At 25.6% G+C, this 60,226-nt stretch overlaps 3 protein-coding genes across 3 annotated transcripts; 2 read left to right on the top strand and 1 right to left on the bottom strand.

Annotated features, from left to right (window-relative positions):
* Positions 1-3,231: 3,231 nt before the first annotated feature.
* Positions 3,232-14,473, top strand: LOC145830151 (proliferation-associated protein 2G4-like). The gene is made up of 9 exons (XM_082938043.1): positions 3,232-3,366; positions 3,754-3,882; positions 5,462-5,570; positions 7,823-7,985; positions 10,258-10,400; positions 13,096-13,256; positions 13,573-13,719; positions 13,983-14,110; positions 14,329-14,473. The coding sequence occupies exons 1-9, from the start codon at positions 3,270-3,272 to the stop codon at positions 14,425-14,427; spliced, it is 1,176 nt and encodes a 391-aa protein (XP_082794169.1). The 5' UTR covers positions 3,232-3,269; the 3' UTR covers positions 14,428-14,473.
* Positions 14,474-24,453: 9,980 nt separating this feature from the next.
* On the top strand, positions 24,454-37,586 carry LOC145829763 (IQ domain-containing protein K-like). Its single transcript, XM_082937633.1, has 9 exons — positions 24,454-24,584; positions 26,460-26,585; positions 27,193-27,297; positions 29,264-29,361; positions 33,479-33,531; positions 35,596-35,688; positions 36,021-36,105; positions 36,271-36,385; positions 37,206-37,586. Exons 1-9 carry the CDS (start codon positions 24,527-24,529, stop codon positions 37,271-37,273), a joined length of 801 nt encoding a protein of 266 aa, XP_082793759.1. The 5' UTR covers positions 24,454-24,526; the 3' UTR covers positions 37,274-37,586.
* A 9,238-nt stretch (positions 37,587-46,824) lies between these two features.
* Positions 46,825-54,707, bottom strand: LOC145829539 (protein MIX23-like). The gene is made up of 4 exons (XM_082937370.1): positions 54,636-54,707; positions 49,820-49,945; positions 49,330-49,479; positions 46,825-47,157 (listed from the first exon to the last, which is right to left on the bottom strand). The coding sequence occupies exons 1-4, from the start codon at positions 54,681-54,683 to the stop codon at positions 47,053-47,055; spliced, it is 429 nt and encodes a 142-aa protein (XP_082793496.1). The 5' UTR covers positions 54,684-54,707; the 3' UTR covers positions 46,825-47,052.
* Positions 54,708-60,226: the final 5,519 nt, after the last annotated feature.

Here is a 60,226-nt window from a genome sequence, read left to right as displayed (position 1 = left end):
AAAACCAACAGCACTGACAATTTTGATGTTCCAATGGACTCCTTCAACGGGACTAACTGTTTTTTTGTTTATTTTTATAATTTTTTTTTTAATTTTAGTCCTACATAATTTTTTGAATATTTTAAGAAACACTTCCTGAAAGTTTGAAGTTATTATCTTAAAAACGTAGGAAAACATAGATTTTTAGTGAAATAGTCTTTTTTTGGCCTTTTTACTTTGCGCCTCCCATATAGAACCTATTGTAATCACTGAATTTGGCTGTTTATATCTCAAAATTTATTTTGATTTTTAAAGGTTTATAAAAAGCAACTTCCTTAGCTTAGTTAAAACTTAACAAAATAAGATCCAAATGTGAAAGAAATTATAACCCCCCCCCCTATGCCTTTAACAAAGGCTCAAACTACCCCAGAATGATTAAGGAAAGATATTCCAAGAACAATTGAAAAAAGAGTTTCAAAGCTTACAAAAAACAAGGACTCATTTGATAACACAAAACACATCAACCAAAACCATTAAGCAAAAGCAACTTCAATAATAAGCTTGAATATAATCCAACAAATGATAACATCAAAACTAAAAACAGAAATATAAAATGTTTATTCTATAACCCACCTTTTTGTAAACTAGTTAAAACAAAGTTAGGAAGTCTAATCTTAAAATTGCTAGACAATCATTTCCCCAAATTAACTGAATTATTACAAAAATACTATTAAGATTTCATATATTTGCTCCCCAAACATAAAAGCAATTATCAGTGGACACAATAAAAAATGCTTGAAAAATCACCAACAGACTCAAAACTATGTAACTGCAAAAACAGAAGACAATGTCCAGTTAAGAACAAATGTGAATGTAAAAATATAATTTACAAAGCCGTCGTCTTATCTAATAGAAAATAAGAGAAAATGTCATATATTAAATCCACACAAATCCTTTAAAAAACAGATTATACAAGCATAGAACATCTTTTCCTAATTGATACAAGAAGAATCCTACCAACTGCACAAAACTTGCCAACTATTTATAGATATTAAATAAAGAAGATGAAAGAAATACACAATAAAATAGAAAATAGTTTGACAAATAAAAAGCAAATTTAAACTAAATTTTATGTGCTTATTATGCAACCTGGAAAGACTATAGCAAATGCAAACAATAGAAAATTCCTAAATAAGAAAAATAAACTAGTTACACAGTTTTGTCCACATTACTGTAGGGAATAATTTTAGTTCATTTTTAATATGTTGTCTTTTTAGTATTATCACATTTACTTGGTTTATTTTTATTTCATTTTAAATTATTATTTTGTAATGTTATTTTTGTATGTTATATATGTATGTAATGTTATATATATGTTTTTGCCTTGACTTACAACCTTTTCATAAAAGTTATTTAAAAAAATAAATCCCTTATCAAATCTTAATATTTACATTTTTTCAAAGCTTAGTATAAAAAGATAATTGTATATTTTTGTACAGATTACTTTATTATTATAGATAAATTATTTCACTCCTTAGATGATAACTTTACTTAACAAAAAACTAATATTTTGTTGATCCTATTTCAATATTTTGTTGTTTATTTATAACCAATTTTGAGTTTTTGCCTTCCATAAGAAACCTATTGTAGTCTCTAACTTTGACTGGCTGTAACTAAAAAAGTATTATGAGTTTTAAAAATCTGTGAAATTAAAAAAGTAACTTGTAGCTTAGTTTTAACTCAATAAAATAAGACTAAATTGTAAAAAAAGGTGATTTACCCCTATGCCCTTAATTATCTCTCTGAAAATTAGGACTTGAAATGGTTATTTACCTTCCTATGGCTATTCCAATTAAAATAAATACATTGAAGGCATACAACTTTTTGAATATTTTTTATTAATTTAAGCTTGTTTATACACTTCTTTTGGGATAATGGTTAGATTACAGTTTTAAATACAGAACCTTAAATTTAGAAAATTTTAAAAGTTTTTAACATAAATCTTGGTAATATTATGACCTTTAAGAACCACTTCTTAATTATGTGTTGATTTTAAGTAATTATTATTTTGCAACAATAAAATGTGTTCGGCTAAGAACTTTAAATTTTTTCTAAGTACAGCACATATACTTATGATCATAAGTATCTATACCTTGGACGATTTTTCAAAATCTAAGCTTAAGTTAAGCCATTCAACAATTATAATCACAAAAAAGGTTTGTTTAATTTATGACCAAAAAAAATCAACTTTTTTCTTAACTTTTGTAATTTTTTTTTTAAGAAATAAAAAAATCAGTTTTCTACAAGTTAATTAAAATTTATTTGAGATTAATTACTTTTTTTTTCAAAAACAATTGCTCAAAAACTGAAGGCGGAGATAGGTTTTTACTGAAATAGTCTATTTTTGCTCTTTTAGTTTGTGCCACCCATAAATAACCTATTGGATGCTCTAACTTTGATTGCTTATATCTCGAAACTTACTTTGAGTTTTAACAAGTGATAAAAAGTAATAAGATGTCTAATTATATAAATAATAAAACAAAATTTGAAAAAAAGTGTTTTACTCCCTATGCCTTTAACCCTTTCTCTGAACTGAATTAACATCGTTTAAACTAGGGTTTCTCTATGGGCAATATTTTCCCTTTTAGGGTGATTTCAGTAAATCAGTAGGAAAAAGGGGGACTAGTAATTAAAGGTATCTGATATTCTGGGGCTTGTAATTAAGAGGAAAAAAAGGAGGTTTGAAACTTGCACTAGATTGTCTGAGGTTTGTTATAAAGAGTAAAAAAAGGTCATTGGTACAATTTACGGGAGATTTAAATCTTTCACTGGGTTTATAATGAATAGAAGAAATTATTTTTATTTTTCCGAAAAAGGAGTGATTATAAAAAGGAATTTGGTAAACCCTCAATTAAACCTTATTATGAATAAATTTTAAAATACCTCTCAAGATATTCAGGGTTATTTAAGATAATTAAAATTTTTGAAAAACTCAGGCTAGTTGATTTTTATAGAAATAAATAGTGTACTCAAAAGTTTTTAAAACATCATACACCAGAATTTTGTTAGAACTTAAATGAAGTTGATTTTATTCTCTTGAAGTGAATTTACTCAACTTGTTAATTTAATTTTTGTAAGATTTTAGTATTTATTTCAATTCCCATGTAGCACCTAGCTCACACCTTAAAGTATCACAGATTACATCTTGGTTATGTAAAGAATCTAATTATCCAATTTATATTTTCAGCAGAATTTTAGTTTTTAAAGTTTTTAGGCCAATTAAATTAACAATGTCTGACTATTCAACTTCAGATAATGAGGAGGAATTAACAATAGCTGATGACTATGTTGTAACCAAATACAAAATGGCTGGACAAATGAATGATAGTTAGTTATTTATAAAATATCTTTTAGTAAAATTTGAATTAAATTTGATTACTCTTTAAATGTATGTTGATATTTATATATTATATTTTTTTTTTAGTTGTTGAGCCTGAGACTTCAAACCTTTAGTAAATTAAAAGTAAATTTAGCTCTAAAGTTAAAACTTTTGGTTATTAGATTTTGAAAATATAATTAGTTCCAACACTCCCAAAATAATTGATTTTTTAAAATTTGCAAATGTAATTACTTACAATGAATAAACAAACAATTTTTGATGAGTTTTCACAAAATGTTTATTTCATTGTACAAGAATGTTTTGTTTAACTTTTCTATTTATTAAGAAGTTAAATAAAAAATTAAAAAAATTATTAAGTTTAATAAACTTTGTAGAGGTATTGAAAACACTTATTCCAATGTGCTCGGCCGGAGCTAATGTTCGTGACATTTGCAAGTTTGGTGATGAGCAAATTACTAAAGAGGCTGAGCGAGTTTTCAAAAGGGAAAAAGAAATGCTCAAAGGTGATTAGTTTGGTTTACAATTGTTTAGTACAAGCTTTAAGCAAATAAACTCACTTTATTAGTTTTTATGTGTAGTCGTAACTTTCGAATATAAACTAACTGAAAGTTTGATATTTCATTTTTATGCAGTTGGAATCTATGTTTGCATTAACACTTAATTATGTCAAACAAAACCCATATTATATTGTAAAACAAGTTACATCAGATCTACTTTCATGCTTACCTTTTTTTAAGTATATCTTGTTAATTATAAAATTTAGCTTACATTTTTCTAAAATTGTTTTATAGTTAATATATTTTATTTTGAAGTATTATTGTTCAATTTATATTTAAAAGAAATTCTGACTATCAATATGCAATTAACTTTTAAATAAAAAAAGTTATGCTGTGTGACTTTCTATTTTAATATTAAAAATAATTTAAAAATTAATCAACTTCAAAATATTAGATATCAAGCATTTTAGCAAAACTAAAATTTACACTATTTAAAACTTGATTATAATTTAATATTTCTGCTTTGCCCTAATTAGCTGCTGCTGATGTTTACTTACTCCTAATATTATATTTTCCATCAACACTATTCGCTAAAAATAACTATTCTACTAATTTCGTACAAATTTATTGGTTTAAAACTTCCAAAGCTCTTTATCATGAAATTTTGTTTTACTTATTAGAATAGAAACTGTATTATTAACTAAGTTTATTCTGAATTTAGTCATATTATGTTAAATATTTGTCCATTTTTTAATGTTCTGCTTTTTTGTTTATTAAGTTTTCATTTATTTCAATACAAAAATAATCCTTGTTTTAAATTTTTTTAAATCATTTCGTTTATAAAATATACCAACCGTTTTTATTTTTTACTAATTTTTCTCTGTTTTTATCTTTTTGTGTATTCTGCTTAAGTTCCTGATTTTGTTCCTGAATCCAATGTTGCTTAACTTACTAATTATAAGGTAAATTTTTATTTACTGAATGAATACTAAGTTTTGTAAAAAGTTATACAATACAAGTGTTTGAAGGAAAATTTTAATGACCAGCACAAAAGTATACATAAATCAAAAACTTATAAGCTTTTATATTGATGACCTCAAATTTATAGAATTTTTTTGTATAATTATACAAAATCTTAACATAGCATTAAAATAATAAGTCAAAATTAAGCATTTTATTACTTAAACTAAAATACATAAAAAAAATAGTAAAAAAAAGTCTTACTATTATTATTATTTTATGGTAGACTGAGATAGTTTAAAAGGATTGCTAGAAAACTGATAGAGATAATAAATATTTAGTGAAATAGCCTTTTTTACTGTTTTGGTTTCTTGTTTCATAACGTAAATTTTTTTAATTCTCAATTGGCTTTAAAGCTAAACATTTTTATCTATAACTTATTAAATTAGTTCATATTTATAATATTCTAATAGAATTTGAGTATTTTGAAAACAAGTTATGTTTGTTTTGTTTATTTTAAAATCTATCAATTTGAAAGTTAAAACTATTAAGTTTATTTACAATAAAAAATTAAAATATTTCGTTCAATAACAAAATTAGTATAAACATTCCTTTTACTTTGCAGGTATAGCATTTCCAACATGTATATCGGTAAACAATTGTGTTTGTCATTATTCTCCCCTTGACAGCGAAAAAGATGTAGTAGAACTAGTTGATGGAGATGTTGTCAAAATGTTAGTTTCAAGTTTATGCACATAAAAAATTTGAAAAGTTTTAAATTTCTTACAATTATTTTTTACTAATTTTACAACAAATCTACATTTGTTCTTACACGTTTGGTTTTTGTACTCAAAAAGTAGGGATTTCTCAGTTCAAGTGTAATAAGTTTAAAATTATGTGTTTTAAATAATTTATTTGTAATTTTATTTGTAAAATAAATGAAAACAACTGTTTTGTACGCAAATACTTTATTTGACGGCGTTTTGCTAATCATAAAATTTGAGTAAGTATTTGCGAACAAAAACAGCCGTTTTGATTTTTGACAGGGTTTGCTTGTTTCTATCTCTAAAATTTAATATATTATACTTGTAAAATATATATATTTTTTGTAAAGTGCCTAAATGAGTGATAGTTTAATTTAAACTTAACAATGATTAACCTATTCAATTAAAGTATTGACATTTTCATTTTGATTAAACAATAAAATATAATGAATTAATGTTCTCGATTTTATAAACTTATTTAAAAATTTCTGAATAAAAAAGTTGTAGTTACATGGGTAAAAGTTGAGAAGATTGTTATTTTTGAAATAAGCTAAAGTATAAAAAAATCTATGTTTTTTACAAGTTGATCTTAATTTATAGAGTTTTTTCTAAGCTTCAAGATGCATTTTATCGTTTTAAAAGATTCAAATTATTTTTTGAGATATGACCAGTCAAAATAGGGCCGCATTATAGGTTCCCTATGGGAAAGGAAAACTAAAACAGCGAAAAAAGACTATTTTGTTTAAAATTTATCTCCTCCTACATTTTTCAAGCAATTTTCTTCAAACTTACACAGTCTAATCTTTATACAAAAACAAAAGAACGTTACTCTGTAATTAAAATTTTTTTTTGTAAAAAATATATTTTTTGATTTTTTTTTTGTGATAAAATTTTTGTCATTTTAAATTATTAAACTTCAAAAGTAATGTTTTTTCCTTTTAATATAAGGAACATTTCCTGAAAATTTTAAGAAGATTGCTTGAAAAATTAAAGAGGAGATAGATTTTAGTGAGTTTTAAAATTTCTGAGAAAATTGACCCCAAAAAATTTGCGGTCCATACGTTTATATTGGAAATTTTTTACAAAAAATTAAAATTCTCAAAAGTTAAATGATATTTTTGAACTCTATAAAAACTGGCTTGTAGTTTGTATTTAAAGCTTTCACATAAAAGCCAAAGTTTATTTCTGTAAAAAAAAAGTTTTTTACCCCCCTCTATCCCTATGGCCTTAATATTCAAACATAGAAGTACCATATTAAAGATGCCATTTCGTTATATAAGGATAATCAGGTTATTTTGAAACTTATGAAAATCTCAGGATTACACAGAATATTATGATTTTTTAAAACTCAAAATGACTCGGGCCAGTTAAATTTATTATGAAAAACTCAGGATAATTTTAAGATTTCTTAAAGTCTCAGGCCAGTTTTTCTAGATTTTTAATGAGACCTGGATACAATGTTTTGTTATCTTATAACCAGCTTTGTTGAAAAACCTAATTTATATAAGTTGTTTGTAAAGTTTAAAAAAATGTTTTAAGAATTTAAAAAACTCAGGATGACTCAGGACAGTTTTAGGTCACTATCGAATTTTTTTTTACTCAAAGAGTGGCAACCTTGTATAATATACCATACTACTTTTTATTAAAGATAAGTTACAACTATTAAGTTAAAGTTTAATTTCTGTTATCTACAAACTGAAATTGAATTTAGAACTACTATTTCTATCAATAAATTTTATTCACTGTGGTATGTGTTTATTTATAACTCAAAATTATACCATAAGTGCTAAAAATGTTTTTTATACTTTATCTTATCGACAAATAAAATGTTAAAACTATTGGTTTTAAAGTCCTCTTAAAGGTTTTCAGTAGCTTTAAAGCAAATTGTATCAAAAATGTTATTGAAAACAATAAGTTTAGGAAAATTAAAACTAATTTTAATAAATGATTAATTTGTAGAAATCTTATGTATACTCAAAATTTAACTTTTTTTCAATAACGTTTACCTTAAAAAACATGTGATGTGTAAAAGAATGAAATTATTTTAGAACCTTCAGTAACAGTTGTAGTATTAAGTGATTGTTTTGTATTTTAAAACGAATTCAAGCCAGTACAGTTGAAATATTTCATAACTATTTTACTTATTTTAGTCAGATTTAATTTACAAGAAAAAAACACATTTAGTCGCGTATGAAATTTAAGTTTAATAAAACTTTAAACAGTGATTTGGGAACGCACATTGACGGATTCATAGCAGCGGCAGCCCACACCTTTGTTGTTGGAGCCACCAAAGATAACCCCGTCGTTGGAAAGAAGGCGGATGCTATTAAAGCAGCTCATAACATGGCAGAAGCTGCAATTAGACTTGTAAAACCTGAAAATAAGGTGCTTGAATTTTTTCTCTAAATATACTATTTAACTAAAAACACAGTAATCTTCCTTTATTGTACCAACATATGTTTCTGTGTGTTAACGAATCAACACAATTCAACTGGGTTCTGTAAAAAAATAATTACTGTAATGAAAGAATAGAAGCATAGAATAAAGTGGATGTATACATGTTTTTTATTAAAATAAAATAATTACTACAGATAGTAGTTAAATAATAGGTAAAATACTTAATATTAAATCCGACTGTTATAAAACTATATAATATTTGTAATTATTAAGTCTAAAACACTTAAAGTAAACTAAAATACACAACAAAACAACAAATCATAATTTAAACAAAGCACTCATGTTAATGGAATGAATAACTGATTCAAATTTACTGTTGTTAATGAATGAACGAAATACATTCAATACATCTAATAATTACGTCACAATATAAATGAGGTTATTTCAACTGTTTAATTTGTATTGCAAAGTTTGTTAATTTAGTTTTTATGTTTGTAATCTGTTTTGGACAAAAATAAAACATTTACCATTAGTTAGTGAATCAATAAAATTTAATTAAACTTAACAACGGCGAAGACAATAAAAGTCACAGAAACTCGATGTAACATATATATTATATATTAAATGCTTGTAAAGATTAAATCAAAGATAAAATTAGGAAGCAGATTTAGTTCAAATGTAAAAATCTAAAATGAAAAAATTAAAATTTTAGAAACCAAAGCACAAAAAAAAAAACTTGTTATTGAGCTTACAAAGTACTGACTGATAATTAAGTTGCAGCGACATACATAAAATCACAATGACTTAAATTACATATATATTGTGTTTAATAATTATAAAAAAATAAAAATATATAGTTGATTGATGAAGTAGCAGTCGGGTGTTTAAATTAAATACCCATACAGATATTTTAAATATTTAATAAGTAAACTGTGTTATATATGAAAGTTTAAATGTAAAATAACAAAGTGGTCATGTGCTAAGTATAAACCTGCAGTAAAAAACCTTCTAGCTCTCTTGGGCGTAGTAGGTAAAAAAGCACAGTTTATCTGTGATTTGAATACAGGCTTCGAATTAAACTTGGAACTTAACACATAAAGGTGTGAATAATTATAGTAGGAGGGTAAAGTGAATGTATGAAATGTCGGAGAATAGAAAGTGACTTGTGTGAAATAGGTATATAAATAATAAATGAATAAAGTTATATATTATTTAGGATATATAATTATATTAATATATGTTAAGTAAATGTGTATGTGAATGGTGAATGAAAAATATGGAAGGTGTAAATATAAGGTATAAAGGTGAATATCACCTTCCATATTTTTTTAGACTTAATAATTACAAATATTTTATAGTTTTATAACAGTCGGATTTAATATTAAGTATTTTACCTATTATTTAACTACTATCTGTAGTAATTATTTTATTTTAATAAAAAACATGTATACATCCACTTTATTCTATGCTTCTATTCTTTCATTACAGTAATTATTTTTTTACAGAACCCAGTTGAATTGTGTTGATTCGTTAACACACAGAAACATATATTGGTCCAATAAAGGAAGATTATTGTACAATTTGTTTTTATTTATATTCCAGTGAAGTTATTTCACTAGGATCTTTTGTTAGCAAACGATTAAACCTATATTTTGAACAGTTATACTATTTAACGCTTTTTTTGACGAAACTTTGTGATTTATAATCATTATTTACTACTGTAATTAACGACATGAAGATCATTTTGCTATATCATCAAGTATTATTTAAAAAACTTCAAAAACTAAAATAGTATAATGTAATCAATATACTGTACTTGTGTTTCCAAAAGTGTACTAAAACACTTTGCAAGAAGTTTTTATCATTATAACAAGTTGAACTGAATAAATACATTTATGTTTTATTAAAATTTTATTTATAATTATTTGTCTCAACTAAAAAATGTTGCTCAATTTACTGAATTGTAAAAAGCTTTTGAAGAGGTCGCAATTTTATATCACCGAAACCTGGTTGTAAATAAAATATTCATTTTCAACATCTTTATTTAAAATTTTGTTCAGAAGAAATATTTTAATTGTTAGCCTAGTGAGCTTTTTTTCATTGCTAATCTACTTCGCTAGCTTTCAAAATAAGGGAAACCACTTTATTCTACGATCAGAATTATTTCCTTTACTAATTTAATTATTTTAAAGTTTTCTTTTAACTTAATTTTTGTTGAAAATTATTTTTACTTTGAAATAGTTAAACATTAATTTTACAGACTGCTCAAGTGACTGAAGCTTGGAACAAAATAGCTAAAGATTTCAATTGCACACCAGTAGTTGGTATGTTATCTCATCAACTTAAGCATAATGAAATAAATGGCGAAAAAACAATTATTTCAAACCCAAGTGAAAAACTCAAGTAAGTTTATATACTTTTCTAAAACCTTGTTTTTATGAAGTTTTTTTTTCTTAATGGCTTTATTATTTTTTTAAGGAATTGTAAATGTTATAACTAATACATTAAAGTGTAAACCGGCGAACTGCGGCATTGGGCCGCACTCAAAGTTTTCTATCAATTGATTTTTAAATATTCGAAAAGTTTATTTTTACATGTCATTGTTTTATTTTTAAAATGGTTCATACATGTCAGGCTAATAAGTTTATTTAAGAAATATTGCATTTTAAACGCTTGAAAATTTTTGAACTTCTCTAAACTTTGAGCAGATTTAGAAGCAGTTTGTTTTTAAGTAGGTTATTAAAATGTGACAAGATAAAAATTTTTTTTTTTGTAATAATAAGTAAGTAAGAAGTAACGTTTTACTTTAACTAGTAGCTTTCAAACTAGCTTTTGCTTTGTGATTTGTAATGTGAAATTATGTCTAATCTAAACTCGAAAAGTTGTTGAAATTAAAATTAATTATATAGTTCGAGATTGAGTAAGCTAATATATAAAGTAAAACGTTAAATATGTCTGTAGCCGTTACATGTCAAGGCCATGATTATTTTAAGTTCATCGACTCAATTTCTTATGATGTTTTCTAGGATCAAAACCTAATAAAATCATTTGTAATTGTTAATACAAAAAACTAAAAGTTTCTGTAATTTATCACAACTAAACTAATAGGCTATGCCATTTCATCTAGTTATAAGCTCAACTAGGCGCCGACCAACAAGATTAAAGAAAATTTCAGTCTAACAGGGTTTGCCACTTTACCTGGAAAAACCTTGAATTTGACAATTCAGGCAAAAAAAAAAACCTGGAATTTTAACAATTTTTACATGTTCAGTAGTAAAATTTTGATTTTACTCAAAAAATTTATCATATAAATTAAAAAAATGTCATCATCAAAAAGTTTTTTACTTAAAAACATATTTAAAGTAGCTTTACAGTATTTTTTTTTTTTTTTGTATTATTTACCGTTTCTTACCTTAAACTTAATTTCAAACTAAAAATAGACCCAAAAATGTGTACTTTGAAAAACCTGGAAAAGTTTTAAAAAAAGAGTGGCAACTCTGGTCTAAACTCTAAACATGTCAGTCTTAATTTTAAAAAAATGCGCAGTCCCTTTTTAAAACTATTCTATCCCCTATTTTTTATAAAACAGTAAAAAATATGGTTTTTAAAGTCACTCCAAATCATTTTTTATAAAGCATACCTACTCCTGTACTAAAATGTGTTTATTTATGTTTGTGGCTACTGGTTTGTTTATTACTTACTAATCTAAGTTTAAGACAAAAGAAGATCATTTTACATACTATGTTTGTAATGTTTTTAGAAGGTAACAATTAATTTTACAGAAAGCTACACTTTGAAGAAGCCAATATGAATAACATAAAAACATAAGTTTTACTGATTTTAACCTTCACAAATTCACATTTTAACATTTTAACCTTCATTTTTTTCACGTTTGCACGATGATCACAAGTTAATAAATTTACTTTATTCTTTATCGTTAAGTTTATCAACTTGTCATCTACGTGCAAACGTGAAACAGTTGTAAAGTAATAAACTCAATAAAGCTTATGTTTTAATTTAATTTGTATTCGTTTAATAACCTTAATTCACTTGACTATTTTATAGTATTTCTACAAAAACAGAATCGTCAAACAACTTTGCTAGTTGAAAATGTTTGAAAAACTCACTTAAACTTAGGCTAGTTTAAACTTTTTAAAAGTTGTTTTAGAAATTCAGGCCAGTTACATAACTTTTGAAATTTTTTGGTAAATCTTGTGTTAAAACTTAAATGAAATTAGATTATATTTTATTGACTTTTGTTGTTCTACAATAAATTTTTATAATTTTTTAGTGTTAGTACAAATTTTTACAAGACATCTCTGCCTTTTAATTAGCTCTACTTAATTGTTAGACTTTCAATTTTTGTTAAGTTGCTAAAATTATGATTTATGATGAATTAATTACAGTTTAAATTTACATTGTTAAGTTAAGGTATGTTATTAATAAATTTTGTTTTAATTTAAATGAGAAACAATTACTTACCAGTCTTGTACTTAAGATTTAAAAACATGTTAAATGGTAGTCTAAGGTAAAAATACATTGCACTAAAAGCAAAAAATGTTTTTAAAGGCGAAAGGTTGATTAAATAACTCCGGGTTGCCACACTGAGGCTACTCAGGATGACTTGTGCTAGTTTTATAACTTTTTTGCAAAATTCAGTTTTTTTTACTTTTTTTCAGTTGTGTTACTATTATGCTATAGTTTTGGTACTTTATGTATTTAAGCTTGATTATTAGTTTATTTTTAACTTTTAGTCAATTTTTTTCGGTTTTCTCTTGAGCTCAGGTTAGTTTCCGGTCACTTAGGCTAGCTTTTTTTTTTCTTTATAAGAATGACAATCCCGTTGACTTGGGATAATTCATAATTGCTCATGCAAGTCTTTTTTTGTTTCAAACAATGACAACCTTGTAAAAAGCATGTGTTAGACCACAACATTTTCTTTTCACACTGTTTATTATTTAATGTTTGTGCTAAAACCGTGTTTTATAGTGTTAAATTTAAATTTGCTTAAAAAAATAATAATTGATGAATGTGACCAGAAGTAGCCAAGAGTTTTTGACTAATAACATTGTTTATCGTTATTCACAATTACTTGAAGGCAAGACCACGAAGAAAACAAGTTCGACGTTCACGAAGTTTACGCGCTCGACAACTTCGCCAGCACCGGAGATGGTAACGCGAGGGAAACAGGCACTAGAACAACCGTTTACAAGAGAAACCCTGACATTGTCTACCAGCTGAAAATGAAAGCGTCACGGGGTATTTATTTGATTGATCATTATCAAAATAAATTTAAGAAGAGTTTTTTTTATCTAAATTGTTATTAAAAAATATTAAAGTTTTAAAGTTTTACCAAAAATTTAGTCGAACAAATATTTAAACCAAAAACGAAATATTAAACATATAAGGTTTTTTAACCAAATTGATATGTAACAACAACATCAATCTAATAAATATTTCTTTTAAAACATTCAAATTTGTATACAAATTACCGTTTTCTAATTTTTAAACCATACTAAATTATTACGGCTTCGTTTAAAAAGGTCAGTAAAATAACAAACGAAATTCCCAACAGCGCTGTTCAGCGAAATCGAGAAGAAGCACGACACGATGTGCTTCAACTTGCGGGGTTTGGACGACGAGAAGAAGAGCAAGATGGGGGTGGTTGAATGCGTGAAGCACGGGGTTTGCACGCCCTTCCCCGTCATATACGAGAAAGACAGTTAGTTTGCAAGCTTTGTTCTTTGAACACTGCTATAAGTTGTTACTGATAAGTTTTAATTGAATAAAACTTGTTGTAATTATGTTTTATATTTGTGAGAAATGTATTGCTTGATGCTACTTTTTGTCCAATTGAATCAAAGTGTTTGTTTCTACTTCTTATTTGTTATAAATCCTTAATGCAATAAATTACTTGAAATCAGTTTACCCTACACCACATTAACTACAAAAAATTATAGATTTAATCAATTATTTTTTTTCAAGATGAAATCGTAGCACAATTCAAGTACACAACTTTACTGATGCCGAACGGACCACTGAGAATTACATCAAGCTTTTATGACGCTTCAGTCATAAACAGTGAACTTGATGTCACTGATGCTGATATGAAGGTTTGTTGTGTCTTATTTCTTGCATTAAACTTGAGTAGCTTGTTTAAATGGAAATTTTACATAATAATTTGTTGAATTGCATAAGTTGGTGCAGTTAACAGTTATTTGATTATCTCACAAATAAATATACCATACCTTTGAAAAAATAATAATTAACTGTTTTAAAACCTTTTTTATTAAGTTATGTCATAAGTTTATGTGAATTTAACTAATTTTAGGCGCTTCTTCAAACTTCAATGAGCCGTCGTGCAGCGAAGAAAAAGAAGAAGAGAGCTGCTAACAAAGTTTCTGCGCAACAAGTTGCTGTACAACAGTAAAATTTTTATTTTATTTCGAATTTGCATCAATAAACTAGAACTTTTCTGTTGAAGTTTGTGCTTTGTTTTTTTACATATTAGGAATGTGTAAAATTGTTTTATTATCTTTTAGTTTTATTTTTCAAAAGTTTTAAATACTACGAAAATCATAGTAATCTGACAAAAACAGTTAATAACATTAAATATTTTTGAAATTTCATTTTATACAAATTATAGTAAACGACTATTTGATATCTGCATTAAATGTAATAAGTTTACAATTTAGTTTGATTTAGAATTATAAATAAGTGTATTTCAAAACCTACAATTGTCTTTTGTCGGTTTGGTATTGGTCTTTACAATTACTAGACAATCAGTTTCTGTCTTCTTTAGATACTTCCATTATATAAGGTTTTATCAATTACAAAAAGGTGTATTTTGAACGATTGATTTAGATCAAGGTTTCAAAATTTTTTTTCGCCCATTTAGGCAGAACTTTTGATCTTCCCTTATTATTGCCCATTTACCTTGTTGTCGCCTGATAGCCTAAATTTACCCTCAAGTAGTGATGTACCGGACTCACTATCCGGGTCCGGCCGGATATTGCCATTTTTGTCTGATATCTGGATCCGGCCGGACTCTAATTTGAAAAAAAGTCCGGTTCCGGCCGGATTCTTATTTGAAAAAAAAAGTTCGGATCCTAACAGAGATCTCGCCGGACCCGGATCTAGTTAGTAGAAAAGAGCATACTGAAAAGTATTTTTTCAAAAACCCTGTGTAAATTAATAAGAGTCATTTTCGTCAGTTAAAATTAAACACCTACCGTGATTGGCTCATTTCGACACGTGACTAATTTACATTTGTTTACATTTAAACTATGAAATAAACATTTCAGAAATGCAACTCTTTACATTTGTTGTAAAATTGAAAACTTTAGAATGAATACTTGCATTATTTATTGTTTAAAGTTAAGCTCAGAGAATATTTAGAGTTAATACGGTTGAATATACGAGCCAATGAGAATCATATAACGAAATGTTTCAAACTAAATACTGATGCAACAAAACATCAGAACATGATAGGCAGCTTATCTGTAAGCAGTTAGTTAGTTTGGTGTGCAGCTTGAAGCAACAAAATATCTTGAATTTTTTTGTGGAATTTTGTGATAAGTGAATATTTCAACTGGTGTTTAATTGTTTTAATATTTAAGCCAGGTTAATAGTTTATTAAAAATTTTACAGTTTCTTGTTTACTAAAAGTTTTATTTAATTTTTAGTTTATTGTTTTAAGTCTTTTGATATAGATTTAAATAGCTTCCAGTTTTTAAAGTGTTACCAAAGTAATTAATAAGTTTGTATATGCTAGTATTTCTTGTTGTGTTTTATATAAAAGATTCATCACTCAAAACTGTCGTGTCTGATTATAGAAAGTAGTCTCAGTTAGAAATTAGTATTTGTTAGATATTAATTAAATAAGGTAGGATTTAATTATGATGGGTAGTACTAATAAGTTAAGTGTACCACAACTTAACAACCAAATTGTCAACCTTTGCTAGCTGTTCTTTTGATTATTAGATTAAAGTAATTTTTTCAGTTTTTAAAAACCTCATTCTGACTCAGGCTTGTTTATACTCACTCTAGCTAGTTTTATTGACTTAAACAGTGGCAACCCTGCTAGTTTGAAAAATTTTGGGAATGTTAGAAAATCTTTGACTGCCTCAGGCTAGTTTAGTTTTTTATAAAAGCTCAGGCTAGTTTTCTTTTAAATTTTGAATGAGTTTGAGCCGATCCAGTTTTCAATATTTGGTAATTTTCAAGTGTATTTGGTTCAAGAACTTGATTTCGATTTTTAATTGTAAATAAAACCTAAATTTGTAAACCTTGTGGCTAGCTGTTCTACTTATTATTAGATTTAAGTTCTTTTATTTTTCAGTTTTTAAAAACCTCATTCTGACTCAGGCTAGTTTATACTAGTGGTGTACCGGACTCACTATCCGGGTCCGGCCGGATATTGCCATTTTTGTCTGATATCCGGATCCGGCCGGATTCTAATTTGAAAAAAAAGTCCGGGTCCGGTACATCACTACCCTCAAGGGACATCCACTCTGTGGTGAAACTCTGTCTAAAGCATTCACTGGAGCAGAATTGACCCGTTTTGTTAACATCCTCGCCTCAATTTCAAAGTTTAAATAGCAAACAATAATTCTATAACTGCCTACAATTTCAAAATCGAGCGCCTATTTTCCCCATATACTAAAATTACTTCAAAATAGGTAGTACAGCCAGCTTTGGGATACTTTTAATTAATTGGAAACTAGTGATCTACCGGATCCTAGTTGCATTTTGGCCGGATCCAGTTAGTCTGGCAAAACTTTGCTTTCCACGATCATCTTCTTTCAGTTTTATATACTTAGATTATTGGGGAACGGGTTTAAGTTGCACGAATGAATACGATTGCACGAGTTAAATTTTTACACTTAAGTAAAAAAAAACTAATAAATAATTTAATAATAATAAAGTTACTGACCAAGGGTTAGGGGTAAAAAAAATTAATAAAAATAAAAAAAAAAAGCTACAGACCGAAGGTAAGGGTTCAGGGTAACAGTGATAAAAAAAATAACTTACCGACCGAGGGTTATGGGTAACAGTGATAAAAAAAACCGTGCAATTTTATCCCCTCGTGCAAAAGTATCTTTGTGCAATTTTGTACGCTCGTGCAGTTTAGACAGCTAGCCAGAATATTGTAATTTGAATATTTAATATATATAAAATAGTTCAAGTAAAACGAACTATTTAAACTTAAGTTAATCAATCAATTGTTTTAAAAATGCAGGTACATACAGTAGTTTAACAAAAAGTTATTAAGTTTTCATCTTAACTATGACCATTATTTAACCTACTTTTAATGAAAATTAAAAAAAAAGTTTTGGAGTAGAAAATATCTTATTAGTTCCATTATAACAAATTTAGGAAAATATGATTTGGTTCTTCTTTTAAATAAGTAATTAGATATTAAGTAATTAGGGTTTACAAACGGTCAGGAGAGTTTTGTAGATTTAAGAACTTGTAAAATTTCTGAAAATATATAATCTAGATTTTAATTTAAGTAAAACTTAGTTCAATCCAATTTCTTGTAATTCAATTTTTTATAACTACATTTTTTGATAAAAACTTGAATTCTAATAATTTTTTAAAGTTAGAAAAACATTTTTAAGCATTTGACATTGGAAAAAATAGTAGCAAAAATAAAAGAAATAATAGACTAGTTATATTATTTTTAATGTAATTAATTTATAACAGTTACATAGTTTATTTCTCCTTAATTTAAAATGTCAATTGCATGGAAATTTTTCAACGTAAGTGAGAAAGACCCTTGTTATACAATTTGCAATAAACTCATCATAGAGTTTAATGCTAATTCGTACAGCACTTCTTCTTTATTAAAGCATTTGAATTCAAAACGTCAAAGGGAAATAATAGAGCCTAGAAAGTCATCATCCAATAAAGCAGTCAGCGATAGTTCGTCCCCAACTACAAAACAAGGCAAGCTAACAGCATATACCAAGCCAGTATTGAGAGTTATCGCCCTGTTAAACGATGGAAAATAAACAATCAAAATTCATGAAAAAATTATTAACATAATTGCTATAGACTACCAACCATTTTCAGTTACTAGCGATCAAGGTTCCATAGACCTGTTGGCTGCTTTAGAGCCAGATTACTTGATTCCAATTATAAGTACCTCACTGATACAATGCTTCTTCAGACTTATGAAAATTTGAAGATAAAAATACAAACTAAGTTATCAGAAGCTTCGTTTTTCTCATTTACAAGTGACAGTGAATGAATTCGAAGACCGAGACATCATATCTTTCTTTAACAGTTAATTGGTTAAATGAAAGCTTTGAGTTCTAACACCGAACTTTACACTGTAAGGAAATAGAAGGTTCTCACACTGGCTTAAATATTTGTGAAAACATAAAGGAGATGCTTGAAAATAGGGGTATTGATATGAAACCGCATTCACGTTTTTCTGCGCGACAATTCATTTAACATGAAGGCTGGTATGTTGTTGCAAGAATCCTCTTTAGCACCCTGTTTCATTCACACGCTTTAATTTATAATTAAAGATTCAATGTTTTCAAAAAGTAAAATAAGTGTGTTCAATAGATAAGGCCCGTCAAACTATTGACCACTTTAATCATTCTTCTACAGCGTGCGAGAAACTAAAAAAATCTAGGTCACTTTAGGTTCGTCAGTGTCAATGCAAAACGCCTAGTTACTTTTGCAACATGTTGAAATATGGTGAAACTCTACCTAATGCTAAAAAGATTAGAAAAATTATAAACAAGTGTCCAGAACTAAGTGGCTAACAACAAATTTAAACCCGAAATTATTCTTACAGCCGATAAATGGAAACTTGTTAGCCTCCTTAATGAACTGCTCGAATATCTTTATACAGTATGGCAGAAATATTTTAAAATCAACGCAATACGCATTGCTGTCAAGTGTAATCCCACATGCAGCAGTACTAAAAAGTTTTTTTATCATAAATTTAATAGTCCGACAGGTCTATACCAAAGTTGTTCTACAATCTTGGCAACTTCGGCAGAAAATATAGAAGAGGCTTTCGAAAGAAGGTTTTATACTACTAATAACAGCACATGAATAAACCTTCATGATAATGATTTGTTTTAACTCACAACAGCCGTTGATCCATGGTATCGATTTGACTTTTTCTCTCCTAATTTCAAACAGAAGGTTGTAAAGCTACTAAAATCACAAGTAAAAAATCATAGTTGTCGTGACACTGGTCAAAGTGGTCAAGTTCCTCTAGTACCGCCTAAAGAACCTAGAGCTCAAATATCTACAAATGATGTTCCTAAAAATGTTTTGTCGTTCTTTTCTACAATTTTATCGGAAAGAAGTTCAACCACTCACGAAAAAGAACAACAAAATTTAGTTAATAAGGAAATTGAGACAGAAATTAAGACTTTTTTGCATGAAAAAAAAGTATCTGCTGAAGAAGTAAGAAGCTGAAGTCTTGTTTTGTTGGAACTTAAACAAGAAAAAAATACACACATCTTTCTAGGTTTGCAAGAAGGTATCTTTTTACACTACCATCTTCTGTTTATTCTAAAAGGCTATTTTCAGAAGCTTGTAAATTGTACGAACAAAAGCGGAATCGATTGCTTCCAAAAACCGGCGAAAAACTTTTATTTCTTCATCACAACTTAAAAAAACAATAGGTTTCTTTGTAGCTTAATTGTATTGGTATGAGTAAATGTTTTTTACTAAATTACTTACTTTTGTATATTTAAGCAGTTGCTTTGCAAGTTATTGTAAGTAAAAGTCTGATGTGAGGCCTATCATAAAAAAAAGTTATTTAATTTTTTAAAGCATTGTAACATTTAATTTTCTTTTACGTCATACAAGTAAGAAATTCAAAAACAGTCCTATAAGTAGTTTGAAATTTAACATTTGAACTGAGATTTCATATTAGTAGATTTTTTTTTACAACGTTTTTTTTTCTTAGTTTTCAAATAAAATATTTAGACAATAACATTGTGTAGTTTTTAACAAAATATTTATATATAATAATTTTTACTAATAATTGGTATTATAATAATTTAACTTTATAAGTTTGTTCTCTATGCAAACTTCATAAAACTTAAAACATTTAGGATCCAGAATCGGCTTAAACTATTTAAAATTATTTATAACATTTTAAGAACTATTTTAGCAAAAATTAATATAAAAATAGAAATTCAAACTAAGTTATAAATATAGTATAAACTTTGTACCTTAATTCCAAGTGAAATAAAAAAAATTGTATTGCTTATATTGTCAGCAGTAAACATGTCTTGAAAATTTATTTTGTTATCAGACTCTCTTTTAAAAAAGTTGTTGCTTTAACAGCGTATAATTAAGTGTCGATATTTTGACCTGGTAAAATATAAAAAATGAAAACCAAAGTAAAAACAGAAAAGTCCAAAATAAGAAAACTTAAATTAAATAGTTTGTTCAGTGAATCTTCTGTACTTTTATAAAAATAAATTTTAATTCATGTTTTTATCTTCTTAAAATAAAATAGTTTTCAATTAGCTTTTAGTTATGTTTGGTTTAAATTATATTTAAGTTAAGTTTTACATTAATACGTAATTAATGTTTAAACAGGTAAAGCTTAAATTTAAAACAATTTATATTTTTAGTTAAATTTTTAATTTAATTTAAGTTTAATTTTTTTAATATAAATGTGTTTAAATAAATTTCGTCAACTTAGTTTTATCAAATAAAAATAAATTTAGCAGTGCAAAAGTGACGCCCACCGCAAAACATGGCACCAGTAAAAAATTGATGATACAAATAGAACGCTTTGTGCAAAGTGCAATCATAAAAGAGTTATAATTCGTGCAAAAGTGACACCTATGCAAAACGGACACTATGCAAAAATAACTCTCCGTGCAAAAGTAATGATGTGTAAAAGTGACGTGCAAAATTGATTGGGTAGAAATTAATTCGGGTGGAAATGGTTCGTGTTGGAGTTGGTTCGGGTGTGAATTATTCGGGTAGAATTGATCGGGTAAGAATTGTGCGCGGGTTGGAAATGAGCGGTTCCCGAGGGGCTAGAATTTTTTGTTTGCAAAACCTGGTCTTAAGGCTTGCAAGGGACATCGTCTTTTTTGTGTCTAATAGTATATCTCTTATCTATTCAAGCGTTATACATAAAAATGTAGAATTAGGTTTATTGTTTTCAAAACTTTTTCTCTGTGCTCAAATGTTTTAAAGTTAGGGAAGTTGAATTGAAGTCAACTTTAACTTTTTCAGGTTAAAAATTATCAAAAAATCTATCATAAATTTACCTCAAAGTTAAGATCTAAAAGAATTTTACAAAAATACCTATGTTTATGACGATTTTTTAGGATATGGCATAAATTTCTTGAAAATATAACAAGTTCTTTTAAAATTAAAACTTTTTTGATTTTTTTTTTGTGCACTCGAGTGTGATTTAAAGGAATTTTAAAGGTTGTGTAACTAAAAAGCCCGTAAAAAACTTTACCTAATTTTTTAGGTTAGAGCATAAAATAGCAGCACTGTATTAGTCTCGGATTAATTTTTTGTAGAAAAATTTGCTTGCGGGACTTATTTTATAGAAAAATTGTTTCGAGGCCTCATATTTTAAAATAACCGCAGTAATCAATTAAAAAATACTATTTTTAGTCATAAATATGATGAAATAAGCAAAGTTAAAGCACTAGTAGTTAGTTTTAATTAGTTAATTAAGAACCGAATGAAAGTTTTTAGCACAAAACGTTTTATTGTTTCTAAAAAGTTTGAAAAAAAGTAACCCTAGCCCGCAGTTTGCCGTTCTTGAGCTAGAGCAAGTTTACAGAAAGTTCTGTAACTAGAAACAAAATTACTATATAACACTTTTGTAAGCATTTTTTACTAATTGAAAATTTTTAATAAAGCATTACTAAACTTATAAGATACTTAAATAACTTGTTTCCTTAGAGTATTTGAACTAAAGTTTTTTTTTTTAATCTAAAATGCTAAGTAACCTAAATAACTTTCTACAAACACTAATATTTATTAAGGGTGTGATAAACAATTGAAAAAATTCAATTTTAACAAGACAAAGAATTAAAATAACATTTCTTGCATCATTGATAGAAATAACTTAGTAAAAAAAAAATGTGGTAAAACTCGTCTAAAAAAACATAAGAAAAAAATATAACACATGAAAAATTAAAATAGGTATTAGATTCAAAGTTTTCTAAAACTTAAATAATATATTACTTACTCTAAAATATTTATTTAATTAGTTAACGAAAGAAAAGGATACTACTAAGCTTTTAAAACTTTTTGTTTAAAATTATTTTACTTTAAACCAGCGATTCTCAGCCTAGGGAAAATTTATCCCTGGTGGTAAATTCCCTTGTTTTAGGGGTAATTTTTTTATTGCAAATAATGTAGATTAATGTTGATTTATATTATTTTTTATTTATCAGTTCTTATTTAACTGTAATGTTATTTAACTTAAATAAACTCTTTAAATTTTACGATTTTTTATATTAAATAAGCTTTAAGTTTAGAAAATATAGTTTTTCTCAAAACTAAATACTATTCTGTATATTGCGGATAACTTTAGTAATTTGTAGTCATACTTTATTGAACGACAAAAAATACGCTCAAAGTATTTGGTCCTGGGACCTGGTGCACGAAGAACCTTTCGGTCATCGAGTCGCACACCACGGATACCTTTTAAAGTCTTGTCCAGGACTAATTAACTTCCAAAAAGGGGTAAATTTAGTAATAAGCTTCCAAAAAGTATTAAAACATTAAAAAAGCTTAATAACCGCTTGTTTAAACCATAAATATTTATTTTAAATAACTTAGTATTAGTAAAACTAGTTCAAAAATAAAACTTTGAGTTTTTATTTTTATTATTTTTTACAAAAAAATTTAAGCAGTACTTGGTTAAAACTAAGATATAAAATAGAATTATATGCGGCCATAAAAGTACTCTTTTCTTGCTTAACTATAAGTTTACAAAGAAATTTATGTGTTTTTTTTTTCAGTAATTATTTACTTGCTTAGTAAATCAAACTAAACTGCAAAAAAAGCTACTCGTAAAAGTAAACTTTAAAATAACTTAAAGTTGATGTAGTTTTAAAAAATGATTGATATAAAAAGCATTAATTTAATTAAACAAAGCTTTTGAGCTTCGAGTATTTAGTTTTTAAGTTAACAAATATCTAAAACAAAAGTTAAATTAAATAGGGTAGGTGTCAAAAATTTTACAAATAGAAACTTTTGCCCGGCATTACTTATGCACGAGTAGAAACTTTTGCACGAAGCGTCAGTTTAGCACGGGTTTAAACTTTTTAATTATCCTTTTTAATCACTGTTGACTGTTACCCCTAACCCTTACCCTTGGTTGGTTTTTTTCTTAATATTTAATTTTTATTTTATCTATACTATCACTGTCCTAGACAAAAAGTTAAAAGGTATCCATGGTGTGCAACTATCAATAACCAAAAGTTTCTTTGTGCACCAGGTCCAAGTACCAATTTTTTGAGCACTTTTTTCGTTCACTAAAATAAACTTATAATGTTACCCCGAGCTCTTACCCTTGGTCGATAAGCTGTTTCTTGTGCTGGTAAAACTTTCGTGCAAAATCGACCCTCCGTGCAAAGGTGACTTCGTTCGAAAGCTTCTTCGAGCAAAAGTTACCCTTCGTGCAAAAGAGTTTTTATGCAAAACAGACAAGTTTTTAGTGCTCGCTTAAACAAACTTAATTTTTATTTGCTAAAATAAAACCAGAGTTTTAATTAAAACTTTTATTCTTTTTGATATAAAAATATTTCATATTGTTTATTTTCTAAGAACAAAAACCTGTTTTTAAATAATTAAAGTAATTAAATTCAAAATAACATACCTAACTTATAAGCATTTTTTATAATATCTGTCTTCACGCGCTTTTTACAAAGGGAATGGAAGGCCACGTTCTCTAATGATTCTGATAAACAGAAAAGTATTTTTTGAAAATAGCTAAAATCAAACTGACAAATCTAATGACCTGATATATATCATAAATGTTAGCTTAAAGTTTTTTAAATTTTAGTTTATTTTTAAAAACAGACAACCTAGACACTAAAGCAGTTTTGTTTACTCAGTAAAAATAAAACCACTGACATTTTTATAAATAATACAAATTTTAATGTTTTATAAATTTATTTTAACAGTTAATAGTTGAACTTTAAACTAAAATGTTTTATTTAACCTACAAAAAGTAGTATCATCGTTGTAAAGCGTTTATAGATTACGGTGCCAAAATAAAAGTTTTTTTTTGTTAAGCTTTTTTTTTTTTAATTTCAAGAACTCTAAAAAATCTAATTTCTCATATAATGAATTAAAAATTTTTGTAAAAAAAAAGTTGTTCAACTGAAATATTTACTAATTCTTTTTTTATTTTACGGAACACAAGTTAGCAAAAATTAAATTTAGTTTGTGCTAGTTACAAAATACCTATGCCAACATACAAGCCATTTAGTTATAAAAATTGTAAAGAGACTAGTAAATAAAACATTTAGTCAATTTACTTATTGATCTAAAATATGAATTCTATTGATGCACAACCGAAGCCTTTTAATTTATGGGAGTCAATATGTAAAGGTAATTATTAAATATGTAAAGGTATACAGTTAATATTTTTCATTTTTCAGCTTGAATAAAACACTGAATGTTCAAGTCTGAGATAATAAATTTTAATTTTTTTGATAATAAAAATTTTTTTTAAAGTGCTAATAATAGTTAATAAAAAAGTTGAGTTTAGTTTTTTGATACTCTAAAATATTCCTAAAAATTTTTTTATCTCATGATAAATAATTTTATTCATCTGAGAAAAAAAATAACGTGTTATTTTAAAATTTTAACAGTTAATCTGAAATTGATTTTGTAATGAAAATCTACTTTTGACTAAATGGTTAGTATAAAGTCTTAATAAAAAAAATTAAATTTATCTTTATGTTCCAAGATATATTTAAGTTTAAAATGATGTTGTTTATTTTGACTGAAATTTAAAAGAAAATAACTTTTACAAGTTACTGTAAGTATAAATCTTTAAAACAGAGATTAAATAAAGGAATATCATGAATTTTTAAGTTAAGTCATATAGATTTAGTAGTTAATAAGTTTAAGAGCTGTATTTCTCAATTTAATACTTTTAAGTTTTGTTTTTCAATTTTTTCTATAGATTATACCAAGTACATGTCCTTAAACCTTATTTGACTTATATTTAAAATACTTTATTATTGTCCATTCAAGTTTTTTAGTTACTTTGTTTAAAAAAGTTTTTAAGCTAGTGTTTGGTAATTTTTTAACAGGTATACTTTTTTTCTTAAATATTATGTTTAAGATATAGTTTTTCTCTATAAAAAAACAAACAAGTAAGTAATTTTTCAAATTTTTTTTTTAATGTTATTATCTTACATACTAATAAAACTATTTTAGTATTCTTTATAAGAACTTTTGACCTAAAACATAAAATAAGTTTTAATAGCAGTAAAAACAGTACAATAAATGACGTAAATAGTTTTTTATAGTAAGTTTAATAATTACAATCAATCAGACTGCATTTAAGCTATTGAAAGTTATTTTTATAAAAGTAATGCTTATGTCATGATTTTATAGAAAAAGTTAAATTATGAAGTTTTAAATCTATTGTTAATAGTGTTTGTAATTACCTGTGTACAAAAATACATTTTTGTATAAAAAAAGAAATTAAAATTTAAATGACTCAAAATAATAATGATAAAAACTTAGAAGTATATAGCCATTATTTATTCTTTTATTACAAACTATAAGAAAATGTTTTTGAAATAATTTTTGCATGAGTATTTACATGGTGGCCACCAAACCTGGGATCCTAAAAAATCCTGAAGTTTGAAAATTTAGGCTAAAAAGTTCTAAAATTTTAAACAATTTTTACAATTGTGTAGTGGAATTTCAATTTGACAAAAATCTATCATATAGACAAAAATTTTTGTCATCATCAAGCATTTTTTTATTAAAAAACACATATAAAGTAGCACTACATTTACAGTATCTTTTAAATGTTATTATACAATTTAACACACTTTCTTACCAAAAACTTGTCTTTAAACTCAAAATAGACCCAAAAACGTATACTTTCAAAAACTTGGAAGAAATTTCTAAAAAAATAGTGGCCACCCTGAGTTTAGAAAATAAAATAAATTATATTATGCTTTTTATTGCTTTGTAGTCATTACAAATAGTTGTATTAGATACTAGATGTTTTATTTATAAATCAAAAATATTAGTCTTATGAATAAAGTAATTTTAAACACCTCAAAAAATTACTGCTATTCTTAAGCAAAATTTATAATCATTAAAAGTTTTAACAAATTAAAGTTATCCATTTAAAATATTTATTAAAAAAAAAACTTTATGTTAACTAAACTACTTATAAAAAAAAGTTATGTATGTTGATTATGTTTTATAATACTGAGGATAATAAATAACATTTAGAGTATGAAAATAAACGACAATTGTATTGTGATGAAAGTTGTGCATCTTTGAACACATCACAAGTAGAAAGTAATGCAACAGTTTTGACTCAAAATCCTGATGATAATTACCAACTAACAGGAAATGGTAAATTAATTATAAATAAGATGTTTTTCAGTAAATTTTGTTATAGTTATTTAAGTTTTTTTAGTCTATGTTAATTTACTATTTATTAAATACTGATAGAGTTTCTTTTTTACTTTATAAGTTTAGGTTAAAAAAAATACGACAAAATGATGCTCAAGTTTGAAAAAAAAGTTGTTGATATACAATACTTTATATATTTTTAAACAATCTTGTTGTATGGTAAAAATTTAAAAGTAAAGAGCTTTTAGTTTTTTTTTAATAGATTAAAAAAAAGCTTTATGGTTGTGAAGCATTAGCAACCTAATTAAGTTGTTCCAATACTATTTATTTTTATCAAAAACTTTTACAGGGTGTGTTTATTTTTAAATTTTTATTACAGCAATATTTTTTTGATAAAAAATTTCTGTTTGGCATTTATTTATAATAATGTTTTTTATAATTTTAAAATACATAAAAATAATTTAGGCTTACTATATTTTAGTTTAATAAAGTGCTTCCAGACATAAGTATATATATCTAGTTGTTATACATTACATAACTTTTATTAGTAGCAATTTTAGACTTCAGATTTATTTAAATAATGATAAAAATACAATATTTTATTTAGAAAAAGATGTTAACTCTTCTCTAGAGCATCCTCCACATGTTCACTTGAAAATTACATCACATTCTAAGCCCAAAATAAACCAATCATCTGTTGACAACCAAACATGTTTGTTTGAAAAAAAGTAGCTTAAATTCTAACTTATAAAACATAGCTTTTTTTTTGTCTTAAGAAAATATATAAAGGGTTTGTATAGTAATAAAGGATTTAGAATTAAAAAGAGCATATCATATTAAAACACATAAGTATTTAAAACAATTATGGCTGAAAACATAGTAATTTTATAGCATTTTCAATGTTAACTTGTCAACTTTGAGAAAAAAAAAATTCAACAAAATTTTTTGCTCAAATGTTTATTATTCTAGCTCATAAGTATAAAACAAAGAAAAAAACACAAAATAAACAAAACAGTTAATTATTTATTGAAAGGAGGCGTAGCATGAAAAAAATAATAATTAGTTTAAGTTAACATCAACAGTAGCTAATTGCAACAAGTTTTAGTAATTTAGATTGTTTTTGAATATTTTAATTTTATTTTGGTATCTGTTAAATTTTAGTTTCAATTATTTGACCTAATTTCTATTTTCACAGATTAAAATAAAAGTGCTCTACCTCCTCAAACAAAACTATATCGAGGGGTAATTTACTCCTCACAATTATTGTCTATAAAAAAATGATTACGCCATTACTGAAAACTTTAAAAATCATGTTTGCATGTTATTTTCCTATTGTTTCACTAAAAATTCTTTTTTGACAACAACTGTTTACAGCCTAATTTGTAACTATGGTGTTTTTTGTGTTTAGATACTTAAATAACTAGTGTTTTTAAGTTGTATTTTTGATTTTTTCTAAAGTAGTAGTTAGGTGTAGTTAAATTTACTGCTATACATTATAAGTTGGTTGAATTTGTTTTATCTTAAATGTTTACACTAGCAACAATAAAGTTTTAAAATATGACAAATTTGAACAATTTTTGAGACAAAAAAGTTTAAGATCTGAATTTTCAATAGAAATTTTTAGTAAGGTACAAATTTTAAAACCACAAACGGACTAATTTATTTAAAACAAAATTTCTCTAACTTAAAAAAAAAAACCATCTACTATTAAGGGCATAGTGGATCTAACTTTTTTTTACAAAAAATAACATTGGCTCCCTTATATGAAAGCTTTAAGTAAGAACTTCAAGCCATTTTTTGTAGATTTTTTTTTAATTTATTTTTTAGATATATACGTTTTTTGTGTAAAGCTTTCAACACAATCATATAGAACACAGTTTTTTCATCGTCAATTTTCTCTGAAATTAAAAATTTCACTAAAAATCTATCTTCTTCTTTGTTTTCCATCTAGAGACCTCAAGTTTTCAAAAAACATGTCTTTTATACTATAAACAACTCTAAATGTTGCAATTTTTAAAAATATTAAAAAATAAAACTTAAGATAAAAAAAACAAAAAAATAGGTGGTTTTTTTAATAAAGATTTTATTTTTTGAAATTAAAAAGGTTCCCGCATTCAATTGATTTAAATATTAGTTATTGAATTACGTTGAAAATTTAAAGAATGTTGGTTAAAAAATGAAGGAGAATATAGATTTTAGTAAAACAGTCGTTTTTTGCGTTTTAGTTTTGGGCATACTATAGGGAACCTATTGAGGTCACCGACTTTGATCAATTATATCTCAAAAGTTACTCTTAATTTTGTTAAGCTGTTTAAATTCCGTGATAGCTCAGGTTAAACTCTTCAAAATAAGATCAACTTGTAAAAATAAAAGTCTTTGTAGTTTAGAAATGTTTTAAATAGTTTTTTATTTTGTCTCTATTGCTCGGTACAATGAAATAACTGTTATTATAACTAAATACAAATTTTTTTTATAACTGTTATTTATACTAAAAAATATTTGTTGATTTACGTTTGTAATATTTATTTTGTAACCATCAGTATGTTTATTTTTTAGTACAATTAAATCAAATCAGCATTTAGTTCGAGAAAATTTTATATATAACTATTGCGGTTTTGAATTATGATACTATCTTTTTCGTATCACTTAAAGTTTAATTTGTAAATATTTATCAATAGGTGAACCAACAGAGTATTTAGAAGCGTTTGTGTTTCCCTCATTAATGCCTGCCATATCCGAAATGTTACATGAAGCAAAACAGCAAAAGTGCTTAGATGTAATTTTACTTTTTCAATATACCAACTAGTTTTCACCATAAGTAATCATAATTTAAACAGTTTGTTAAATATATTTAACTTAGGTATGCAAAACGTCTTATTATAATTTTTTAGTTATACTAAAATACTAATCACAATTGTTATTAAAGTTATTTTTAGATAATATTACATGGTAAGTCGTGTTGTATTTCATTAAGTTTTTATAATTCTTTTAGATTTTTTGCCTTAGGTCTTAAAGTTTAAGATATGTTGATACTTAACTTTATATAAATTATTCAATGTCATTTTTTGCCTATATCAGAATTACCAAAATATAAAACATGGATTAAATTCTAGTAAACATGTTGCTTATTTCAAAGTTATGTCTTCCTCCTATGAGCTTTTTTGTTGAAATAAGTCATTTAGTAAAAAATAACTATTCATTTTATATATTTTATAAACCGCCTGATTGTTTTCAGTCTACTTATAAATTTATGATAACAAATTGTAGTAAATTACTTTTATTTGTATGATTATTGACAAATAATTGCCAATAGGTCAGTCAGAATTTTTTTTAATGAAAAATTGTTTGGATAAGTCAAGAAATGTTATTATTGAAAGATTCAGGATTTTTTTTCTACTAACATATCTAGTCAGGAAAGGTGGTTTTCTTTTTATCTATAACCTTCTCTGTCTAATTTTATTAATTATTAGTTGTATAACAAACTTATTATTTATTCTAAAAAAAGAATTAGACAGTTTTTATATTTATATTTGCACAATAAAGCGTTAGTTTTTTCATGTCTTTTTATCATCTGTTTATTCGACAGACAAGCATCATATTTTAGTTCTGTCTGTTGCAACAATTTATTTTTTTTAATCTAAATATGTTTATCGGAATAGTTATCAATATTTTGTTAATAGCATTTATAAACTCTTTATAAGTTTCCATGCACTTAAGGTTTCTTATTAAAAGTAAAAAGAGTTTGGTTTAATTTTTTGAAATTAAGTTTGAAGCTATAAGAAAAATAAAACAATAAATAATAATAGTAATTTATTTACACATTTTTGGCCAATTTAAAAAAAGTTTTACTATTGCAATTAGCAAGTTTGCTGATTAATGACTGGCCGTTCAGTTTCATTTTGATATTCATAGAACTATTTATTATCAAGTATGCATTTTTAATGCATGACATTTTCCCTGCTTACTTTTTTTTTAAACAACAACCCATCTCATCTTTTTTTATGTTTTTTATTTTTTTTAAACAGATGTAACAACATTCTGAACTTTCATTATCAAATACTCAGAATATTGGACTTTAGTTTCACTTGATCAAAAACAATAATTTCTGTTAGTAGGCTCGTAACTGTATTCACTGACTTCTGAAGAATCATAATAAGCAGAGTCTTGTTCACAACCATTAATTTTTCTACTTGACATTTGGAGGTTCTGCTTATGTTTAAATACATTTTTGTGCCTTTGCTGCTCTTTAAACTGCTTTTGATAGGTAGCCCACCTCTTTGTGCTTAATGTTGAACTAAGATGCTTGTGCTTGGTGATCAATATTTTTTGGCCTTAAGGCCTTGCTCTGTGTCGAACTAATAAGCTTGCCAAGTACTTGTGCATGATGACAAAAACTGCTTGTCCACAAGTCTGCGCTTAATTTTTTATACTTATACCCTTGAAGAAATTTGTCTTTGGAAGCTATTATGTTTGCAGCTTCCGGCATTTTTTTTCTACCTAACACTATATAAAAGTTAACTACATTACCATATGTCATGGGCTTACTAGTTTTTTTTTTTTTTATAATGGCAGACTGGGAAAAAAAATATCGTTCTGCTGATTGTCACAATGAATAAAACCATAGACTTTGTGAATATTGAACCAAATTACTTGACCAGTCACTCCTAAAGCTATTGTTTTCTTTGTGGCTGGGGACTTATGCGTGGTTTTTCGTGACACTTTTTTACAACCTTTAGTTTTCCCAGATGGTGTTTGGTAGCTAGAAAAACACACCACTTTCTTTTCTGGTGATAAAATTGACTGTTTTTTGGCGTGTACTTCTATGACCTTTTGTTCAACAGGCTTAGTAAGAGGTATGGTACACCCATCTTCTACCTCTCTCAATTTGTTGAAAATAGGGGCAAGTTTTTTAACTCATAAGGCTCAATTATTCCGGCCATTTCACATACTTGTGGCCAATCACATGTGTAAGCCCTCTCTTTCCATTTTTGGTGAGTTGGACAAACTGTAATACCTCTGAAGTTTTTGAATGGACTACCAAAATGATTAAAAATATTAGCTTCAACTTTTTCATGTTGTTGTTGCCTATCATAGAGGTTTTTACAGCTGGTCTTGATACTTTTAAGATCTAGGTACAAGTTTTTTCTCATTTTGTTCTTAAACTCTTTTGGGGCTAAATGTAAATAAAGGAACTTAGTTAGGTTACTACCTTTTTTGAGCTCGTTCTCCCATGTTTTAACTTCAATGTATAATGTTAGACCACTTACTGTTGTCCATTCTAGTTTAGGCCTAAAAACTCTTGCAAAATGGCCATCTTTGGTTAGTAAAATTCTTTTAAGGAATCATAAGATTTGTTTTCCCCCTCAGTTATAGCCCGATAGTTTTTGATACCTTTTGCAGGCCATACTGCTATTAATATCTTATTTGTGTCGTTTGCGTTGTGAATGTCCTTAACATTACATGACTCTTCAAAAAAAATTGAGCTCTTCTCTTGGTTCATTTGTTTCATGTATTTTCAAATTGTTCTTTAGCTTAGCAGTTTTCTGATTCATATAACACTTTTGTGAGTTAATTTGCCTATATGCTGGTGGATATTCCTCCTTTAAAGTGTTTGTAGAGGACGCCATAAAACTCGTGGGGGAATTCCCCGGAGTAGTGGTCACATTAGTGGCCATGCTAAACCGCGGTGAAGGTTTTTTAGAAGGTAGCTTAGCTACATCTGGACTGGAGGTGGGTTTATAATTAGGGTCCATGTTAGATATAGCTTTGAGTGTGAGATAATTTTAATTAATAAAAATATCAAGACAAGCAGCAACATTAAATAACGAATTTATTCAGCTTTAAAATCAATGCAAATAAATACAAATCTAGAGAATTAGTCAAATATAAAACTTAGCAGTATAATAGTTTAAATTAATGTAAGCCCTAATTAAATAGTATATAACAGCAGTTGAAAATGTTATACTAGTTCAAGCTAAAAACAAACTGCTGGCTTTCAATTCAACTACTCAGAGCTAAACATACAACTTATGTTCCAATAAGCAGTAAAGTCGAATACAAATAAGCTATAAATGAACTAAACACTGCCATATATTTATTATCAAGGATTTATTGCCAATGCATTGCACTATTAGTGTTAAATATCTAAGAAGTCACAAGAATTATTAAACTTTTAAATCTTATATTCTTGTAGCTTTGCATAAGTTAATGAAAAGTTGTTTGGTATTATGTAAACAGTTCTAAATAAAATTAGAAGCTCACAACGACATATTGCTTTATATTTAATGATGATTTAAATAAAAATATTCTGTTGAAAAAATTCATTAGACCTATGATATGTTTATCTGTAATAATGATTTAGTCTTCTACTGCACAGTGTAGAGTATAGTCACAAACAATGGTTTAACTATAACTTTATTCCAATTAAAATAAAAACAAAATATGCAACAAGAACACGAAATAAAAGAAATAAAAAAAATAGTATGGAATATTAGTCTATACCATAGAGGTCTATAGTGTTTGATTAATATTAATACGTTTTTTAATCTTTTATTCAAACGATTTAAATGTCTAACAAAAACAGGTAGAAGCGTATAAAATAACTTTTAGGAGATAGTTATTACTGTACTATTTTTTTAAACAGAAAATTTTTGTTTTGAAGTATCCATATGGTTGACCATAATAACCATATGGATAAGTTTATAAATAATTGACTATAGTTTGAATACCAATTTTTTTTATTTACTTTACATATTGTCTAAAACGGTTGTGGCTATATTTTAGTGGAAAAATTAAAATTTTAGTAGAGAATATACAGTAATATAATTTATTAAAAAGCTACTAGTTTATTAATCTTATAATTTTTACGTTGTATAAAAATATAAATTTTACAGAAAAAACGGAGTGGTTTTAATGGATGTGATTACTTAGCAGAATATCTTCACAAGTTTGTAATTTTGTTATTACAATTAATACTTTTATTAATAATAAAGAGTTTAAAAATAGAGCAAACTCAAATCAAAAACCGAGCTAAATTACTGTATACTTCAAAGAATTGTAATAGATTAGTTCTGAAAATATTAAACTTAGTTAAATAACATTGTCAAAGTGTAAGTATAAAAGTTGTCAATATAAACTTTAACTTTTACTTTAAAAGTTGAAAGTAGTTATTAAGATTGTTTATAGGTTTTTTTTTAATATTTAGAGTTGATAATTAGTTTGTAATTTCGCAATATTTACGAATATGTATTGCATATGATACACATAACATATAAAATTGAACCAATTAATTAAGATTTGATTTAGAACTAATTGTATGAATTACTTAAATACTTTCTCATTTAAAATTTCGTTTTACACAAAGTGTTTCTCATGTGATTAATTACCACACTCATATTAAAACAATGCTTAAATTTATAACTTTTAGATAAGTGATGTTTTCATTAAATAACTATTCAAAATAAAAATTTAAGTGTTTGTTAATAAAAGATCCTAGCGAAACAACTTCACTGGAATATATAATAATAACAAATTATATAGTATCCTTTTTTTATTACACTAACATATGTTTCTGTGTTTAACGAGTCAACACTTTTCAACTGAGCTCTGTAAAAATATTAGTACTGTAAGGAAAGAATAGAAGCTAAAATAGGTATATACATGTGTCCATTAAAAATAGAAATAGTTGCTATAGATATTTATAGGTTAATAATAGATAAAATACTTGATGTTAAAACCGACTGTTATAAAACTATATAATATTTGTAATTATTAAGTCTATATTAAATAAGTTAAAGTAAAAGTACAAAATAAGATAACAAATCAAATTTAAACTACTTACACGAAAAATGTGACGTAATTATTAGATACATTTATTACAATGATTAGTAAGCAGTAAATATTTAGAATTAGTACTTCCTTCGTTTTCATGTAAGTAGTTTATATTTGATTTGTTATCTTATTTTGTACTTTTACTTTAATTTATTTAGACTTAATAATTAATAAAGTGTATAATAAACAATGAACTTCACCGCACGACCAACAACAACGGCATCCAAGACAACCTACGACCGGTTTCGTCCTTTTTAGGAATCATTAGGCAGGCTTAGTCGCGAGAAACCGCTGTTGTAATCTTAACCAAGCAGGCTTAAGTGCAAATGCACTGAAGCGACCGTTTGTGGGTAAAATCCGAAAAATTGACATAGGTTCCCGCTTGGTTAAGATCACAACAGCGGTTTTTTCGCGACTAAGCCTGCCTGATGAGTCCTAGAAAAAGACGAAACCGGTCGTAGGTTATCTCGAATGCCGTTGTTGTTGTTGGTCGTGCGGTGAAGTTCATTGTTTATTATCGATGGCATAAACATCTCAACTTTGTTGATGATGGCCAAAATAAATACTGACTTAATAATTACAAATATTATATAGTTTTATAACAGTCGGTTTTAACATTAAGTATTTTGTCTATTATTAACCTATAAATATCTATAGCAACTATTTCCATTTTTAATGGACACATGTATGTACCTACTTTAGCTTCTATTCTTTCCTTACAGTATTTATATTTTAACAGAGCTCAGTTGAAGTGTGTTGACTCGTTAAACACAGAAACATATGTCAGTGTAATAAAAGAAGGATACTGTATAGTTTGTTATTATTATGTTTTTATTATTTATAAAGACTTTTTACACTCCGTTATTTACTAATGTTATCCAGAAAATAAAAGTTTAAAAACTATACGGGATGCCATGCAAAATTAAAAATGTGGTATAAAAACATTTGTTACAAATTAATATTTTTAGTTGTATTCTATTCGACTTTTTATAGATAAGCCTGGTTAATTCTGTCTTAATAAAATATCCGTGTTTTATTAATTCATGCGCTAAGTAAGCATGTAATTTTTGGGCACTGTATTTAAACTGATAAAAATAAATTATTTTATGGTTTATGTACAAGTACATTATCTCGTTTTTTAACTAGTTTAGTTGATACAAAAATGACTAATATTATTCAGGAAAAATCATACTTTAAATGAAAAAGAAAAAAAGATAAGAAGTACAAGAGAGTTTGATGATATTCCATTTGTAAAAAATTGGTTGATTAAGCAGTAAGTTTTATGCATTGTCCTAAAATTAATTCAACTATATTATTTTTGTTGTTTTAAAAAAGTAAAGCAACTACTGACTAAAAAATTATTTTTCAGAGGCTAAAATGTTCTTAATAAATTATATAAACTAAGACTTTTTTATACTTAAACAATTTTTTCCATGTTGTTTTGATAAATATATATTAAGTCTGCTTTAAATTAAAACAGTATCATTTTTATAAGCGAGACAAGGTACATATGCTTGGAGTAATCTTTTTCCTCTACTTAGCATTTATTTTATTTTATCTGTGTCAGCTGTTATAAGTCATTAAATTAGCAGCCAATTTTTTCAGTCCAAGACCTCCCCTTCCTTTATCATTGCGGCTGACGGACCATGAGGCTGCAATCATCATACAGTCATTTTATCGCGGCTATAAAGTTTGTGAACAGTTTAACAAACATACATAATTAAAACTTAGTTTCTAAAATCCTTAGATAATTTTTTCATGTTAACAAATGTTTTTTGTAATGGCATTATCGACACCTTCTGTTAATTACACTCTCTATATTTTCCATCTCATAAACTTATGTTGAACTGGTCAGGTGAGATCACAACCGGAGGTGATCGAGTTGAGGGAATGGCAGCGGGAATGGAGGGAAAACAACGAAGACATTAGGAGCAAGGTGAAGCAGTTCTGGAATGAAGCTGAAACAAGAGGTGAATATTACCAATATCTGCTTGAGTTAATGATAATTGTGGTAGACTTTGATGTTATAATATGGCATAGTTTTAGGCAACTTTATTAAAAAAAAGTATCATGTTTACTATTAAATCGTTAGAAAAGCAGTTTATGTGATTGAATTATAAATTTTTTTTCATCTACTTAATTGAGATAAAAGCTTTCTGATGATATTTTTTTAAATGTACCTTTTCACGAGATAACATTTAAACATGATTTACAATCTAGCTTATTATTGAAGTAATTGTCTTAATTACATTATTACTTTCAAGTTAGTTTTCTACTTAGTGTATATATATATATATATATATATATATATATATATATATAATTATATTTATATTTATATTACAAAGTAAATTACAGTGACTAATATCTGCATATACTTAATGCAAGAAAAATATTCTTATGGTAATTATAATAAATATACATGTTTAAATTACGTCAAAATTTTAGATACATCTTGTTTTTAACATATGTTGGATTTTTAGTTATTATTTTTAATAAAAAGACGATTAACTTGTTACCTACATTTGATAAGTAAATAATAATTTACTTTAATGTTTTTATTTTTCATGATAAAATAAAATTAAAGAGTGGAATATTTTGACATATAAAAAGTTTAACTTAATCTAATCATACTTGTAAGTTATTAGTACGAAGTTATAATATAACTTTTAAAATATGTTTTATTTTATTGCTTAGCAGTAAATAAAACAAAGTTTAGTATTTTTTAACTAAAGTATTTGTTTTGTAGCATATTTATTGTTGTTTTAATATGTAAAAATATTAAAATAGCTGCCAGCCGAGCAAGTGCAAGGTCGCTTTCAGGAGGTAAAACTCACGCGAGATCACCCATTCATTGAAACTATTATGAAGACCACTGCTTTCAAATATAAAACTGTGAATATTTTTTTCGCAATACTTAATACAATTATAATCTGTTTTCTGAGCTTCTATACTATTGATTACTACTATAAATGACTAAAATACACTTTACATTTTTTTTAAATGACTAAAGACACATTGGAAACCTGTTGTCTAATAATAATTATAATCAATATAAACTTTCTGTAATAAAAAGTTTTGAGCAATTCTTAAAAAATATTATTTTGTTTTTTTTGAATTTGTGTTTACTGTTTTAAAGGCAGCTTGATTTAAACAACTTTATTAAATGTAAGTATAAACAACTTTATTTGTTCATAAATCTATTGTATTTAATAAAAGATTTGAAAGAATGACATTTTAGAATTTCAGATATCTAAGTAATTAATATAATTTTGATTAGAAGTCTAAAATAAAAGAAATAAAGTATAAGTATTACCGTTTGTGATAACTTCACCATTAAAATTACGAAAAACCAAAGATACACTTGGTCTCAGTTGAAAATGTTTTACATAATTATAGTTACTTAAATAGTTGAATTTTTGAAGGAAAGTCTAAGTTACTAACTAATGCATGTTTAATACTTTAAGTTAATTTAGTGATAGTTCTTTTAATAAATAAAAAAGTAATATAATTATAACTGTAACAGTTATTTCGTTTAAAATGGTAATTTCATACCTTCTGTGACTTAGTTGATTTGAAATAAACGCCTTAAAAGTTTAGTCAGCATTTTTTTGAATAAATTTATGTTTTCTTATTTTTTTTCATATCGTTATAAACTATCTATTGTTCTTGATACAACATTTAAGATAAAATGATGAATAATATTTTGCATGTATACAAATTATTTCATCAAAAATATGATTTTGTATTTTAGTTATTCACTGGTATTAATTTTTTCGCGAGATTTTGCAAAAATCAGATACGAGTTTATGTTTAAAAGGAAGAGTGTACAATGTATTTTTTTAGCTTTTCAGAAAATAATGGTGCGGTGTATCATTATTTTAAAGAGCCTCACTTGCAAGTAAAAACAACAATTTTTATCATTTAAAATGTGTTTTTCTTCAATTGAAAAGAAAAAAATTCATCGTAGTTTGATGAAAAATTTTTCTTCCAAATGCACTTAAACACAAAAATCTAATTTATTTGATAAACTATTAGGTATATTTATATGTATTCAAAAGTCGATTAGAAGAAAAAAGATGATACTTTTCATATATTTTTTATGACGTCATCAAAATACTGGGATATTTTATAAATTCTCTAAGGCAAACAATGTAGATGCAATCAAAAAAGTTCTAAATGTTCACACAGTAAATCTAAATAAAAAATATACATTAGAAACAACTTCTTTATGATATATTATATTGTTTCAAACGCTGAAAAAATGTTTAAAAAGATGTCTATTAGCTTAATTAAAATTTTTTATTTATAAAATCTTATTTTTTACTTAATAAATGCTCCTATAATTAAAAAAATTGTGGCCAGGCCTTTGAAATTTGAACAGAAATTGAATTTGAAATATTTTTTTCCAGATTTACATGACAACAACTGTTTAAATATATGTGTGTTAACCAAGTTTTAAAGTTTGTTATTTAAGTATTTAATGCTGTTACAATGATTCAAAAAGTTTTAGCTATTAAACTGTTCAAAAATCTATAAAATAAATTATATTATATTTTAAAATATACAATTATTAGTAAAATTGTAAGAAGTATTAAATATTTAATATCTCAAAAAAATCTAAGACACTAAATAATAATAAGTTATACTTCATCACTCTTTTTAATTTTCAAAAAAAAAAACTTTTTAAGCTATTAATATAATGAAAAAAAAGCTAGATAGTATTACTTAAAATTTATCATATGGGGTAGCTGTCAAATTTGCACAAGCGTACAAAATTGCACGAGTGCACAAAAATGCACGAAAATACTTTTGCACGAGGGGATAAAATTGCACGAAGATACTTTAGCACGAAGGGTCACTTTTGCACGAGCAGACAATTTTGCACGGAGACATTTTTGTACGGGTAAATTTTTTTATATAATTTTATTGATTTCAATTTTTATTTATTTTTTCTTTTACTCTCACTGGTACCCCTTACCCTCGGTTATTAAGTTGTTTTTATTTATTTCTTTTTAATCTTTTTCTTAATATCACTGTTACCCCTAACTGTTACCTCGTCGGTAAGTTTTTTTTTATAGCTTTTTTTTTTTATTTATTTTTTTAATCTTTATATATTTTTTTTTTACTATCACTGTTACCCCTAACTCTTACCCTCGGTCGGTAGTTTTTTTTTCGTAATTAATATTATTATTTTTCTAAACTATTTTAATTAAATATTTTTTTATTTTTACTATCACTGTTACCCCTAACCCTTACCCTCGATCAGTAACTTTTGTTTTTTATTACATTGTGTTATAGTTTTTATTTCTGTATTTTTTACTCTCATGCAAAAATGTAACTCGTGCAAAATTGACCCTTGGTGCAAAATCGTCTTCGTGCAATTTAGACCCGTTCCCTATCTAATGTATTCTTTTAGATATCATTTATGCTTACTATTTTGTTAAAAAAGCCTGAAAACTAAGCAAAATAGTTAAAAAATAAACAAAATGTGTTTTTAAATCAGCCTTTGTGTTAAATACTTAAAATTTAAGACATATTGCCAATTTCGGGTAGTAGTTAAGTATTTTAAGTTAAATCAGAATAAACTGCAAATTTCAGAATTTTGACTGCATTTTTTATGCAATTTTTTTTAAAACAAATTAAAATTAAACTTCAAAAATGGATAACTTATTGAAATCTTGTTGTGAATTAGAGTCGTTCATTTGATAAAGTATCGCTAGCTAAAAATAGAGTGTGCACTTTTGTTAAAACATAAACACTAATCAAGCTTTTTCTGTTTAATTATTATAACTTATAGACACTTTTTTACTATTTATTTATAAAAAACCACCTAAAGAAAACGACAGAAAACTTTTACTATTTTAAAAATGTTATTATTTTTAAACTGATAGTTTCTAAAATTAAAAGTATAAGAAAATGATTTGCATAATCAAAGTTATTTTTATAAAACTCTAGTTGCAGAGTTTTTCAACTCCGCATTTAATTACAAGTAGAAAAACTGTCACCAGGCCAACTAGTTATTAAAAATACATCTTAAAAAATGTAAAATATCAAACTCAAAAGGATGCTTATAAAAAGTATTAAAGCTGTGTTTAGTTTTTTATGGGTATCTTTTTAAAATTTGACATCTAAAACAGTTTAATAAGTTTTAAAGTTATAGAAGTAAAATAAAAATTTAGAATAAGATGTTTAGATCAAGTTCGAAAGGATACCCATAAAAAGTTTTAAAGCTGTGTTAAGTCTTTTTATAGGTATCCTTTTAAAACTTAACATCTAAAACAATCTACATAAGTTTTTAAAGTTATTTTAATTAAGTTAAAGTTTTATAAAACTAAGAAAAAAAACTATGACGTAATTAGTAAATATTGTACATACAAACATTCAGTGCAAAAATTAGTCTTCCATCCGAACAATATTTAATAATTACTTCATACTGTTTTTTGTATAACTTTTGTATCATTGTTTAGCAAAGTGCTTTTTATTTCAAACCGTACTTACTGAAGATTAAAGCATTTAGCTTTATGAAACGTGTGTTCTAGTTTTTTTTTAAATCTACTTTTCTAAATAAATCATTTAAAAACCTTTCAATTAGGATCTGTGGAAAGTTTTAAGTTTATTTAACTACATTATTTTCTGGTATACTGACAATTCCGACCCGCAATCATTTCCCACCGATCAAGTACCACCCGCGCACAGTTTTCACTTAAAACTTTTTTTTTTTTTTTTTATTCATTCCTTTATTTTTTTATAATTTTGTTTTATTTCTATTTAGTATTTATTCGTTTTTTACTACCACAGTTACCCCTACCTAACCCTTACCCTTGGTCGGTAAGCAGTTCTCGGAATTGACTGGGTGGGATTTGATCGCGGGTTGGAAATGAGCGGTTCCCTTATTTTCTATATACAAATCATATATAAAACACTATGACGTAACTAGTAAATATTGTACAGTACAAAAACTAATCTTCAATCCGAACAAACAACTAAAATTCACAAAACTACAATTAAGTGATATGAAGTATTTTGAAATTTATTTTATAGCTTTTTCTCATGTCAACGAGACGATATATTTCCACTCCTCATATTTAAGCTACCTTCTTTTTTCAACGCATACACAACAGCTGTTAATTCTTTTAAGCACAGCCTTACAAACAGGGTTATTACCATCTGCTACTGGCTGTGCTCTTTTTATCAACTCCCAGGTTGTTCTAAAACCAATGTTTTTGCGCTTTAGCTAACAAACATACTTTGAAAGCTCAGTCTCATTTTCATACAGACCACCTTTAAAATATTTTTTTATAATTAGCATATCGGATTCTTGACTGAGTTGAGCATAAGTCGATGTAGATTAATTAAGTCACACAATCACAGGATATTAAATAAAAGTAATCTAATCTAGAATCAGTGTAATTGCGCTGGTGGCTGCAAATATATTTTGAAACGGGGCAATTTCCGTTCAGAGAACATTATTTACAGGGCAACAATTAACTCAGACCTTGAAATAAAGTTTTTGTACATTTTCATTATTTTTTTATAAGATCATTGTAGTTGAAAATTATTTTGTTTAGTAGCAAAACCCTAAATTGCTAAAATAAGTAATATTTTTTTTATTTGTAACCTTTATCTTGAATTGAAGAAAATATATAGTTTGTTTAAATATTACCATAATTGTATAAAAGTAGTTGTTGCAAACAGTTTTATTTTATCTAGAACCATTATGTTATTTTAAATTTTTAAAATAGATAAAAAACTAGATCTTGGGGGGCAGCCTTTTGTAGTCAAAAAAAAAATGCTCTTTTACGGGCAACGCTTAAAAAATGTACTAGTCTATAAAAAATACTATTTTAAATGAAAAATGTGATAAGTTGTGGAATAGTAAAGTACTAGTAACTACAAGTTATTAAATTCATAGCTTAGTTTTATGTTATATAGTTTTTAAAGCTATGTTTTAGCTATAAAGTACAATACAGGTTGCAGATTACTGCTGAGCGGACAATAAAGATGATTTACCGATCACTGAGCTAGATAATTGTAACATATTAGATTAAACATTTTACAATTAGTTGTTTTTTTCATATGTTTATAATTTTATTTACTTCTTAAAATATCACGAAAACAAAAAAAATGTAATTTTAAAACAAATAAGTTAGACGGGTAGGTACGATCTAATTTCAGTATTAGTATAATATATAGCTATTGCTTCATACTATTTATATAAAGTTGCACAAATTTCGTCTTATCAAATATTAAAAAGTTTTAAAACTAATTCAGCTTCTATTCTGACAAAATTATTTAAAACAAACGTTCGTTATTAGTTTGAGTTTATTACCCAAATTTAGTTACTTATTTGATAATAGACATCAACAAAATTGAGCCTGTTTAAAGAAGTTCTACCCGTCTTATATATAATCGATACAAAATATTCAATACATCATATGATGGTTAATCAATTGAAATTGGCTTAAAATCTCTAGAATACAGAAGATAGTAAATTGATTTATTAATTCGTTATAAAACTATTAGCAGCAAGTATAGGCGTTTTCAATCAAATTTTTAAAAAATAGTTATGATTTGACAGGAAACAATAAAAAAATCACATGTGAGAATGATTTTAAAAAAGGTCAGTGGCAAAATTAGTTTTTTTTCTAGAACCAAGATTTCATAGAATAAATTACCACAGGATATGGCTTTCGTTTAAAACTAAAAAAGACTTAATTAAAATATTATGATATCAGTAAAATACAATAATTTTTCATTCATAACAAAAAAAAAAAGATTTATGTGTTTTCATCTCATCTTAATTAACAAACTGATTCTTTTTTCTTTCTATGTATATTCTCTTACGCCTCTCCCTACAAACTATTACTTTACTTTTATTACTTCTGTACAAATAAGTTATAAAAAAGTACTTCTAGAAAATAATTCAACTAGTTGCACTTTTTTATAAATATGTATTTACAAAAAAATAATTTTTTGTATGTACAATGCTTCCTCACTTATCCCGTTCCTTGCTAATTCGACCGTTTTTATTCGAGAAGTAGATTTATTTACTTCATATAAAATTAATCCAAAATACAAAAACATGTATAATTTTATTTCAACAACTATTCAAGCAGTTTATAGTTACGTGATAATTCTTTAAAAAACAAAATTAATGTTTTGATTCATGTTTTTCTCGCTGTACAAATGTAAGAATATATTAAACCGAAAACTACTCCGAACATCAAATTTTACATAGCGATGATTATTAAATTAATTTTGAATTTTACTAAGTATTGCTTATTTTTGTCTGTTTTAATTTTTGGTTCGTTGAAGTAGCTTAAAAAAAATTAACAGATATTTAAGTGTACGTTTTATTTTATGCATTGCATAATATCAATGAGGTAGATTATTACAAAAACAATAATTTGTTGTTATCCGGCTTTATTTACAATAAAGCTTGCGAAACATGGCTGGATAAGCGAGGAAGCACTGTACAGTAACCTGCTACCTAGGTACGCACTTCTGGTATGGTACACACTTTTTAGCCAAAAAACGCTGTGTTCAAATTAAATTTTTTACTTTGAAATAAATTTAAAAAAAGTTGTAATACAAAATACTATATTTAAAACAAATCATACTGTATTAAATTTAAACAAATTACAACTAATAGAAACAAAAAGTAAACTATTTATTTAAAAATTGTATATCTAATATGACAATTAAATCAAAAGTTTTATTTAGTTTATTACTTTACAATAGTTTTTAATTGAATATTGGCTACTTTACTGTGCAGCTCTATAAAATTGAATTGTTGCATTTTTATCAAGTTTAAGAGTTAAAACGAACACATCAAATTTTATTCATTTTACAAAATAACGGACAGTGCAATTTAAATACCCCATGATTAAGACATGGGAATAAAAAATACTTAGGGCCATACAAAATTTAGATTAACAAAAGTAATCAACAATCAGGGTTGCAAAATGTTTTTGGCAAACTTTCTACGGGGTTTTAAAGTTACACGTTTAAGGGTCTATTTTTAGTTTTAAACTAAGTTAAAGGTATAAAATTGTGTTAAATAGTGTAACGACATTTAAAAAACATGATAAAGCTTCTTTAAATGTATTTTTTAATTTAAAATAAAATTGATGATGACAAAAAAAACTTGTCTATACAATAAGTTTTTTGTGACAAATCAAAATTTTACTTATTCACCTGTAAAACTTGGTTAAAATTCCAGGTGTTTTAGCATAAACTGTCAAAATTCAGGTTTTTGGCAACCCTGAACAATGTAATTAGTATTTACATACCCAATGATTGAAGCGTAAATGTATAAAGCTATAAAAATAATATTAAGACTAATAAAATAATGAGCAGTGCAATAGACATTTACATACCTTATGATTGCAACATAAATAGAAAAAAAGTGTAAAAATCGATATCAACGAAAATTGCAATTCACTTACCCCATTATTGGAATATGAATGTAAAAAGCCTATTAAAAATGATTGTAATGTAAACAAAGAAAATTGGAATTGAGATTTATTTAGAACTAGATGCTTGTCTTTTAGTGTAGCTAGTCATTTAATTTTAGCAGTTTATTTGTCGTTTAGGTTATTTGTAAATTTAAAGGTACATTGAAAATAAGACAGACTAAAAAAAACTTTGTGTGTCGAGTATAAATATACCTTCATAAATATTTACATATAAATGCATATATACTCAATCTTCTAATATATTTTCAACAAACTTGTTTTGTTTTTAGAGTGAAAACTTTTGGGGATTTTGCTTTAATAGTATTTTTTTTTCTTAAGGTGCTTGTACTAGGCTTAATGTAGGTAATTTAAGATCAAAATTTCCTAGGTATGCACTTTTGTGTTGTGTTCAAAGTGCGAACCTAGGTGGTAGGTTACTGTACTAGGTTGTCATTTTATTTTAACAAATTAGGTTATTTTTATACTAAATCTTTGAAACTAAATTTTGTTTATGTTTAAATTGTTAAATATGAGCTTATTGTATTTTTCTCTTTTTTTGTACTTGTGTGTCCTGTTTAAGTGGCTCAGGTTTTGATGCCGGAGTCCAACATTGTACAAAAACAATATACTTACTCCATATTTCTAAAATACAGTCTTGGTAAAAAAAAAATAAATAATATAATTAAGAGTAAGTATGTTTATTACCAATTTTATTAGTGGTTTAAAATTTATAATAGAACTTTGAGAAAATAACACCATCTCATATCAAATTAAAGGAACTTTTAAACATAAGTTTTAGTATAATTAAATATTTATAATAATGTTTTATTTTAATGGAGAGCAAAAAAATTTATTTAGTAATTGAAGTTAAACTTATAAGCCTAACAAATTAAAATAGAATAACACAAAACTAAACAATAATAAAAAAGTAATTCAACTAAATTTCATTAAATTCTGATAAAAAGCTGTTTTGTGTTTTAACAAAGCATGTAAACTAGCCTAACTCTCATTGAAAAATCGAACTAACCTAATTTACCCTGAAACTGTGAAAACCTTGTGCTAAAAAATCTTTGCAGAAGAATGTTAAAATTTTTATAATATAATCAGTTTATGATACTTTATCTAATGAGTTTTTTTAATATGAGCGCTAAAATATTTCAATCTATTTGAAAATAAATCTCAGAATAAAAATTTTTAGAGAATGAATTATAATCTAAACAGTATATGAAAGTACATACTATAATTTACCATCTCTAGTCTGTACAAAAGAGTAAAAATAAAATTTTAATGTAAGAAAGACAAATTCAAAACCTATTATTGTATTTACATTGTCTTTAAAACTTCTTTTTAAATTTTAGTATACTTATAATTCCAATAATAATTTTCAAATTAAAAAGAGCTATACAGATTACAACAATTTTGAACTTTACCAAAAAGTTTAGTTTTTAATAAACAAACGTACTCGGTTATTAAAAACAACTGATTTACATAAACAGAATAAAGCTTGTTGTTAGTTTAGGGTTGCCAAATGTTTTGGAATTTTTTTTTCATGTTTTAAAAATTTCTTACAGGTTTTTAAAGTTACACGTTATAGGGTCTATTTTTAGTTTAAAATCAAGTTTAAGGTAAAAAACTGTGTTATGTACTATAACGAAATTGAAAAGACATCTTAAAGCTTATTTAAATGTGTTTTAAAAAAAAATATTTTTGACGATGACAAAAACTTTTATCTATATGGTAGACTTTTTGTGTCAAATCGAAATTTTACTACTTAACATGTAAAAATTGTTTAAATTTCCAGGTTTTTTACTGCTTTTTCTTAAAAATTCCAGGTTTTTTGTTCAAAATTTCGAAAGTTCCAGGTTTTATTGAGTCTTTTTTAGCCTAAACTGTCAAATTTCAGTTTTTTCCAGGATTTAAGTTTTTTAGCAACTGTAAGTACACAAGTATAAAACACAAGATATAATTTATTTTAGAAAGAGCGTTAAAAGGCACACGTTTGTATAAGAAATCAAAAAATTAACTATAGAACATTATTTATAATTTAAAATTGTATAATTATCTACTCATGCTAATGTATACAGACTAGATAAAAACTATGATTTTAAAAACTAAATAGTTTTAAAATGACTGAACACAATTTAGCATTCAGCTAGAGCAAAGCTGTATCTTGTTTTTTAATTTTCCATGGTGTAGTAATCACGGCATCTTTCATAGAACGCCTTTGTTACTCTTTGGTGAACAATTTCTTCAATTCCAATTTCTTGACGAAGCAAACGAAGCTAAAAATAAATAACTTAAAAATAATGAACAGTAGATCAAGTGCTTAAAATGAAATAAGGTTCCACATAACTTTATTGTAATAAAACGAGTTATTTTTAAACAAACATCACTTACCTTGTGTTAATAGAATCTTTGAAATTTTTTAGTTGTTTTTTTAGCAAATAAAACTTATAACTAAAAGAAATTGTAAACTAACAAAAATTTGATAGGTATTAAACAGTTATAACTTTATTAAAAAAAAGCCTAAAATTTTTCACATCAATGATGTGTGCTTGTTTTTATCAAACAGCTGACAAAAAATGATCTTTTAAAAATTTTTTGTCATCAATAAGTTGTTTTTACTACTGTTTTGCTTGATTTATAACTAAACTTTCAAAATTACTAATTTCCTCGTCTTATAGCAACCATATACATTGTAATTAATATAGTGAAAGTAATTAACTTAAAAAGTTGGCTAATAATAAAAATATGACTAATATAGCTTATTTAAAACACTTTAAGTTATATGCTGCAACAAATGTCAAAAATAATAATATAAAATTATTCATTTTGTTTTTTATATTTTATTACACAAAGCTTTTCAAAATCATACAAGATTTCTTTGTCAAGTGATAAATTTTTTAAATGAAATTTGAAAAATTTTTTTGTTAAGTGAATAGCTTAAAAAATAACTTTAAATTATGACGTATGAATGAATTAAAATAAATACAAAAATTAGAGATTCAGTAATTAAAACTAAAGGTATGTTTATTAATAGATTGTTAGTAATTTTGTTTTACCAAAGGGCTTAGAAAGCCTGATCTTATTACAACTTAAAGACTAAATCGAGTTGTCTGTTCAATGGAGAATATATATTTAAAGGTCATAAACAAAGATGTCTCAAAGGAATGTACAGATTCTACAAGTGTTTTTTTAAAAACTAAATGATCACAACATAAATATAGCATCAACAAAATTCCAAAACAACAGCTTTGTATAAATTTGTTTTAACAATCGATGTTGAATTTTTAGGAATAAAGTGGAAAACCCTACACAAAGCATTGCAAAACACTAAAAAAATTGTACTAAATGCAACAGAGAAAGAATAACAATTTCCAAAGCAGAAAATAAAAGCATTAAATATTAAAAAAGAACTAATATAAATATGTGCACACTTTTAATCAACTTGTTTATGTTTTTTTTTTCATTGTTTTAATAGGTATTCATTTTACTATTCCTGTTTCAAGCCTACTGTGCAATGACCTCTATGACTTTTTCAGAATATACTTTATAACAAAAAGAAATCAAAACAGTTTAATCTACTACTGTGTGCTTTTTTAAAATGCAAATAGAGCATAAATTTATTTTACTTAAGTTATATTCAAATTAAAACATTTGTAGAACAACATTTTCAAACAATACACTATTCAATTTTAGAAAAAAAAAAGTAAATTTAATATGTTTTTAATCAATTTTTAAAAATAAGGATTCTTTGAGAAAAAGAAAGTTAAGTCATGCTTTTATCTAACATGTTTATTTATTGTGTTTATGATAACATGTATGTTTTAATAAGATATTAATTTTTTAAGACAAATTAGCTAAAGCATATTATTCAGGTTTACTATTTTCTAAGACCAAGAAGTCAGCCGGAGTTACAAAAAAGTAGCCTGAGTTTAAAGTGAATATAAAGTGATTTAAACCTCAGCAAAGCTTAGATAATTACTGTTAATCAGGTTGAATGCAAAAATACCAAAACATTAACAATAGGACTTAACAAAAACACAACTTTAAAGAAAAACAAATGATTTCTAGTCAAAAAACTAGCCTTAAACTAAAAAATAGAAATTAGCCAGATTTTTGCAAAAAAAATCATATAAGACTGATTTTTTCAAAAAATAAAATCAAACTAGTCTGAGCGTTTTCAAACTAGTTTGAGTTATCCTGAGTAGCTTGGGTTGTGGAAACTCATATCATTTTACTAACCGATTGACTTATTTTAAGTTCAGAAAAAATTAATATTTTAAAAGTCAACTTATTTACAGTTAAAATTAAAGTATTATTTTTTTTAGAATATTAAGCAAAATTAAGGTAACATAAAAACATCAAATACATTAGCATAGTATAAAATTCACATTTAATCAACTTTGAAATTAAAATAAGTAATGAAATGAAAATAATAAGTTTTTACTAACATCTGATTGTCTTCTATTAAGAATTTTTTTCCAATGAAGATAGTTATCATCATCATTATTCTTCTTTTCTATTAGGTTTTTTGCTTCTTCACTTCTACTGCTTATGCATTGCTCAATAGCTTCTTTTCTTTCTTTGTGTAGCATCAATACCTTATTTTTTAGTTAGTTAAAAAGTTACAGGTGAGTTGATGGAAAACTTACAAAATAAAATAAAAACTTTAAAATTATAAGATTTTTTCAAGTATTGACTAGTTTTCAGCTCTTATTACAAATGAGATTCTTATACTTCAATACACAATAAAAATTAGTTTTAGAAACGTGATATGTTTTATAATAGTGAAACATATTTAAAAGCAACAATTAAAAAAAATTAAAAGTGTAGTTAATAGTTATACTAATTTCTAAAAAGGTAACAAAAAATTTAAACTAAAACGTTATTACTATAACATGCTATAAACAGTGTTCAACTTTAAAATTGTTAAATTTCTACCTCATGATGAAGCTTTTTACAATTTTCTTCAACATTTATATTACCACTAAAAGATTTTGTTGGAATAGTTGTGTTAAGCTGATGTATAATCCGATCATCAACTTTTCTGTTTTCAGCTAATTTGCTCTGGTTTAAAATATATAAAGTATTTTAAATGATAATCAAAAACAATAACAAACAACAACCATTTTAAGTATTTATTGTTGTCAGGAGAAAAATAATACTGATATTTAAAAATACTTTTTTTTTAAATTGTAGGTGGTTTATTAAAAGATTTAACAAAACCCTTATTGCTCTGTTTATACTAGGGGTAGGGAGTACAGCAAATTTTTTTGGTCATGTTGTAAAATTCATATTAGTCCATGTGATTTGGATGTGTTTTTGCTTCATTAAAAAGAATCTAACAAAAGAAAAAAAATATATAACGCACAAAAAACTAATTTCAACCAGACAAATCATATATTTTTCGATTTTTTGACTTAAACAGTAATAAAATCACTTATACATATCCTAGACTTATAATTTATATCTTAAATGGAAGCTTATAATTAAAGGCATACATTTAAAAACATTTCAACTGCTTTTGAATTATTATGATGTCATTATTACACAAAGTATGCAAATTTTGTCTGTAAAATTGTACTTTCTTTTCTAATATATAAGGCAAATTCTTCTGTTGTTTTTACATTTAGTCTTTTTTTTATTTTAAACGTAAAATATGTGGAATCAGCTAGCGAGAAATATATTACTGATGTAATGGCATTTCAACTGCATTGTAATGAGCTGCTGCAATTACCTACAATATTCATTGTTGAACTTAAAAGAATATTTAGAGCTTGCTGCAGTTATAAGAAATAAGGCTTAAAATCAATGATGCAACATTTCATAAAAAACATAACAAAATAAATTTTCATGTGTGTTTTGTAGAGCTATAGAAGGAAATCCAAAATTATCTTGAACTTATTTGTATTTATGCTCTCAAGATCTTTTTATTACATTCTAAACAGAGAGAACTAAGTTAACCGCCTTGCAATTTATCAGGAATGCATGTTTACTAAACTTGAGTATTCTGCAGCATCTATTTTGCAAAGCCTTTCGTTTATTCGCATGCTTATAAATGAAACACATCTAAGAAACCAACATGTGGAAGAAGTCAAACTACTGCTTGACCCAGAATTTCTAGTGACTGAAATTGGGGCACTTTCTTACTTTACTCACAAGGTGACACTACATTTTTTAGACTTTGTTGAGATTAGCTCTCATAAAGACCTTCTCAAAGTATTTACCAATCTGTATGAAGATCTCAACAATGGAATAATGAACACTTTGGATGCCTATGTGATACATTATCCACATAAAAAGGTGTTAAAGTTAATTTCTGAGTTGTGTAATAAATTTCTTAACAAGATGTGTCTCCATGCCGCCCAAGTTTTTGATTGCCAAACAGGTAAAGAATATGGATTTGGAAACTTTCCCTTGTCAAATCCAGCACGTGCTACTGAGCTCCACTTATTAACAATGAAGAACTGGCAGGACTCCCAACCAATAACTTAGAATCTGAAAAGCACCTTGCTGAATTTGGAAAGCGTGCAGCAGTGGCAAAGTTTAGGAACAATGTTTCACAACATAAGTGATAAGAAATGACTGTATATTACTTATATATTATTCTTTTTAAACTAAACATGAAAAACATTTGATAAAGTTGTAAAACTTCTGAACAAGATGGAGCAAAGGTGGGTAGAAGAACAAAAAGTTATAAAGCTTAATCAGATAAAAGAGGAAATTGAAAGGGGGAAGAAAAGGGATCATTACCTGCAGATGCGTCTCAAACTGTGTAAAAGCTGGTGTAGGCCTGTAGTGAGCATGGAAGAGCTGCACAGTATTTTAAAATCCCATCCTGATCAAAATGAAGTTATTGTTCGTAATAAGTTAATTTATTTTAGAGAGTCACACAAATCTGAAGTGTTATACAATTCAGAGCTTTTCTAATAAATAAATGGTAATACACACAAAAATTCCTAAATTTATGTGCTCTTGTTGCATGAGATGATGAGTGCTCTCAGTCTCTGTGTTCATTAGCAACAAACGCTGATGCAGAATTAATTGTAGGGGCTTCTTCTTCCAATATACAGAAAGAAAAAAATTAAAATATTTTGACAGGGCATTATTATGTGAAGGATCATCAGACACATGGTATATTGCTACTTGTGAAGGTAAAAATGATGATAGGACTTACATGATGGACCACCTCATGAGAGTTTGAGACAGAAATAATTTGAAAGACCCACCTAAACGTGATTTGCTGAACTTGCATATAGATTATATTTTTGATTGTAAAATTGAAGGAGAATGGATTGCTTCTAAAGAAGGATTTATTACTTTTTCATTGAGAAACCATATCCAAATAGATATTTTAGCAGAACAGATGTCTATTACAGAAAATTAAATGATAGTTTTTTAAATCTTTCAGACTATTATGTTTACCTAATCATTTCAAACAGATAGTCCATTAAATTTTATCAATCATGTGACAGTTTTTTATATTAATTTTTTATAAATATCAGTCATTTTGCAATAATATTAAGTGTTAATACTAAACGATACAGTACAATGTTTGATTTATTTTGCAATGTTCTTTGTTTCTTTGTAGAAGTCTTTATTTTGCATTCATTAACTTAATGTTCAATGCCACACAACATTATCTTGCCTATAATAAATCATTACTTTTTAATATTTCGTTAATTTGTTGTAACGCTAATTGAATTAATTTAACGGTTTGTGAAACACTTAAAGCTAAATGAACTATGGCATAAAATATCCTGCTAATATACATACCACATCAGCTAAACTTTTAAAGGTAAGTTAGTTTACCTAAAAAGTTGTGTTTTAAAATAATTTTTAATTAAAATCACCAACAAGATATGCTTTTTAATTTTCCAAAAAGCACCATTTTACAGACAAAATATGCATATTTAGTGTGATTTTGACATCATAATACTTTAAAACCAGTTAATATGTCTATAAATAAATGTCAATAAGTATAAGCTTTCATTTAAGACATAACTTATAAGTGTAGGACATGTATAAGTGATTCTGTTACGGTATAATCCAAAAAATCAAAAAACATGTGATTTTTGGGGTTAAAGTCAGTTTTTTGGGCAACATACTTTTTTTTTGCAATTTATTTTTTTTACTCTTCTTAATGAAGCAAAAACACATCTGAATCATATGGAGTCAAGCAAACATCACCCATGTACTCCCTAACTCCTAATCTCTACAAATACAACAATATTGATAAAAGTTTAGTAACTTCATGTTTACATGAAATAATTAACTGAACTATAAACTATCAACATTTATTCAGACTAAAACTAGTATGTAATTTCAAACTTGATTTATACTTTAACATAAAAAATGTTATTGGAAAAGTAGTGGGTAAAAGCATTCTTGTATTCAAATTAATTCCTATTTTTGTAGAGATTTGTTAGAGAAATGTGTGAGTAAACATGTTCATTTTTCACCTAAATGTAACATAACAGCTGTTCAAACACATAAACTTGATAAGTTAAGTTTTAACTCTTAGTAACAGAACTTCAAATCTTCAGCAAAAAATCAATAGCTGAATTTCAAATGACCTTTATAATGTTTTTAAACCATACAGTTTACTTTAAAATCTAAAATTATATGAACAGAATGGCCACTAGTTTTTTGTAAATTTCTTCCAGGTTTTCTGAATTTCTTCAAAGTTTGTTAAAGTACATGTTTTTGGGTCTTTTTTAGTTTAAAACTATGCTTAATAGAAAAAACTCTGTTAAATAGAATAACAGAATAAATAGTATAAATGAAAAGATACCGTAGAGAAACTTTAAATCTATTTAAAAAAAATTAGCTTAAGACAAAATAATTATAATTATTCAAAATATAAATTTAAGTGTTTGTTAACAAAAAATCCTGGCAAAACAAGTTCACTGGTTTATATAATAATAACAAATTATACAGTATCCTTCTTTTATTACACTTACACATGTTACTGTGTGTTAAGGGATTAACACACTTCAACGGAAATATGAGTACTTCCTTCATTTTCATAGCTCCATTAAAGTAAGTTAATCCGTTAACAGACAGAAACATGATTAGTGTAATAAAAGAAGGACACTGACAAAATAATTAGGTAATTACCTAGGATGATGTTGGACCAATATCAAGCTGAAATTAAACTATACTTGATGTTTTTATTAATCATAACTTTAGGCTAATAATGAATGTTTTCAGCCTAATATGTTTAATATAAAATATACTTTGTTTTAAACAAGCTATATAAATACATAGTAAGAATTAAATTTATTTATTACAAACTAAAATATTTAATTGATTTTATTTTACAATATCGTAATAAATATAAATTATTGTATTGTTAAATAAAAGCAATTAGATATTTATGTTTCATCAGTTTATGATAAATAAGTTTAATTTTATTTATGTATTTATAAAATAAAAATTTTAAACTTAAAATTATGGTTAAAAAAGACATCAAATATAACTTAACCCATTCAAAACCTATTAAAAAACTGGCTTAAGATTTGCAGTAATCTTAAAAGTATCATAAGTTTAGAGAAAAAAGTTAAACTAGTCTGATTTATCAAGAGATTTAAAAAAGTTCAAGTTGTCCTGAGTTATTTGAGTGTGTTGTAACCCTGATATGAGTAAAAAAGGTCAACAATGTATATCAAAAAAAAAAGTTTAATTATTTGTAATTTAAATTTAAAAAAAATAAACATAATCTAATCATATGAAAAAAAAAAACAAAAGAACTCACCAAAAATAAGTTCAAATCATTACATATAGTAGCATTTGAAAGTGACATGGTTGCAGAATTACCAATGCTACAGTTTTGCAACAGTTTGTCCTAAGTAAGCAAATCCGCTGAAAACTTAAGCATTCAAAAATTCGAGGGTTTTTTGAAAGCATATTATAAACTAAAGTAGTTGTAATTAGACAATATTTTTTTAATTAACGTTTTTTACTTGATCCTTTACTAAAAATCAATTTTATGTTTTATTCTTTCTTTTGAAAAAAATTTTATTTTAGATCTAGTTTTTAAAAGTATCATAAATAAAATTAATTTTTATTGATGGCGCGGAGCATCTCAACTTTGCTGATGATGGCCGTAACAAATACTGGTAGTCAATTGTAATAAGTTTATATAATATTTTTTTGATTAATAACTTTTCGTTTTTTGTTCATTCAATGGTTTTTTATGGTACTTTTTTTTCTCAATATCAATACATAAAGTTTAATTGACTAATAAAAAAACAAAATTTAATACTTTTTTAGTTCTTTAAAAATTTTATAACAAAAAATTCAATTGAACTTAACATTAAAAATATAATGAATAGGTTAAAATGAGTCTTTTTTATAACTGTTAAAATTAGTGAAGTTCTAATCAATAATGGTCGAATTAAGAATATTTATTTTTTCTAAAAATATTAAAATTAATGTTGTGATTTAAAAAGCTGGAGACAAAATCAAATTTCAAAGTGTTTATTGTTTATAAAACCACAAAAATAAAGTCTCTCAAAAAATTTGGTCCTTGAACCAAAATTCTGGTGAACGAAAAAACCTTTCGGTTATAGAGTCGCACATTACTTGGACACATTTTAACGTTTTTTTCCAGGACTTTTAGATTGCTTGAACCTGATATAAAAAGTTTTAAAACTTTAAAGCAATTTGTAAAAATTATAAACATACCAAACATTAATTTCTAAAGCTTTCGTTGTTTATTAAGACGTTATTATCAATGAAAAACTTATGTGTATTTTTTTTTGTCATTTAAAAAACAGATTTTAATGTAAATATAAAGCTAACACGAGGTTTAAAACAGCTTATGTCTTATAAAACAAAAAATTGTCTAGATAAATGTATAAAATTACATAGTAAGTTTAGATATACTTTGTAAAGTTTAAATTTTAATTCATTAAAAAAGATTTTTTATAAACTATAAATAGACAATTAACAAAAAAGCATCATATTGTTAATATTTACTTTCACTTTCATGCTTTTTTAAATCAAATCTCGGTACGGTGTTTAAGCCAACATTATGTATCATTTAAGTTTGTTGATATTAATCCCTTCTTTATAGTTTCTTTCAGATTAAATGAAACTAGATTTTACCCTTAAAACAAAAGTATTCAAAATAAACAAAACCAAAAAAGATATTTCATTATAAATAAACACAAACTAAATGAAACTAAAGTTAAAACATTACTAAAAGAGTTTAAATCACATCAGTTATATTTATTGATAGGTAAAATTCGTTAGCTTCAAAAATTAAAAGTAACTAAAGTGTCTTGAAAACTAAAATAGTTTGATTTAAGATTAATAACCATAATTAAGTTCTTACCGTTTTAGTTTATCGATTAAATTTAATAAATACTGAATTTGTAGTTTAGAGTTCAAATTTTTTGTCTTATAAACAATTTACTAGTTTAGTTTTTCTTTTTATACTGCTTACATTTATATTTTGAAACTATGTAGTTTAAAATTATTAAAATTTTTGCATTAATGAATCATTGATGACTTATATTGTTATTATTAGTTTATTGAACGACAAAAAAGACACTCAGAATTGGTCCTAGGACCAGGTGCACGAAAAACTTTTTTTTTATCGAGTCGCACAACACTTGGATACATTTTAACGTCTTGTCCATGACTTATAGTCAAGTACGACAAGTAAACTAAGTTATTATGAATATTAAACTCTTAATGGTTTTTTTAATTAATCATACGTTAGTATAAAAGCTTTTCAAAACTTCAACTTCAATTTGGGTCTCTAGTAATAAGTATAAAATTAGATTCTATTTAAATAAGATTCAGTTTTTTGCTTATACTTAAGCAGATTTCAGTTGCTGCAAATACCTTAATTAAATTTATCTTTAAAATTTATTTAGTTTTTCTAGTTTTTATAAGTTAAACTAAGTAAAAATAAAAACTAAAATTGATAGTACTAAAACACTGGGTTGCACAAGTACTTAATCTAGGTAATATAAGTAATTTTTCAACAAAAACGGCAAAAATAATTTAAAAGCTAATAAAGTAGAAATATACGAAAAAAATTACAACCGGGTTTTTAACCCTTTTTCTGTTTACAAAAAGTATTCATACTAACTTTAAATTTAAAACCTAGAATTGCAACTTAAAATGCTGTCAATAAGGTTTTATTACGATAAAATGTATTGTTTAGATTAAAAGAAATTGGCAAAGACTGGTTTTTAAAATCTTGTAAATAAAAAAAAATTGTACTTAACCTAGTACTAAACAAATTAAACTTTTATGGAAGTTTAAATTCGCAAATTTAAATACTTTCGCATAATCTAATACAGCTATTTCGATAATAATACAAGTAAAAAAAAAACTTCTATGGTTTTTTGAAAATAAAACTTTCTGTAAGTTTGCAAAAACATCAGTTACTTAATTGAGTATTTTGAAAAACACATGGTTTCTTCTAACATAAATTCTTAGCAAGTAAACTTAAAATAGTACTGTTTTTAAGAAGCTCTGTTCTAATAAAAATTTATTATCTTTTCGTAAGTTATACTTTAACTAGCTTTCCTTTTGGGTGTGTGGTATGTTTTTTATTTAGTATTTACTTAGATCTGTAAAGAATTTTAATACTTTTAAACACCAAACAAGTTTTAAAAGAAAATTTTACAAAATTTTTTTGTTGATTTGAGAACTTGAAGCTGTTGCAAAACTTTTAAAGTTTGAATTGAATAAAATATAACTTTCACAATATTGTAAATAAAGTTCTTTTCAAAGTTAAATATTATTTATTTATTTTGTAACTTAATTAACTTAGTTTTTTTTTATAGTAAAAAAAAAATTATTTAATAAAAAGTATTTTGGTATAGATATAGGTTTTAAAGCTTAAATTATTGAGTAAAACTAGCTCTACACAACTCAGTAAAAAGCAAATGAAATCTTCATGCAGTGATTTTTAAATTAATTCACTAATAAAAAAGATTACTTCACCTAAAAAATATTGTAGAACGACAGCATTAAACAATTATTATTTTATACTAGTCATAGCGTATTTTGTTCATCTTAAAGCTAAGTTTTCTTAATAAAGTATGTTTTACAAAGGTAATACTGTACTTTACTATTTTGTTAACTAAGTTAAATTTATTTATTGAAAATTAAAATCTTAATGTTTCTGTCATTTTCTAACACAACTATTTTATTTTTTATTTTGAGAGTGACGTTTTAAACACTTTTGCAAGTTTAAAAAACAAAGTACTAAACTTGTCCGTTAAATTGAAACAAAAAAAAAATAATTAAGAAAAAAAGTGTAATTATGAAAGTAAAGTTTAGTTTTAGGAAGAGTACTTAAACATTAAAACACTATTTTTACTTAGAAACCTCTATATACATTAAATTTTATAGTACATTGAAGCAACTGATGTTATGCATAAAACTAAAAATTACAAATAATAAGGTTATTAAGAAAGTTTTTATAGAAAAAATAGAAATTGATGAAGTATTTAAAGTTTATAGATTTTAAAATATTATTTATAAACATTAAAAAAAAGTATTTTTTTAAGTTATAATTTTTAAGGTTTTTATTTTTATAGTAAACTATAACAACTGTTATTTATTTCATAAGTAGTTTTATGCTTAAAACTATGAAAAAGTACCGAAGTACTTTTTTAAAGTGTAAATTTAAAGTATAAAAGTTTACATTGTGCATTGAAAAACGGGAAACAATCGATTGACAAACTTAAATAGTAATGCATACAACTTAGACGACAAATATGTCATAACAAAAAGCGTCGCGTAGTGTGGAGCATTGGAGAAAGTGCTCCACATTAAAACTTTAAAAACCTTATTGTAGTTATATAAAACTCTTAAAGTTGCTATTTTTAAACAAACTTCTGTTTACAAACAATTAGTTGTAGTTGTGTAACCTATGGATGTAGGTACCTTTAGATCATTAACTAATGAATGAACTTTTAGCTAAAAACTTCCAACCAAATCTAAACCGTAATCAAGTGCAACTTGATATTTTGTTACAGTTGTATTGTTTTTAACTTACAAAAAACTATCAAAATTAGGAATCTAAAAAATACTTGTAAATTTAAACTAGCTTCTAACAAAAATATTACACGTCGCCACTAGTTATGATGTAGAACTTTTATCTTAAGGTCCATACATTTTAGCGGAAAAGCAAAGTGGTCCAGAAAGAAGAAAAATCTTAAACATATAAGACCAGTAGAATGAAAAGATGATTTGATGAATTTTTTTATAAAAATGATAATATCAATCAAAACTACTATAAACTTAACATTAAACTAAGAGTCCCCAATTTCTTAAAAGGAGATAAAATTTAAGTAATAAAAAATATTAAATTATAAAAAATATTATCAAATTAAAGTTCATAGTCTAAAAAAATAAGGTAATGTACATTTATATTTAAAAAACTTCTTAAGTAAAAGACTTTAAATCGCTGTAAGTAAATTTAGAAATAAAACAGAAAAAATTTAAGTTATAATTGGGATCTCTAATGAAGACTGAAATTTTTTTATAATTATAAGTTTATTGAACAAAAACTAAAATAACGATAAACCTCAAAAAATTAAGATCTACGGACTTGATGTACAAAAAGATCTCTTGAAAATTTTTTCGTACAAAATATGCTTAAATAAAAGCTATAATAAGCCAAAAAATAACTTTTAACACTTAAACAAAAATAATCAGAGAAAAAACTAGAAAGAAGTCTCTTTAGATAGATTTTCTGGAAGCTTTGTGTATTAAATCGTTAAAGACTAACTTATGTTAGCAGAAAAAGTTGGTTTGTCAGACTAGACATTTCAAATCTTTACATCATGTAGTTTTATAGTAATCGTTTATTTATTTTAAACGTTGAATTTTATCATTGTAAAATTTATCATTGGCTCGTTTTAGTATGATTTCAAATATAAAACTTTTTAGTAGAAAACAGTTATTTTTAGCCGTAATATTTAATTAACTATTAGATCTAAATTTTTCACTCGATTATAACGTCATCTTATACTTTATAAACTTTTAAATGTTTTGACTTTGATATACTTTTGTTTCAGTTTATTTTGAAAAGACTTATTTAAATTACTTAACAATGAATAATAATGAAATGTCTCTTGTTCTATTTTTCAATTGAAAAAAGTCTAAAAAGTACTAGACTGTCATGGAGTTCTTACTGGAGACAATAATTCTGCTCAACTAAAATTTAGTTATGTTATATAACGACAAGAGCGACAAAGCTAACTAAAAATACTTGTGGTGAGAAATAATTATTATATCAGAAAAAGAGATAGTATTAAATATCATCCGAGATAATTTAAAATATTAAAAGTATTATTAGAAATACAATTTAAA

This window comes from Thalia democratica, chromosome 2 (genome assembly GCF_965202585.1).
Source record: "Thalia democratica chromosome 2, ktThaDemo2.hap1.1, whole genome shotgun sequence".
NCBI classification, from domain to species: Eukaryota; Metazoa; Chordata; class Thaliacea; order Salpida; family Salpidae; genus Thalia; species Thalia democratica.
The sequence above is the reverse complement of the archived record's forward strand: the minus strand, read 5'-3'. Positions and strand labels throughout refer to the sequence as shown.

What these genes read in the sequence shown, in the direction of transcription:
- LOC145829539 (XM_082937370.1), bottom strand. Translation starts at nt 54,683, where the DNA reads ATGTCACTTTCAAATGCTACTATATGTAATGATTTGAACTTATTTTTG. An exon ending in GTAAAAAGCTTCATCATGAG is followed by an intron (nt 49,480 to 49,819) that starts GTAGAAATTTAA and finishes CTAAAAAATAAG; the next exon opens with GTATTGATGCTACACAAAGA. An exon ending in TTAATAGAAGACAATCAGAT is followed by an intron (nt 47,158 to 49,329) that starts GTTAGTAAAAAC and finishes ATTTATTTTTAG; the next exon opens with CTTCGTTTGCTTCGTCAAGA.
- LOC145830151 (XM_082938043.1), top strand. Translation starts at nt 3,270, where the DNA reads ATGTCTGACTATTCAACTTCAGATAATGAGGAGGAATTAACAATAGCT. An exon ending in GATGGAGATGTTGTCAAAAT is followed by an intron (nt 5,571 to 7,822) that starts GTTAGTTTCAAG and finishes AACTTTAAACAG; the next exon opens with TGATTTGGGAACGCACATTG. An exon ending in TTGTAAAACCTGAAAATAAG is followed by an intron (nt 7,986 to 10,257) that starts GTGCTTGAATTT and finishes TTAATTTTACAG; the next exon opens with ACTGCTCAAGTGACTGAAGC.
- LOC145829763 (XM_082937633.1), top strand. Translation starts at nt 24,527, where the DNA reads ATGAATTCTATTGATGCACAACCGAAGCCTTTTAATTTATGGGAGTCA. An exon ending in ATGGGAGTCAATATGTAAAG is followed by an intron (nt 24,585 to 26,459) that starts GTAATTATTAAA and finishes AATAACATTTAG; the next exon opens with AGTATGAAAATAAACGACAA. An exon ending in CATTTTATCGCGGCTATAAA is followed by an intron (nt 36,106 to 36,270) that starts GTTTGTGAACAG and finishes TGAACTGGTCAG; the next exon opens with GTGAGATCACAACCGGAGGT.